Genomic DNA, 69,816 nt, shown 5'->3' with positions numbered 1-69,816 from the left:
TTTTATCCTTTATGTGATGTTGATTGCTGATGTGGGGAGGAGGGCTTCGTTTTCTCTTTCATCTTTTTTGTTTTTGTCTTCGGATTACTGCCGATTTCAGAGCGCACATTGGCGTCCTCGATGATGCGTGCATGAATGTTTTTTTTTCTTTTTTTTTCCATTGTCTTCAGTCATCCGTCATCCTCTCTCCTCCTCTCCCTCATCTACTCACTACATCATTCGTCTCATCCGTCGTCATTCTCACCGTCTTCGGTCTGCATTTTTTGTTGTTGTTGTTGGTTTCGTGTTTTTACAGTTTTTGATATTTCCATCCTCCCCCCCCCCACATCCCGCCCCGCCCCCTACACATCCCATTCGCGACACCACCGGCCCCTATGCCTACTCCAGAAACAAAAAAAACACACACGCATACACACACAAAACAATCACATATTTATATTTATATTTAGTTATAGTTTTCTCCCTCAAACATCTGATGGCTTTCATCAACGTGTGGGGGTATATCGGACATACATGCGCTTTTCGTTCTCTGTTTTCTGCGTTTTCATTTATCATTATGATTTTGTATTTATTTTTTTAGCTTGTGTCTGTGTGTGTGTTATCTGTCTGTGTGTGTGTGTCTGTGTATGTGTTATCTGTCTGTGTGTGTGTGTGTGGACTTTTCTTAGCAAAACACAAAGAGAGGGCGAGGGTGAACATCTACGCAATTTATAAACGAGATCTACACACACACACACACACACCGCTATATAGCGCTAAACATTTGCAGAAGTCTTTGGAAGATTGCCGAGGTGACACAAAGCGTAACCTGATCCTCATCTGAGGTGTGGGCAATACCTTCTCCTCCTCTTCCATCCCACGCCCCCCCCCCCCACCTCCCTCCCCTACCCCACCCCGAAGTATTCCCTGTTCATTTTACATTGTTTCTCCATGTTTTCTCCACTAGTTTTTTTTTTATATTCCGGTAATCCCACATCCCATCTGCACTGAGAGGATTCATGGGTGGAAAGGGATACGGTCCCCCCCGCTCCGCCACCCTCCCACCCCACCCGAATCCCCCGCGTGCCCTTACCTCTGTTCTGTCTTGGGTCACCCTCATGATGATGAACTAGGGTACCTCGTCTCCCTTGGGTTTTACATGTCGTTTTTTTTTCTTTTTTCCACCACTCGTTGTGGCTTCTTGACTCCACTATTTATTTTTTGTTTTCCATGTGAAGAACAACTTATAAATTTGAGTGTGCGCGATTGCAAGGGGTGCGTGTGGGTGTGTCTGGGTTACCCTTTGTTGGGGAGAGGATGCACCCCCTTCCCCTCCTCCCAACCCCGCCGCTTCGGGATAGCTCATTATCTCTCCTTTTCCACTTCTCATGTTCGTTCTTCCCTTTCCCGCCCGTGGTTTACCTGCGCATACGGATGTGTTCATGTGTCTACATGTCCGCCAGAGGTGTATGGACACACCCCGCATCGAACTCTCCTATGCACGGCAATACCCGTGTGAACACAGCGCCGCCAAAAAACCGCTCATGTTCTCTTTTGTTATGTTGACACTCGGACCACAAATAACAGCAAACGGGATTGACTTTGCTAACACGTAGAAAAACACGGTGTATCCATGTGCCTTGAATCGCAACAGAAAAAAAGCCCTGCGCCTTCAGAGAATTAGTTGACAAAGGCAGTTCATTCGAGCTGTGCGTTTCACGGTTCTCTGTCCCTGCTCTCCTAGCTGTGTTCCTTCTGTTGCTGTAGCTGGGCACACACACACATGGTGCAATGTGCCCTGGACCCACACAGATGTACTGCATATCTCAATCCACGCGAACCCAATGCGAAACTTCTCAAGAGCGATGGCGGTGACGGGTGGTTCACTGCAAAAGGCGCATACCCTCTGGAAAATGTTGAAAAACACACATTTTTCTTCCAAATCTCTTTTTCATCTCGATGGCGCTGATTTCTGCTGCGTCGTGAACCCCCCCCCCCACCTCTACCCATCCCTCTACATCGCTTTCCACACACACGCACAGACACACTTCAGTTTGTCTTTCAAGTGCAGAAAAAAATATTTTTTCACACTCATCGGCCCAAGAGAAGTTGCGTTGGTCTTTCCAATCCTCCGTTTTTCTTTTTTTTGTTCTTTATTGCCACTTATAACACACACCCCTTTTTGTTTTTACCCCCTATTCCAGGGAGGGGGGGGCGGTTGTGTCGCGGAGAACGGCGCACACACACACACACACACACAGGCAGTCCACGACAAAACCCATCTTCTTCTTCTCCCTCCTCCCCTCCTCATCCGCACACACACATGCAAATCTATACATATATATTCGCAGCGCTTAGCCTATTTTGTATGTACGTGAAGCAATTTACTATAATGGCACTCACCACCTGTGCCCCCCCCTCCCTTCTCTCCTCGTCTCTCTTTTTTTTTTTAAACCCCCATCAACAATTTGATTTCACTTCGAACGTGAAAAAAGCCCCGAATACTGTCGTGTGATACTTCACTGCCCCTCATTTTTTCTTGAGTTTTATTGTACACTGAAGGCGGTGGTCGTTCCCCTCCATCTTCCCCCCTCAGCGCCGATCCTCAGTGATCTTCCAGTAACCGGAGATGACCACAAATGCGGGATGCGAGAGCGTCTACTCGTTTGCAGAGGTGAACCGGCGTCTGTGGCGACTGCCCACTACAACACCGCCAGCCGGTCGTCGTGATGAGCCGGACTGGTCTGCGGCGCTCCAGTCTGTGGAAAAGGCGCCTGAAGAACAAACTGGCGTTGTGGCGCGGTGTTTTCTAAAATGGCTGAACCCGTACATCACATTGGCGTCGCGGGAGCGACTCGAAGAAATATACATGCCGCCGCCGCAGCGCGCACACCACGCCGTGTACTGTGGCGCGCAGCTGAGCCGTGCGTTTCGTGAAGAGGAGGTACGCACTGGCCGCGACGCGTGGCGGGCGCGCGTGGAGCCGGTGTGGCCCGCACGCAATGGTGACGGAAACGGTGCCACCCCTGTAAGCTGCAATGGCGGTGGCGACCACGGCTGCCACCGTGAAGGTGTTCGCGTGGCTCTCGCAAACGAGCTCGCACGCGTGGGGTTCTGCGGCGAGGGCGGTGTGCGTGGTCGGCTGCGGTGGGTGGGGTACGTGCGGTCGAGTGACACACCCCACGAGCTTCTTGGCGGCGTGGAGTGGGACAGCGACAGTACACTCCCCAGCTATCGAGAACGGCTGGCTGGCGATGCAGCCGGTGGTGCGGTGCATGACGGGTGCGTGCACGGCGAGCGCCTCTTCTACCAAGCACAGCCTGGACCAGCGCGCTGCACGTGTGAGTACGTGCGAGATTTGGTCCCCCTTTTGGCAAGCGGTACTGAGTATTCCGTTCGTCCCCGCATGCCGCGCGCCCCGTCTCTTTTGTGGACACTGCTTCGCACATTCCGCGCCGATTTGATAGCGGTGCTCCCGCCTTCGATTGTGAGCATGATCTGCGAATTATCAACGCCGCTGCTATTGCAGCAGTTTGTGATATTTTTGAAATCGGACCGAGAGCGGGAGGGGGTGGGCAAAGGGCTTTTCTTCTTCTCCCTCTTTGTGATATTCCAGCTGGCTCTGCCCGCGGTTGTGAATGAAGAGATGCAGCGCACCCGCCGTTTGGCGAGTTTGTTCCGCACCTCCACACTTGCAGTGGTGTTTGAGAAGTGCCTGACCGTGTCACACGATGCGCTGTCGCGACCAGACATGAGCGCTGGACGTGTGCTGGCGATGGCCAGCTCTGATTTGGAAAACATTACTGAGTTTTGCCTTCAGTTCAAGTTCCTCTGGATGGCGCCGATAATGCTGGCAGTGAACGTTTTTTACTTGTTTGTTCTCGTAGGGTCGAGTGCTCTGGCTGCTGTTGTCGTGTTTTTGGCTGCACTGCCCATGCAGGGTGGACTAACGAACACCATGAGCGGTATACAAGCCCATTTGACGAGTTTTACGGATATTCGGCTGCGTCGCACAAACGAGCTGCTCTCCGGCATTCGTGTCGTGAAGACGATGGGATGGGAGTCTAAACTGGTCTCGGGGATCGAGTACGATGCGCGAAGCAAGGAGTTGGGATTCCGGCGAAGGCGGCAATTATGCCAGGTTGGGCTGTGGGCCTGCGTGTTTTCGACCCCGACGCTCATGATCGCCGCTGTGCTCAGCACCTACACCCTCAGAGGCCACGAGCTTGACGCATCGGTGGTGCTTCCTCTAATCGCGATTATTAGCAATGTAACGTATCCAATCATGATGCTTCCCGAGGCGTTCACGTCAATAGCGAAGTTTATTGTGTCAACGGGTCGCATTACCAAGTTCCTTGAATGTGACGACTCGCACGTCATGGTGGAACACGCTGAGCGTGTCTTCAAGGACAGCGTGCGTGGCACCGCTGCATCCAAAGACGCAGAGCTCCCGAGTGCCGCCTCGGTCGTTGCCGAGAGGGTTCTGGTGTCGGTCCCTGCTCCACTGCCGCTCTATGAGCCGCGTCACGCTGGCCTGCGGGGCATCGGGGAGCGATTTCTCGGGGCGGTATTGCGCCGGCGAACGCCAGTGGAACTTCAGTGGCGGAGGGTCGCTGTCTCCGCTGTTAAAGATGAAGGTAGTGGCGAGCGCTTGGCTCCGGTTGTGGATAACGGCTGTGCTGGCGCGGCGATGGCAACGAGCAGAGATGACGACGTCAGTGATACTGCTGGTGCGCTGTACGCGATGGTGGACAAGACGCTGCTGTGTGACGTACGTGTGCTGATTCCGCCCGGACAGCTGACGGTGGTGGTTGGCGCGACGGGTAGCGGGAAGTCAAGTCTGCTCGCCGTGCTGCTCGGTACGTTGCGATTCGATGGACACGCGGTCGTCACGCGGCCGGTGGCGTACGTGCCGCAGCAGCCGTGGATCATGCAAGACACGGTGGAGGCGAACATCACTTTTTTCGAGGGTGACAGACGCAGGGCTGCTGGCGGCGCCCAAGACGGCGGGGGTCACAGAAAAAGTGTGCCCCACTATGGTGCTACACAGGTATGTTCGCCTCTGCGGTGTACACCGCATGCAACTGCTCTGTCATTATCCGGCTGCGGCCGTAGCGGAGTGAGAGAGCGGGTTGCACGCGCGGTGAGATGCTGCCAGATGGATGCAGACATTGCACTCATGCCGCGCGGTCTGTGGACAGAGATAGGCGAGCGCGGCGTCAATCTAAGTGGGGGGCAAAAAGCGCGTCTGAGCCTTGCGCGCGCGGTGTACGCAGACTGCGAGCTGTACTTACTGGATGATCCTCTATCAGCTCTGGATGCTCACGTTGGGCGGCTTGTGATGAACGAGGTTGTGCTAAGAGCACTGGCAGGCAAGACTCGTCTCCTAGTGACACACCAACTACAGGTGCTGCCCTATGCGGACCAGGTGGTGGTGATGCAGGCTGGCCGTATTGTGTTCGCCGACAGCTATGCGTCTTACATCACCTCCGAGTGGAAGGCATACATGGAAAATGAGGAGGCCGCTGCGGCGGTGGCGGCCGCAAGCAAAAAGAGTTCACGCAGTACTGGCGGTTCAGCTGAGGGGGATAATCGTGGTGCAGAAGCCCAGTGCAATGCGCCTAGTTCTGTGGGCTCGTCTGAAGTAAACGGGCGGTCTTCGAGGGCCCCATGGTCAGAGCGCGCCCCCGTTGTGTGCGGTGATTGTGAGGCCAGCGGCAGCGAGACGAAAAGTGAAGGGGGGAGAACAGATGACGAGCCATCAGCGAAACCACACTGGCACACCCCATGGAGCCCTGAAGACTCCAAAGGCGAGCGCGGCACTCGAAACGTTTCACGAGAGACCTACGCTAGTAACCCTGTGCGTGGGCCTGCCGCCGAACAGTACTCAAGGGGGGGCTCGTTCGGGATAGCAGACGATGCAGTAAACGTCGACGGCCTGATGACAAGGGAGGAAAAGGAGACAGGGCATATACCGTGGAGCGTCTACCGCACCTATTTCGAATCGGGGGGAGGTGTGTCCGTGGCAGTGCAGTTAACTCTGCGGTACCTACTCGCCGAGATCATCTCAAAAGGCTCCAACGTCTGGGTGACGCTGTGGTCTGTGAACTACTTTAGCTCCTTTCTCTCCACTAGGGAACAGCTCGGCGTATACCTTGGGCTTGTCTTTGTGGTCACTGTCATTCTGCCCTTGAACGATGCGCTCACGTTTCAGTTTGCACGCCGCGCCTCCCGCCGCCTTCACGCCACACTTTTGTACTCGGTCACCTCAGCCAACTTGATGTTTTTTGATCGCACGCCGTTAGGCCGCATCGTCAACCGCTTCAGCAAAGACATCTACGTGATTGACGACGAGCTCCCAGCCAATCTCATTCCTTTCTTGGGCATCAGTGGGTACGCCCTCACGTCGTTGGCGGTGACAGTGTGCACGTCTCCTTTGAGTGTTTTTGCCGTGGTGTTAGCGGCCTACGCTTTCGCACGTCTACTAAAGTTTTATACGACGGTGGTGCGTGAGGTGCGGCGGCGTGGCAGTGTGGTGCAATCACCGCTCTTTTCGCTTCTGGAGGAGGTGCTCCACGGCCGTGCGACGATCGCGGCGTACGGGAAGTCACACGTGCTATTCGCAGAGGCGCTGCAACGGCTGGACCTCGTGTACAGCTGCTCCTACGTTGAGAAGTTGGCGACACTGTGGCTTGCTCTACGAATTGAGTACGTGGCCGCACTGGTTTCTATCACGGTGGGGGTGATCGGTGTTGCGGAGAAGCTGCTGGGCTCGTCGCCTGTGATGCCGGAGGCGCGTGTGGGCCTGGTGTCACTGAGTCTCACCATGTGTTTGGATCTCAGCTGGTGTCTATCCGCCATCCTGGAACTTGCTGCTTCTGTCGAGGCAAGCATGAATAGTGTCCAGCGCGTTGGCAACTACATTGACTGTGTGCCGCGGGAGGCGCTACTCCTCGAGCCGAGGGACGCCTACGTAGCGCGAGCCATGGCGCCGCATGGCGGCAGACACTTTGGGAGCAGCTTCAGTCCCAGCAATGCAAGCGACATTGCCGTGATTAGCGGAGAGGAGGAGGAGAGTGACACTTGGCGACAGACGGGTGCTGGGAGGAGCATAGCCCAAAGTGAGTTCGGCGCGCTGAGGCTCGAACATGTGGATATGCGGTACCGGCCAGGGCTACCGCTGGTGCTTCGTGATGTGAGCTTTTCGATTGCCCCTGGACAAAAGATTGGCGTTGTGGGGAGGACTGGAAGCGGGAAGTCGACTCTGCTGCTTGCACTACTGCGGCTTGTGGAGACATGTGGTGGACGGATCCTTGTCTGCGGGCGCGACGTGCGGACGTACACCCTCCCGGCTCTACGGCGGCTCTTCTCAATGATCCCACAGGACCCCGTTCTTTTTGACGGAACGATCCGCAGCAACCTAGACCCGTTCGGCGCTTCGTCAGACGAGGAGTTACGAGCAGCGCTAGAGTCGGTGGGACTCGTAGGGGTGACTGGCGGCGGCGCACGTACCTTTTCAAGCGCTGCCGAATCAGCGGCTGGTGCAGTGGGGGGCAACCTTACGCTGGACACTATCGTGCAAGAGGGTGGGCTCAACTTCAGTGTTGGCCAGCGGCAGCTGCTGTGCCTAGCTCGCGCGCTACTGAAGAAAGGGAGCGCATTCATTTTGATGGATGAGGCAACGGCGAACGTCGATGCACGACTGTGCCAGACAGTGCAACGCGTTGTCGCGGAGCAGTTCGCTACCCACACCATATTAACAATTGCTCATCGCTTGCATACCGTGGTGACGTACGACGTCGTTCTTGTGATGTCACACGGTCGTGTAGTAGAGATGGGTTCGCCGCGAGAACTTTTGACGCAGCAAAAGTCCGTTTTCTATGGTATGGTTGCGCAGAGCGCTGCCGCTGGTGCTTCCAATGATGAAGTGTCGCGCGAGAATGCTGAGGCGGTAAGCAGCACACCGCATGGGCGTGGTGACGGCGGAGGAGGCCCTGAAATCAGGGAAGCGGAGTGCAAGAGCCACCTCGACGCTGTGTTTGACTCACTCCTGCGTCAGTGCAAGTGAATCCCCTTCCCCACCCACACCCTTTCTGGGTCTTCACGCCATGAAGGCGGCCTACCCTGTTTGTAGTACAACCATCCCCCCTGTCTCTCTTTCTCCTCGTGCGTGGCGTCATGCGGTATATATATATATATATATATGTATATTTATTCCACCGCTGTCTGTGTGCGTGTGTGTGTTGGGGAGGGGAGGGACGAATTTTTCTCTCCTGATCACGCGGCTCATCTAGAGTGTCTTTTCTTGGGGTCAAGAGGTGAATTTGGATTTTGGACTTTGTCGGCTTCACCCATGATGCGCGGCAGATACGCCCTTCACAATCCCGGCGACTTCCTGCTCACGCTCAGGGGCAGCAGCACGTACGGAAACAAAAAAAACTCTGTAGAGAAGTGTCTGTTTTCAGAAGGTCATTTTGTGAGGTGTCACATTGCCCACACGTTTTCGCTGTGCGTTTTTTTTTTTTGGCCCCTTCACCCAACTCGAGCTCTCCATTTGGATGGTTTGTGAGCTACACCACCAGACTCAGTTGTCATCTCCCTCATATTTCACACTCCCCTCCCCTCTCCTTCCCCTCCCGCCTCTCCATCACCCACTCGTCGGCACAACAACATATTTTTCACATCTCCACCACAAAGCGCTGCGGCGGCGTAGGTGTATCGATTTTATTTTTTCTTCACTTCATCGCTCTCTTTTCATTCTAACCGAGTGCGTGCTCACTGCGCTGACCGTGTCTACACACTCAACTCTCCTTCCCCCTATCCCTAAAAATCCTCCCCCCCCCCTCAAAGATCAGAAGAAAGACACAAACTCACGCACCATTTGTTGTCTATCCTGCTGTGTTGTATGCCGAAAAGCGCTCCTCCCTCCCTCCCTCCATCACCCCTTCCACACACACACACACACACACCTCTTTCACTACTCCAGTTCACCGTGATTACTCGCGGACGGAAGTGAATCTGCGTCTTCACTCCACCATTTGTATATATATGTATGTATATATATAAGCACTCGTACAGGATTACCTTCTCCGTTTTTTTTTTGGGAGTTTCTGGTTTTCTTTTTTGTTTGTTTGTTTGATTCCCTTCACATCTTTTACATCGCCCCCCTTAACTCATTGTAAGAGGCGCTGAACTGTAACCCGAAGAAGAGATCGCTGGGGGGAGTGGTGGTGGGGTGGGGCCAAGCGCTGGCAGCGAGGATCAGAGGAGTGAGCCCACGCACACAGATATATATCGAAGAAATAACCTAAAAGGTCACGAGGAGTACATCACACATTGTCGTGCAGGGAAGGAAGGGAAAAACAAAAACGTAAAAGAAAGTCATCATCACGCTAATTCTGAGCTCCCTTTCTCTCTCTCTTGGCCTATTCTCTCCTCCTCTTCACACTACTCCCCCTTTCATTCTAGCTCTTCCGCTCTTCAGTTCCCATCTCTTGCGTGCTTTCTTTTTTCCCCCCCCCCCCTCCCCCCGGCTGGCCTCCTCGCTTCTTCTTTCTTCACCTCCCCCCTCCCCATCCCCTATTTCCACTCATCTTCCCCATCTATCCATCCATTCATTCTCATCTCATTTTAGTTCCCATTATTGTCGTTTTTTTGGAGGGGGAGCAAGGGGTCTGTGCGTCCTCGCAGGTCTCTCCGCCATACAAGTAAGATCGCCAGCGAGTGCTGTGGCGCGCTCCATCGTGTCGGCTTAGGGCAGTGTGTAACGCGGCTTTTTCTTATTTTTCTTATTGTCTTGTTTCAACGTCTGTCTTTTTGGTGGATTGCAGTGCTCCCAAATAAGAGAGGGGAGGAGAGGAAGAGGCGGGGAGGGGGGAGAGCGAATTCCGAAAAAGAACGTCCTGTGCTTCATTTTTTTTGTTGTTGCTGCTACTGTTTGTGACTGCGTGCGCGTCCTCTGCATTCGGCCTGTGCGCTTAAGACAGTGCGGATTTGCTGCTGAAGGTGTCAGTGATATCCCGCCTCTTTTTTTTTTTTGTTTGTTTTTGTTGGGGACAGTGGTGGTAGCAGCAGTGGAGGCGCACGTCGTCTATATTCTGCGGTGTTTCATTTGCTATATACTTTTTTGCTGTTGTTTGTCTTCCTTTTTATTTGTAATCCGTTTTATTCTCCACTGGGAGGAGTGGGAGGGCCAGAGAAGTGTTGGAGTATCTTCACTTTTGTGTGTGTGTGTGTGTGGAAACAAATATACATATATATATATATATATGCATACAGACATACATACACACAGATATTTTACATTCAGATATTTTAAAATTAGTACAGTCGTTGCTTTATATATTCTTTGTTGACGTTATTCCTTCCGCCGTCCTGCCCTCTTCTCAGTAGACACCGACTCTAGATCTCATTCGTGTCGCGTGGATTCGTGAATTGGATACACACACACACACATACGCACACCGTCTCTCCCCCGCGTGTGCGCACTTTTGCGTCTCCGCTCCCGCTGAGGCTCGTAGACAGACCGAAACCTCACTGAGACATCTTTCACACGGACCTGTCTCTAGCTGCAAGCATGGGTCTTGTGCCCTCGCGGGAGTCTCTCTACGGGAATCCGGCACCCGCCTCACAACCGCACATACTCCCGTTTATCAGCCGGGCCGCAGAAAGCTACACGTACAAGACGAATCGTACCGAACGCGTATTTGGCACTGGCGTGGCTTCGTCGTGGATCGGAGGTCTACCAGCACCGGTGGCCCTGCGGAATGGCCTTCCAACCGCGGAGCTGGCGCACAAAATCGTGGAGGCCGACCAAAATGCTGTGTTCATTGAGGACCCCGCCGAAGCGACCGCAGCGGTGGCCGCGAGTCGTGGAGGCCGTAAAAGTCCTGTCAAAAAAATCGACGTTGACTGCCGAGGTCGCGGGAGTGCCACCGCAGCCCTTGAGACCGCTGCAGCAGAAGCCCTCAGACAGGGGAAGATACCGTATGTTTACTACTACGAGCATCGAGTGCTCCCTCTCACCACAGAGTTCTTTCCCTCCCCCGATTGTGTGCTCTTCCGCCAGCTGTGGCATGCCCGACAACAACAGAACCCTCGTTACCACTTCCAGCTGAGTCACACGTGGTCGCCTGGAGCCCTGACAGACCCGACGGCTGCGTATGAGTCTTTAGCGCAGCTGGCGAAGAGCAACATGCGGGACATTCAAGCGGCCTGCTTAGCAACAGGGCAACCGATTCCGAGAGAAGACATTGCACAAGCGCAGGCGCAACTGCAAGCGGCCGTAGCTGCCTTGGAGGGCGGTGGCATCAGCGCCGTGCGCGACGACGCCACACCTGCGACGTCTCAGTCTTCTGGCGTGCCATTTGCCACACGGGAGGAGTTTTACAACCTCGTCATCCGCACCACACAAGAATCCAGGGTATACCACACGAATCGGGAGCTGCGGGACATCATCTGTGGGGCTGCGAAAACTGAAGATGACTTCCATAGGCATACACCTACTGGGGCAACAGACTTTGCAGCCGCGGCGTCTCGCAGGACGAGCGAAGATTTTCACCGCCTGCGACCGGTGCCGTGCGCCATCGTTTTGGTGCGGCGCTGCATGCCTGCACACGAGTACCGGTACACATACTTTGTCTCCAACAATGAGCGCCATCACAAGACAGGCGCCGGTGCTGCAGGAGGGGCTAGTCGCCGTCGTGGCCCAACCAACGGGGGTGGTTCAGGAGACACGCATCAGCAACAGCAACAAAGATCCTTGCACTCAACGTGCGTGTGTACTGAGGATGTGCGCACGGCTGTGAGGGAGTCCCATGCAGTCGAGCGAGTCCGTCGGAGTGAGATCGACGAGGAAGAGTTGACAGTGCCATGGGTGCAGGTCAGCCTACCGCAAGCCCCACTCGGCCTTTGCGAATTGCGAGTGGTGGGCATGTACGGCTGCTGGACCGTCGAGGAAGTTCTTCGGCACACCCTTTTCACGCCGACGGTGCACGCCTCTGCCAACTGTGATGATGCGGCAGCCGCCATGGAAACACGCGATTCACGGCCGCAAGAAACACCGATGGGGAAGGTGCTGCGTCGCGCCGCACCACATGGTGTTCCTTCCACAACGCTTTTGAACACCATATTCTTCGAGAAGCAGGTGGGGGACAAGGAGCAGTGCCACACGTACTTTGCACTGTGCCGACTCTTTGCCCACGGGATGCGACAGTGCATACTGAGCGATACATCCGACATGACAGACGTAAAGAGCGCAGAAGGCCCCTCCTCGACCCCCAAACGGATCCCACCAGCTGAAGAACGAAAGAGCGGGAAGTCACCGGGAGAAGACGACGCGACAAGGGAGCATGCGCGCACGGGTGCTGCTTGGCAAGCCTTTCTGCACCTCCTCTCCGGGGATGCATCAGCGCCATCCCTTCTCGGTGACCTCGCCAATTGTTTTCTAATTCGCTTCTCGAACATCCCGCAGTTGCAGCTGTGCCGACAGATTCGCCGCATGTTGACTGAGCTTCAGAACATCTTCCCGGACCCCCCAACCCTCGAAGGCTTCCAGGCAGCGCAGCGCCAGCGGAACATGGCGGCCATGTCAAAGAAAACAGAGGCTTCCAACAAGGAAGCGGACATCGGAGATGCAGCAGCAGTGGATCGATGTACTTCTGCGGGCTCTCCGGTGAACGACTGTGGCAAATGTGAGGGAGTTACTGCTCCGCCGAGCCCCCAGGGGGCAAGCAGGTCCTTAATAGTTGGAAGCGAGGGTGTGCTGACGTCTTCTGCCAGGGAGGCGGCTGGCGATGATCCCCCAGAGTCTACCGCGGACGGCAAAAGGTCTCGCAAGGCTTCAGGCCTGCCGCGCTCGCTTGACCCTGAAGCAATCGCTGAGCGCCCGCCGCAGTTGTGTGAAAGGGAACGACTGGAGACGCAGGGCTTCTGCTGCTATGTGTCACACGGCCTAGTCGTGTTCCGGATCAGTCGTGTTGCGGTCGCCAACGCGCTGAACCAGCTGAGCTTTTCTCCGCTGCAAGACTCCATCGAAGCGCTCTGTGTTACCTTGACCGCTGCTGCACCGCCTCCGCTGACATACCGTGGCGAGCTGCGGCCACCAGTGAGGCTGCGAACGCACACAAAGCCACCGGTATCAGTGGAGGAATGTAACTCAGCCGAGGAGGTAGAGGACGATGAGCAGTTGGTGCTTGACAGGGACGAGGAGGGGAGTGGCAGTGTTGCGGCGAGTGCTGCGACGCCCTCCCAAGACGCTCTGGAGAATATGTACAACAGCGCCGTAAGGTATTCTTCTTCCTGTTCGACTGGCTTCTCGATGATGCCGCTTTGGCCGGTAGAGCCGGACAGCGCCTCGTGGGCGGGACACGCGATGGCACTCGAGGTCACACCAGATGAGCTAATTGGTGTCCTTCCGCGTAACTCGATTGAACAGCGTCGTGGTCGTTTCCTTCCGCTCCGTGGTGTGCTGATGTCGGAGGAAGTACCTTCACCGTTGAACGGTGGTCGTAACCGAGGAGCCTTGTATCGACGCTGCAATCCCGACCCATATTCACCACCATCGCCACAGCAACAACATCATCACTCCTCTGCACCGTGTCCGACGCATGCGTCTGACCTTTTCCAGATGGATGTGTACACGGTTTCTGCAGAGCTGGATGGTCGGCACTTCCGAGAGTTAGTGGAGTTAGTGCAGCAGCAGCAGCAGCAGCAGCAGCAACGCTGTCCGTCCACAACAGACGGTTCCCCACTCGATAACAGATCGTACGTAATGATCGAGTCGGTAGACGCGTACGGCAACATTGAGCCGGACAGCGTGTTAAACTGGAGCCCAATGGCAACACTGGGTTCACTGCGGTGGAAGCGAGCGTTGGCAGCGGCGGGGTGCGGAAACGCCGAAGCCCGAGGCCAAGGCAGCGGTGGAGATGCCGCGTTGGTCTCCATGGAGATGGCGACAAAGCCATCGCCAACCGCGACGGGATCTCAGAGAGTCGTCTCTGTTTTTTTACATGAGCCGGAGCGCATCTTGCGCACTGGGGACAGGATTCGCTTCTCATCATACCGGGATGACCCTTCCAACTCGGAAGAGCAGCAGCCTCTAAAGACTGCTCCAGGCAGTGGGACACCACACAGCCGGTCACGCCGCGGAAGCAACGCCGCCGCGGGGGACCTACGATATGGCTACTGGTACGTCGACGACAACCTGACAACGGAAGATATGATCTTGTCGTGGATGCGTCGCGTCGGCGGTCGCGCTCGCGAGACGCGTGGAACGGACACCAAGTGGGTGCGATACCCTGAGCCTGTGTTGCAGGTCTTGCTGCGCTTCGCGCACACGTGTCGCCACCAACCTGGCGGGGGCTGGCTGGCAACCGGACAGTCGCTTCTTCCCCTGCACCCATCCGATGAAGAATTGGTCGAGCCGGACCTTTTGCAGAATTATCCCGACATTTTGCGTACGCGTCGCTTTCGGCAGTGGCGCTTTTCACACGACGGGTACGTCTACTTCCACGGCGTCACGGTCCGCATTCCCGGCACCGCACCGCCATCACAGTCGCACCCGCCACCTGCCGCCGTAACGGCTGCCTCGGCATACCATGCACCGGCCCACACCTGCTGCGAAGCAACGCTGTGCATGGTGGACCGGCGCACTTCTGGCGCAGCGGTCGGGTCAAACGCACTCAATAATGTCGACTCGTCGCAGCAGCAGCAGCAGCAGCAGCGGGCTGCTCAGCAGTACGGAGATGGGCTTCATCCCTCGACGACACTGCCACAGAATAGCAGGAGCGCGAACGGTGGCGCTCAGTACGGTGCCAGCACGCTCACCGGGAGACCTGTGTCTTATACCACCCAAGCGATGGCCACCACAATCGATGGCAACGGTGGCGGGGACGGCACCGCACCGAAGACGCATTACGACCCCTCGATAGTACGTCGGCCGACGCCCTCGTATTTGTCAGTGGCCTCTTTTCAGCAGCCGCAGCCGCAGCTCGCTCACCAGCCGACTGAGCCGTATACACCGCAGCACACGATGCACAAACGTCAGTACGTCAACGTGGCTCCTCTTCACCACCCGATCCAGGTGCAGCGGGCTGTGCAGGAGTCACCTGAACAACATCACAGGGGAGGGGGATACGGCCACGCCAGCCCCCACGACAGCGGCTTTGGACCTCACCCACAGTACGCACCGACTAGCCGCGCTTGTGGGGAAGGGGCGAGTGATGCAGATGCAATGACATGCTGCGACTACGGTACTGCTCTGGCAAGCACAGGGGAAGTTGTAAGCGGAGTGGAGCGCATTACCCCGAATACAGTAGGTGGGCGTTACTGCAGCGACGCTGATTATTTGCAGAGCAACGTCACTGCCACCGTTGCCGGCAGCGGCATAGAGCAGGCGGCACCCCACCGCAGAAGCCACCACCACCATCACATGGAGGTGGGAGGGTCGACCGAAGGAACACCGTGCTCTGGAGAAGGGCCTTTTGATTGTACCGACGCTGCGTCCTTGCAGCCCAGGGAAAGAGCGCCCTCTGCACCGACAATGATGGGACCATCACGTGCGGCGAATAACTTCTACAGGGATATGCACCACCGCTCTGAGCAGCTGCACCTTCATCCACACCAGCAACAGCGGTATCCCTGTGAGACCCTTCCACAGTCCCATTCTGGCGAGCCGTGCAATGGTCACGGAGTTGCCCCGTGGGGGGTCGATAATACGCATATGCCCTACAGATCAGCGCCCAACGCATCTGATGCCGTCTTTCATGGACAAGAACCACAGAGTCCATCGATGGCATTTACTGGGGGTGGACAGAGCCACGAAGACGCCATGCGGTCGACCTCGCCATCCTCTACGTTGCGTGGGGTTAGTGAACATCAACATTCCCTGTATTATCCTCAGCAACGGCCCCCCACCTCGGTACTCCTGCCAACGTCTGCGCCTGCCCTTCCACCTGCGCCACCCCAGCCGATGAACCCCTACCTTTATGGGGAGGGCGATCGGGTGAGCTACACGCAGGAGAGACGAGCGTCACAGCACTACCCACGTCGATGTAGCCCCTCGACCATCCTGGGACCGACAACGCCGTCGGCGCCAGTGACGAACCCAACGCCGCAGCAGTTGAGCAGCTACGCGCTACGTGCGGCGCACACAACTGGAAATCATCGCCATCTGCCTCCAGCGCCGCTCTCACCCGACGTTGCGGATTCCTCGCCCCTCAGCCCTGACAGCGGCGACATACGACGCTCCATGACGTTCACAGACCGCACCCCAGAAGATGTCGACCACAGCTCCAGAAGAGGGATCATCCGAAGCATTCCCAGTGAGCTGACGTTCTCGGGTGCGTTCCCTGTTCAACAACTGGATACTTCCCCCAACTCACCACAGATGTGTCAGGGAACATTACAAATTCACCGACAGCCGCCGCCGCCGCCGCCGCCGTCGCAGCAGCAGCAGCAGCAGTCCCAACAAAGACAGGCACCCCTTCTCCGCTCACCTCAGATAGTACACAGCCCTGGATCGTTCCGAGACATCATCACCGCGGACGTCATCGAGGCAAACAGCATCACTGTGCGTGTCATGCAGCGCAAGCCGTCGACAGCCCGTCAGTCGTCATACAACGTGACTACTGGCTGGACCTCTGTAGCCGGTTACAGGGCTGGGAGCGGCGTTGCGGGGCACTCCAGCACCGTGGCCGTTGGTGACAGTGGCATCCCAAACGCGGGTTCGCCATCACAGATGAGCTACGGTGCCATGGGTGTGTCACCTTCTGGGGGTGTTGAAGGCGTGCGAGACGACGTCAACCTCATCCACCACAAAACCGCTGGTGGCGCTCTCTCCTACGACGCTCGGAGTAGACCGGGGCACCAGCCCTATGAAACGCCCCAAGGGCGGACCTCAGCCATGGGGCAGCGAGTGGTCCCTATGCAGAGCACAGCTTCCACCTACTCTGCTCCCCAGTCCCAGCATCCGACGAGCACGGTAGGGTCCTCCATATCTGTGCAGCGGCCCGGCCAGCGCGTCTCACACAATCCGTACACAAAGGCCTGTTCCCCCTCCTCCACACCTCAGACCGCTGCGGCGGCTGCGGCGGCTGTGGTGTCCTCCGTCTACTCGCAGGGTGGTGCTGGTGGCGGTATGGTGGACAGCAGTGGCGCGAATGACTTCTTCTCGGATGCGCTCGATAACCGATACGGTGGCACGAGCGACTTCAACGCCAGCGCCTCGCCTGCTCCAGCCGGTTTCGTGCGGAATGGCAGTAGCATCACACACGATACATTTTATTCCCCCGGGGCAGGTGGCACAGGGGGGCAAAGGAGTACCCCAACGAGGTCTCAGCGACCCAGTGGATACCTATCGCAGCGTGCCGCGGGTGATGCTAGCGACTTCTCCCGCATCGATCAACTACACGAAGGGCGACGTGGATCATACATGTCTTTCTACGACGGTGGCCAGGATGTGCAGGTGTCGACGAACTTCCCCGACTACTACGACAACGCCGTGTCGGACGGCACGGCACAGGGCTTCTTCTTCTCGATGGGCGATTGCGAAGACTCTGGCAACACAGAGCGGGGACTGTATGGCGCTAGTCCAAACTACAACTATCAGGTCGCTCAGGGTCATGTGATGGAACATGCAGTGCATCCGGATCACGCGGGCGGGCGGACATGCAGTCTCCACGTAAGTGTCCCGGCGTCAACTTGCAACATGGACCACGAGAAACGTCAGCCGCGTAACGAGATTGGCGGTGGTATCGATGATGTTTTTGTATATGGGGGCGGTACACCAATGAGCGTGTCCCCATACTCCCAAGAGCAGCGGCAGCACACATCACACAACGCCGCACCGGGGGCTCCTCATGAATATCCAATACAGAGGTGAGGTGTCTGTACGTGTGCGTGTGTCGTACCCCGTATTAACCGAATTTATCGCCCTATCCTTCATGAGTGATGTTGGACAACTGCCAAAAGGTGTATGCCCCCCACTCCCCCGGATTGTCTGGAGAGAGACAGAGGAGGAAGAGGAAGAGCAGGGCAGCGCTTCCAGAATGTTTCTGTGCTGATGTCTATGTTTTGGTTTGCTCTCACCTCGATTAGGAGCCATTCCGCGTATGTGCATCGCCTTCCTCCCCTCCATATCGTCAAAGTTGTTTCATGTGTTCAAATATGTTTTGTTGGTGATACGGCTTCCCGCTTCGGAAAAAAAAAAGAAAACGCAATTCTGTGCACAGACGTACACACACACACACATGTATATATGTATGTGCTTACCTAAATTAGTATATATCTGGGTGTAGACGCGCACTCCAAGTCCCCAATTTATTTCCCCCTTTTTTCTTTTTATGGGCGTTCATTGTTACCTCCCCCCCCTCCCCGTGGATTTGCCGTGTCAGAATGAAGAAGAAAAGTTGTCCAATCTAATCGGTTTTTTTTTGTGCCCCGTGCGCGATGTAGTGAAGTGCTGCGAAGACATCGTGTTGTTGTTGTTTTTGATTCGGGGCTGTTTAATTTTTGTTCTCCTCACTCACTTTTACGGGTAGACACCCTGAACCGCCTTTATGTGTTTTGCCTCTCAGATTGATTTTTCTCACCCCCCCCTCCCACCCCACCCCACACACACACACACATGGGATTGTTTTCTGGTCATTCTCATCTGAGGCCTTCCTCCCTCCCATGACTGCACTGGCCTTTGCTAACGTGTTTGAGAAAATGCCTCTTCTCTCTGTGTGTATGTGTGTTTTAGGAGGGGGAGAAAGGGGGGGAGGAGGAGGAAGGGCTCAGCTAACTGTCGTTATATTCTGTGCATGAGCAGCACTGCACCACTATCTCGACTCACTTCATCCCCGTTTGCAACAACATTTGTGCCAATGCGCTCGTGTACCCAAACTCGCGCGAGATATGTTCATGTGTATGTATATATGTATATATATTCCTTGTAGCGTTTCAATTACAAAGACCCGAAATGGGAACGGGACTGTGACGGTGTTGTGTTGCATGAATTCTACTTGCTGCCTTGCATATTTTTGTTTTACTCCTGCTCCCACCTCTCCCTTCCCTTGTGGTTGTCACATTTGTATACACATGGACGTTTGCTTTCTACACTTTCCGCGCGCGCTCTCTCTGTGTTGTGTCGCCCCACCTACGGGGCGTGAGGGCCTCCTATCAACCCTCTTGTATATCACCCGTTGAAGTGGTGCAAGTTTGTTTCATTAATTTTTTTCCTCTTTCTCTGTAGAGCGGGGAGGGAGGGAGGGAGGACGGGGGAGCGGAGAGAGAGGGTATGATCGTGCTTGTCGATGTGTGCGACTCTGTCTTGATTGAGCGTGTGGTGCGCTTCTTTGTTCTCCGCGCCTCCTCACGCTAGTACGCTTCCCCCCCCCCACACACACACACACGTATATTTCATTGACATCTTTTATTTGTTTTTCTCGCCGTGATGTGCGTATAGTCCCGGGTATTTTTAGTTGAGGCAGCGTCGTACACACACACATATATATATTCACATCTCTATGTATATACACACTATACATATATTGCCGCCTTATCATCGTTCTTTTTCTTAACATGCAACTCTTACCCCCCTCCTCATCCCTTCTTCCACACCCCTCCCCAACAACAACAACAACAGTTACGGTATCCTTCCATTCAGCCCGAGGTTTTTTTTTCTCTTACATAATTTTCAATCTGTCATTGTCTCATTTAGTTTGTGTTGTCTTTTTTTTCTTTCCTCTTTGCAGTGAGGGAGAGGGGGGGAGGAGGAGGAGGAGAAGAGCTCTTATGTGTACAAGCCTTCTGTTCTGCCCATCTCCTCCATTTTTTATATTTTTTCGCTTTAGGGGAACTCCATATATATCCATAACTAAACCTCTTTTGTGTTCTCGAAGTTAATCTCGTATTTTCTCTGGGGCACCTCGGGAGTGTGCTGTTCTGTGGTGGACTGCCTCATGCGTGTGGCAAGCCGCCGCCGCCCCCCTCTCTCTTTGGATATATTCATTGGTGTCTCCTTTGAGTAGAAGTACATACGTGTGGCATTGAATTTCGTGTGTGTGTAGATTGTGTGTGTGTGTGCGTGTGCGCTTGATTTAAAATGTTTTGAAACTAGTATGTGCGAAAACAGCTCCTCTGATGTTGCTGGAGAAGAAAGACGCCGGCACCTCCTTCCCCTCCAGGAAAGGGGGGGGGGGCGGCGGGGGAAGGGGCTTACTCTTCACAATTTGAATACAATTTTGTATACTGTGTCTACTCCGGCGTGATGTGTATTTATATGTGTGTCAGGGCACGTGCGCGCTCTCGCAGACCGACATGGCGACTCCCTTCCGACACATAACGATTCTCGTCACTCTTGAATCGGAGTGCTGGCACTGTACGATTGCATGGTGCGAGTTGCTACCACCACCACCCTCCCCTTCTCGTCGTGTGCGTGCCTCAGCATCAGGCCGGCTTATAATTTATTGTATGTCTGGACAGACTAGAAGAAATACAAAAGGGGCACCGGAATCAAATCGAAGCCAGAAAGACAACTTTTAGCCTTCAAAAAGTTTGCCTCCCTCAACCCCAACCCCAACCCCATCCCCCCCCCCCACACACACACACACGCACACATCCACACCGTTTCCTTAGAGCCGGTGCGCGCTTTCCTCCCACTTCATATCTGACAAAAAAAAGAAAAAAAATAGACTCAACAGAAAACACGTACATACACATAAATGCAAGTGTGTCTCGAGCACTTCGTGTGAGCATATATGTGTGTGTGTATGTGTGTGCTTTCTCTCCGACTCCACCCCACTATGGGCGCTGAGCGGATGCAACATGGCATGTGGTGTTGTCCATTGTGCACTCTCGGTGGGGGCACCACTGTGGTTTATTCACCTCTTTGACTGAAATTTCCCTCATAATCCCCCTTCCCCTCCCCCCGACTCCCCTACCCACTCCCCTCCCACCCCACCCCACTGCACACGGGATTCATTCGTGTGGCATTCGTTGACACGTTACGCGACAAACACCACTGCATTGTGTGTGTTGACACCCTTTAACACACACCCACACCCACACACACGCCCAATTTTTTTGTCAAAAAAAAACTCGTCTGCATTTCCCAAGCAGTGAAGCAAACTTTTATTTTTGAACGATTGAATTTATTTTTATTTTCTGAATTTCCACTCTTTTTTCTTTTCTGTCTTTCCTCGCTAACTTCTCAGTTTTTTTTCTCCACCTGTTCCCTTTTTCCGACATCGTTGCCCCATCTCCCCTCAGGATACGGACTTCCCGTGGCACCTACTTCTTCTCTCTCACACACACACATACCATACATACATACATCACAGTTATTTTGTGCTGTTCTCCTCACCTCTCTTGGGCTCATCTCTACGGTTTTTTTTATACCTCCTCTCTCGTCTTCTTTTTTTTATTTCGAAAAAAAAAAGAAGAGCTAATAAAAAAAAAGAGAACGCGCTCTGCGCATCTCTCCTCTCCCTCCAGTTGCAAGATAAGAGAAAAAAAAAGAGGAAGTAGAAAACACGTGGCAGCTATACGCGCCAAGCGCATATTTCAAACATCCCCGGTACCCTGACAGACGCGAAAAAGTAGTACGACCACCGTAGGGAGTGATTAAACGGGGGAAGGGCAGAAGGGGGGGAAGCAGTTTGACGAGCATTTCACTTCTCGCCACTAGAGCCAGTCCAGCCCCCCCCCCCCGCGAGGTCGGCGTGACTGGTCTCGTGGCTCTCCCCCTGGGGTGTATACTGCCCGCTTTTTTTAAATCCTTATACGCTTCTCGCGCCTCTTTTCTTCGTGATAGCGCGTGTGGTGTAGCGGACACTGAGGTAAGCGGAAGAAAGGGCGCCGTTTTTTTTTTTTTTGGTGTTTTCTTTCCCCTGTTGTGGTGTCACGCTTACATGGGCAATTCCGCTTGCCCTCCTCATCCAAACCCTGGGATATATCCTTTCTCTTGCTGCTTTCCAGTGTTTTCATCAATACGTCACACCGAAAGCAACAGAGAGAGCGCCACCGCACGTTTAACAGCAGGACAGAGCAGCCGTAACTGCGACTCGACGCAGCGTCTCTCTAGCCACTGAATCTCCTACGCGCGGCCTTCAATATCTCTTTTTAAAAATCGTATCTTACGTGAACAAGCGCACTAGCACAACAAAGGAGGAGGCCGAGGCCCAGACAGGCGTCGCGGCGGAGGCTTGCTCCACCTTGTTTTTGTGGGACACCGTTTTTCAAAACGCGCGCACAAGAGGCATCTCTATCTGTTGTTGCCTGCCTGCCCTGGCGACACGGACTTTTCTCTCTGTTGTTTTCTTTTTTTTTACTCCGTTGTGATCCATCACCTGTGCTTTTTGTTTTTATATTTTCCTTTTTTTTTGGGCGGGGGGAAGGTAGTTCACACACGGTGGTTGACTTTTTACATCTTCTCTCTGTTGTGTTTTTATTCCTCCCTGAACCTGTACTGCCGTTTTCAGCAAAAAGCGACCAAACAAAAAAACAAATTAAAAAAAAAGAAGACCACCCTACGTCTTCTTGTTTTTCCTCCCATCTTGTTTTTTTTTTCAAGCCTTTTCCTGTTGACATTTCTCGGCTCCTTTTTCTCTCTCTCTCCCCCCCCCCTCAACATCCGCACAGCATCTCGTCGTAGCTCTTCTCGCTGATTTCCTCTCTACAACTCTGTCACACACACACACACACGTGAGGAACAAGCGAAGGAATCCAACACGTCTTACTTTTCGAAGCGTGTGGGTTTCCTCAGCTCCCTAAGCGTGAACATCTGTATATATAACATTTTGTCTTGAGATTTTATTATATATCTAAAGTGCGATTTGCAGACTGGGGATGGGTGGGTGGGTGAGTGGTTATGGGTAAATCAGCTCTGCGCAGCACACACTCGAGAATATCATTGTGACGTTTTTTTTTTTTGAGCGGAAACCCCTTCATCTCGCACAGCGACGTTTCAACTTTTGAAGAAAAATTTTCGTGACATTCTCATCCCACTAAAGTGTTTTAAAAAAAGAGCGCCTTCTGCCCCGCCCTCCCCCGCCCCACCCATCCCGAAGAAAACAGTGAGAGGGAAGGGGGGAGTACAAAAAAAAAAGGAATCCATCCGAAGTGAATTATTCCGTTGACGTCTTCTTACCTTTCTTATTTTATTTTTCCCCCTCTTTTCTTTTTTTTTACTTTTTGGTTTTTGTGTGGCGTTATAAAGCAGCCCCTCTTTGTTTTGTTTTCTGTTCCCCCCCCCTCCCCCCTCCCCCAATTTCTGTTGTTTTTCTACGATTGTCCCCATAGTTTATAAATCCCTTTTCTCCCCCCCCTCTCCTCCCTCCCCATTTCATTTTTGTTTCACCTTTGGTGCTACTTGAACATTTTTTGGTTTTGTTTTTCGCGTGTGTGTGTGTGTGTGTGCGTGTGCGTGTGTGTGGTTTGAGAGTCTTGCTACGAATTGTGGCCCGGTAGTTTTTTGACATTGGGGAAAAAAAATCCCGTTCCTTTTTTTTTTAATATTGATTTTTCCCTCGTTTTTTTTTCTCTTTTAATGTTTTGATTTTCAATCCGGCTAGCCTTTCATTTTGTGGTTGACGCTCCTGTCATCTTGCTCGATTGCGAATTTTATTTGTTTTTTTTTCCTTTCCGGGAAGGTGTTTAGGCAGTTTTTTTTTATTTGTGTGTGTCTGTTTTATATACGGGACGGGGGTTTTGTGTGAGGGTGTAGAGACCAACGGATCGCTCACTCACTCTCTCTCTTCCATCCTTCTTTGTTCACTTTGTGTACGCGAGTAGGAAAACAAAAAAAAGAAAAGAAGAATCCGAATAAAAACACAGTGATACTGGGGTGTCTGCCTTTCTGAACTGCTCTTCATCACACACACACACAGTTCTCTGATTTTTCCCGCGTTTTTTGTCGTGCTGAGCTGTATTTTTCCGGGAGCTTCTTCTACTGTGTGTGTGGTGCAGAGTGAAGCGTGCTGTAATCATCACATTTTCTACACTCTCCTCTGTCGCGTTTCTATTCGAGACTTCGTGCGTCATATCACTGCACATCCCAAAGAGGGGGTGTAAGAGAGCACGGTTCTCCAGTAAGCAAGCGTTGAGGGTCTATTGACATAAAGCCACACGGGCACACAAACTGTGTATAAGATTATATACAGAGCGAGACGTGTGTACGTAGGAACAAGATCTAGAGATCTTCTGTGAATCAAATCTTTTGTTTCTCTTCAAGCGCTGCAAAACACGAGCCCACACGCCTTTCCTTGCGCCATTCACGAGGCGACGGAGCAAGTCAAGACTTGAAGAGAATTAAAAGGGAAGATACTGAAACATTTGAAACCTCCTCACAGGGAAACACACATCTCAACAGGGGTGGGGTGTGGCCAAACAAAACAAAAACACACAAAAAAGGCGACTTCCTCATTATTTTACTTTCTTTGCCCTTCTCCATCTTTTCTAAATTTCACTCTCGTTCAGTTTCTTGTGATCAGCTGTATACGTATTTGCCCGTTCGTACCGTTTTTTTTTGCGTGTGTGTGTGTGTGTGTGTGTGCTTTCTCCGCCTCAAATTGCTTACACGTCTACCTCATAAGCGAACCAAACACCCCCCCAAAAGAGGGGAGGGGCATTGGTGACAGTGACTCTTTTTTTTTTCTGTGTTGATTACGATTTCTCCTGAAATACTCTGTGCCTCTCTCTCCGTGTAAAGTGCATTCGGTTACGCTAAGTATCAGGTCGATTTTTTTCCCTCCTCCCCAGGGCCCCCCCCTTCTATCACCACCACTCGTATTGCGTCACTGCAAAGCGCTTCTCTGTGAGGTGCGTGTGGGTGTATCTGCTCTGTTTCGCTTTTTTCCCTATTGTTGTTTTTTTTTCTGTTGACCCACACCTCTCTCTCTCTCTTTTGCTTTACCCCCAACTCGCACCATCCCAGCACGCGTGCCAACCACCAAGCAGGCGGTGGCACACTTGGCAAATCAGTTAAGAAAGAACTACGAGCCCGCTCCCATTTTTTTTTTTGCTCGGGTGTGTATAGTGACCTCCCTCCCTCCCTCCCCCCAGACACACACAAACACACAAATACACATAAATATACAAATTAAGGGAGCGTAAAGGAAAGGGGGGGGGGGGGGAGAAACACAGCACGAGGAAAAGGATAAAATTGTGGATATTTATATATATTTATATATGAGAAAGTAACCTCATTAAGTGCTCTTGTGCTTCCTCCTTCTCCACCACCACCACCCTTCCCTCCCGTCACTTTCTCTCCTCTTGACTCAACCCCCTGGGCGCATAATCGAGGGACATCTCATCGCCCAACGGCACACCCGCCACCACTCAGGTTTACGTTTCAGAAATTTCTAGCTGTTTCGCTTTTTTTACCTTTTTTTTGGGGGGGGCTCTTGCTTATATACCCAGCTCCAAGGGCCTCACTGTGTCACTCTTGGCCTCGAAAATTGTCGTGCCACGTGCGTCTCTGTGTCCCTGCTTCTGGTGTGTGTGTGTGTATCTGTCTCGTCGCACACAGCACCTTCGCCTCACTTTTACTCCTCTTTGTTTGTTTGGTCTTCCCCACCCCCCCCCTCTTCATTCTTGGGAGGGTTTTGTTCGGTTTTGTTTCTGATTTTTATCGCTGGTGGTGGTGGTGGTGGTCTCGTCTGTTTTTTTCTTCTTTTTTGTTGCCTTTTTTTTCGACTTTGCCGCACCTTTAAAGAAGCGCCAGCGAGATTACGGTACACATCTCCGCAGAATCCCATCCTTCAAGCAAAGGGCTCCCCCTTCTCCTCCCCCGCGATTATTCTCCGGCTGGCCCAACTTGACCACTCAACAATGGGGGCTCTTCCGAGTCACGAGACGCACGAGCGTGGGCTTTACAGCCACCGGCACGGACGCAACCGCCGCAACGAAATAATTCTCATCCCTTTGACCACCGCGTTTTTCGAGAGTCCCGACTGCCCGCTTTTTCGGCATTTGTACAACTCGCGGTACCGCCGTACTGCCAAGTACTACTTTCGTGCTTTGCGCAGTGCCCAGACTCCCCGCGACAGCGACTACTTCTGCACGACGACGGCCATTAATGAGGAGGCAGAGTTCGAAAAATTCTATCAGGACTACCTGGAGAAGCGCGAGCTTCGCGGTGATATGATGAACGTGACGCAGTCGACAGCGACGACGGGTCTCTCCACAGCCTCCTCTCCTCTCTTGCCTGGCGGCTCCTCTGCCTGCGTCAGCGCTGCCGACACGGGTACTGCGATGGGGCCAGCACACGCAGCCCCCTGCACCACGCCTCAGCAGGACTGTTTAAACCCGCAGGGTCTTCCCTCCAAAGTGGATCCGATGGACTTCCGCAGCTACTCTGACACACGCGAAGGATTGTACCAAATTCTTATTCGCGATAACGCGCCAGGCGTCTTCACAACAGACGAGGAATTGAGGCAGGCCTACTGGAGGCAGCTGCAAGAGCAACAGACGGAACGTCAACGCGCGTGTCAGCACCAGCGAGAAAAGCGCACCGCTGAGCAGGCGGCAGGATGCCACGCAGGTGCCGGCGGTTGTACGCCCCACGCAAGGCCAAACGAAGCCGGCTCACCCCCGACAGTGAGTGCCACCACGCTATCACCGGAGGATTTGGCGTTTGACGATTTCGTGTCGGGGTACGTGGCATCGAAGCGCTACATGAAGGGTAAGGCTCTGCACACGCGCTATAGTACCACAGTAGCCGCCAACGCCAACGGAGACCCAATCTCGCAGACGACGGACGTGTCCGGCAAAACAAAGGCGTTGAATGAGTACTCGGCGCGACACTACAAACATGTGACGTCACCCGTTGCATATGACATTCGCCCTCTTCCGTGTGTGATCGCTTCCCGCTACGACCCTGGAAAGCCGCAGCCAGTGGACGACCCGCTTTACGTTCCGTTCGGTCAGTCGTACGTGAGAATCATGGGCATGTTCGGATTCCTGCCGTCTACTCTCGGAATGCGTCGGACAGCCGGCTTCCGTGGCACCGAAAACAGCACCGAGGCCGCCAATTCGCAGCGCGGCTTCCCACGAAAGGAGGGCAACTGCAACGGTGATGACGATATCGACGAGGAGTTTGAGGTGGAACAGCACCTTCTGAAGGGAACGATGTTTGTCGACAAGGATGTCGGTGACCAAATTCTGGGCAATATGGTGATGCTCGCCACATACATGTACGCTCGCCAGTGCATAGAGGCCCGCATTAACCCCCAGGCGATCCCGATGCTTCCGGTGTTCCTACGCTTCCCCCTCTCGAATATCCCCATGCTGCAGTTTGTGCGCGAGTTCCGTGTCCGTCTACGTAGTCTGCTGGAAGCAGGAACGGCGAAGGCTGGCCAGAAACCGGTGCACACCGGCATGAGCGGCTTTAACCCTGAGGATCTTGCGGAGCCCCATGACCCGCAACTGCAGCGCCTCGAGGAGGAAGGCTACCTCTTCGAGCCTGACATACCGTCTGCGGCAACACCGGAGAAGTTGTTCATGTCCGCCGGGCAGGCGAGCAGCGCCAATGCACCGCTGCGACGCCACGCCGGAATGAACACGCTCAGCTGTGGCAAGTATCCGATTATAATGATGTCCGGTTTCAACGTGCAGTCAACACCACTGCGGCACCCGACCTTAAACATGACGGGATACTTGCCCGCCATGGCTGCAGAAGCGCGCCGCCGTTTCAGCTTCTCGAGTCCTCAGTCTGGCTCCGTATCAGTGTCTCCACACAACCCGAACGGCGCAGTCGGCGGCGTGGGCTGCGCCTCTACCTTCCCCTCTATGACGCTGCCGCCACCCCCGCCTGCACAGGCCGGGGCTGCATCAGCGTCGAATAGCGTCGCACTGTCGGCCCCTGCACCACCACCACCTTCTGGTGTGCCATTTGCCGCATTCACGACTGCGGCACCCGGCGAAGAGGCGCGCAAGATTTCGCTGCTGCGCCGACGCAAGCAGCGCTTCCGTATTTGGGTCGAGGATGGCCATATCTGCATCTGGTCCAGCGCGGCCTACGCCCGCCGCGCGGCTCTGATCATGGCGCAGCAACTCAACACTACAGTGGACAGCAACTCGGTGCCGGAGCAGCGATCTTGGAACTATCGCGGCCTCTTGCATGCCAACACGACCGTTCCCCCGCCGCGGCACCTGAACGACGTGATCATCGTGGCCGAGGATATCCCTAGCATGGAGTTGTGGCAGGGCGATGTGTTGCGGTGCTGCACACGGGCCGAACTGCAGGCGATGATCGCGTCAAAGGGGACCGCACCGCTACCGTTGCCGTGCACTGCGGATGAAACCGCAAACGTTGGTGCTACCGCCGCGGGCACAACGGAGCACGTCGCAACCCCTGTAACTGACACCGCAGGGGCTGCGGCGAATCGTGCCGCAGGGATTTCAACGGGCAGTGTTGATACACCAGCCATGAGCTTGAGCACAGTGGACGGCACCGCCGCTACCCTTGGCGTCAGCGGCCACATTCACTTCACTAGCGACCACGTGAGCAACCCTCTCCTGCAGGAGAAGGAGCAGGCTCCACCGGAGGCGTTCTGGGTGCGTGGCGCCGGTGGCCTAGACGACTCCTTCACAAACATTACAGAGACGAATGTGCCGCCCCACCCCAAAGCAGAAAAGCAACTTCTTCAGGCTGTGATGCAGCGAGCAAAAAAGGCTGCCGCCGCCGCTACAGTACAGAATAGCAGCAGAAAGAGGCGCAGCACCATCACCGCCGAGGCCGCCACGACCGCTGCGGCGCAGCTGTTCATGGACATCGACCGCCGCGAGGGAACGCTGAATATCGAAGAAGTGGTGCTGGCCTGGATAAAGGTGGTCGCTATTCTCACCCGAGACTCGACCGAGGAGGACCGAGCGTGGGTGCGTGACCCACAAGGAAACCCAGTGCGCATCGACCGCTATGTCATACGCCGCTACGAGCATGACGGCGTGCGTTTTTTTATCGGTGTAACTCCGCGCTTTGTGGGCCAGCAGCGCCGTATCGAAAGAGTACTGGGTGAGGTCTACGCCCTCGAAGAGCGCGAGAATCGTCACCGGCGCGAGAAAATGGAGGGTTTGGACAACGACGTGGACGACGAGGATCGTGAAGACAAACTGCATCCCAGCTGCGGGGAGACGAGCTTTACTGAGGAGGCCAAGAACTCCCTTCACTCGCCACTGGCGATCGGCTCCAGACACAGAGAAACTCTCTCCTACGATCTGGGCACCTCTGCTGCCCCGTCTTTCAAGGCGCCAGTCAACAAGTCTGGTGTCATGGGAAGCGCATTCGATGATGTCTGGGGGCCGCCAGTGATGCCAATGACCCACTTGCCAACGCCAAACGCCTCTTGCACGCCAGCTGTACCCCGAACCGTTGCACCAAAGGGACATGTGACGGAGATGGTGTTGAGTGCGGCTCATCCACGTAATGATTCGAGAGAATCTGTCGAGCAGAGCTCCCGCCTCGCCTTTGCGGCGGTTTTCGGCAATGCCGCCACCACCACCACCACCACCACCACCGCAGCAGCAGCAGCTAGTCAGTCGCCAGCGACGGCGTCAGTGAGGCCCACGGAACAGGAGTTGACAGGTCCTAATTTCGATGTGGATGATTTGCTGAAGCAGTTCACCTCGAACTCCCTCTTCTTTGGCGACGTCGACGACGATTGATTCCCTCGTGTGAGGCGGGTGGGGAGTGGGGGGCCTATGGGAGCTGAGGGGGCGGGTGCAGGCGAAGCCGTTTTTTTTCTTGATATTGCGATCATCGCCGTGCTGGTGTAGGTGTCATTATGGGCACACTCTTTGGCGGACGTGCGCGTCTGTTCTCTCTCTCATCTATTTCTGGTAGATGTAGAAAGCCCCGCAGCTTTCCTTTGCTCATCGCACAACAGCCGTGTGAATAAGTGTAGATGTGTGTGTGTGTGTGTGTGTGTGTGTTGAGAAAAATAATCTGCAGTGGTGTGACCAAATCCTGGAGCAGCTGAGCGGCGCTGTTTGAGTGATTTCTTCACCCCCCCCCCTTGTGCAACTTTTGGATCATTACGGCGACAGTGATTACCAATGACAGCAGGGGCTCTTTGTTTTTGTTGGTTTGTTTTTCGCGCCATCTTCCCCTCCTCTTCGTTGGGTGACTGTAGTGCGGCATCGAAAATTCACGTGGTTAGCCCCCCCCCCTCCCTCTTTTATTTTTATTTGTATATATAGTAGTATACTATAGTTTTATATTATAAATATTCCCCTCCTTCCACATGAGACTTTACTTCTTCGATCATGTAGAAGTGCGGGTTGTGCGTTTTATTTTTACTGCTCATTGTTTGTTTTCTTTTTCGAGGCGACCTCGCGGAGGGTGAGAGTAAAAGGACAGCTTTAACAGGGGCGAAGGGGGGGAGGGAGGGGAGGGGAGGAGAGGGGTAACACGGTTCGGCATCCACCCTTCCATCGCAAGTCAAGAAACTCCCATACGCCTGCCGCCGCTCAACCCTCTTCAGTGATGATTATATATGTTCTAGAAACTCACGACGCAGGAAATTCGGGTCGTATGAATCATCACTGCTGTACACCGGGCAGGTCCTAGACACCTTTGTGTTGCAATAACCAGCGACAGTCAACAAGTGTTTTTCTCACTAATAGAGGATGCGCCAATTGCCTCCACGGAGGCCTGGATGTGTCTTGATGACTCCCGACTGCTCACTCATAGGAGAGCCTGAGTCACCTTGGACGATGTATAACGTGAGGATTGATATGGTGGGAACTTCGATGAAGCGAAGCACCGTGCGGAGGCGGGTAGAGCCCGACACCGATGTGGTCGCCAATATGACAAAAGGGGGCATCACTATGACACATCGACACCCACGCTTGTGGGGTGGGGGGGGGGCCAAGTGATGAGTTCTGTGGAAGAGGGAGTTGAATGTGCAGCCTATTCCTCCCCCTCCCTCAGAGCTCATGTTGGATGAGATCCTTTCACACGTCCGCTCAGAAACTTCTTTTGGTGACAGGGGGAATGGGCTTCGCTACTAGACGTCTCCAGCAGCGCAGCACACGTCCCCGCGTGCGCTGGCCCGTTCGCCGAGAACGCCGGCATGAATCATGTTTATCCATTTATGTGAGCAAAAAGGGGGGCCTCGAGGAGCGTGAAATGATAGGTCGCTCCCTGTGCTCCATAGTATCTCTGCGCACCCAGCCCCCCCTTTTAGGGTGTTGTACTTTTCTGTGTCTCTTCAAAGCGAAGAGAGGAGGGAGGAGGGGATGGGATGGGATGGGACACACCACCCTCCCCTCTCTCTAGCACGCGCACTCGCTCCATCAACGATTCAACTCGAGCGAAAAAATGTGTGGAACCTCACAGGCGCCGCCCCCTTTTTTCTTTCTTGATTCTGACGCCAACTCACGAATGAAACACGGCAGCGTTGTCTTGCACGGTTATCACCGCTCTCTGTGCTCCGTGATGTGGAGGCTAGTGGTGTTATCTATCAACACCACTGTTTGCTCATCAACGCAGCCGCGACCCGGTGCCTTCTCACGGGCAACGAGGAAACTCGCCGCGTGATGATGGTCGTCATCTTCTGCTTTTCTGTTTTAGCGGGGACTGGAGTCCATCCAGCACACAGGGGATGGTGGTGGTGGTGGTGGTTATGACATTGAACACTGTTTGGTTTTTTTAGTTTCGAATGTACAAATCAAATTCACTTCTCCTCCGTCTGCCCTGGTCGTTGATTGTGCGTGTCTCGTGTGTGTATGTGTGTGTGTGTGCGTCTTCACAACATGGTGGATGCAATCACGTTTCCTACCATCATACATTTTGTTTCTCCTCATTTTTTGTTTCGGTGCCTCACATGATACAACGCCACATGTGCTCAAGAGAGTCGTGCACGCCACAATTCTTTTTTTTTCGCCTGCGCCTGTCTTGGTGTTTGACGTATTGTTCTAATTGCACTGCGTCTGTGTTTTTCAGATTCTCTCGAATCTCACTCGACCCACCGCCTAATTGCATTGGTCTACACAAGTGAAGTACATATTTGAAAAAAAAAATAGCAAAACCGCTTTATACATTGCGCGTTTGTTTGTTTGTTTCCCTCCAAGAAGCAGAATCCGGTCGACGGCTGGAAATATAGAAGGCTTTGACACGCGAGAGGGGAGAGGGGAAGGGGTGAAGGAGAAGGGGCGTCTTCGTCGTCGTGTTCAACAGCTCCTCGTTATTCTCAACACCGTCGCGCAACCATGCCCCACTCTCCTCAGTCAACGGGGCAGATCACCTGCCAGCAGTGCCATGTGACTCTCGCCTACCCTATTGGAGCCCCTTCGGTGCGGTGCCCAATGTGCTCGGGTGTAACACCAGTTCAGCAGTTCAGTGTGACGTGCGTGTGCTGCCGCTGCATCCTTATCTTGCCCCAAAACACCAGCCTAGCTATGTGCCCACGATGCCGTACTGTGATGTCCATCCCGGCTAGCATTCGAGAAGGTCACAGCGGACCGCAGGCACCTCCGAAACAGTGTGTATACATTGACCGCCCATCCACAGTGGACTCGTCGGGCGCCAAGGTCACCCACCTGGCGGTGGGCACGAAACTTGACGACGACAAGCAACCGGAAAAGCGGTAGACAAATCACCCTAGAAGAGCCACCACACACACGCGCACGAAACTGCGTTGCTTCGAAGAACAATGTGAATTTTTAGATTTGCGCTTGAGCACCTCGTCTGTGTAGGCTCTCCGGTTATTGTCCTATCCTCGGAAACACTTTTTTGTGGCAGTATTGTTCGGTCTTTTAGCAGGTGCCTGGACTCCGCTGCTGCTGCCCTTCCTCGCGCGTGTTTGCGTTTTTTTTTTTTTTTTTTTTTTACCCTGCTTGTCATCGATGGAATGAAGAGGTGAAGGGGATGAGGATGTGGGGTAATCGAGACGAGCAGTTTTAACGGCGGCTTCGTCTCACACAACTCCGTTCGTTGCATTCTCTTTTTTTGTGATTTTCTTTTCTTTTTTGACTTTTGTTCTTCTTGTTGCTGTTTTTGCTCATTTTGTGTTTCTCTTTCTTCCCTGTACTTCTTCAAGTTGAACTACAGTCCTTCGGCTTCACCCCCAATGTAAGTGCGTTGTTACTCATATCACACACACAGACACACTCTTGTGGTGATGATAATGATTGGGGAAGCGGTGTGTGTGTGTGTGTGTGTGTGTGTTGGTTTGTGTATGGGGCGGGGGGGGGGGGGGTGCACCTTCCGCTCTCCTACCCCCCTCCCCCCACCCCGCTTCCCCAATGTACGAACGCGGCTTTGGGTGTCAATCTACAGTGGATGGGGAGGTGGCGCAGCGCCGGAGAACTCTGTGGTCATTGTGGTGCTGGAACCGGCCCACTGCAGATTGCACTGTCGAGGTTTGGCCTCTTCATGCGCAGGCGCATATTTATATACGGAGCGCCACTGCTCGGCACATCGACACTCTTGTGAAGCACTTGACGGATCACGAGATGGTGGCATGCCCATGCTTTCACGAGACTGATCGAAGCGCCAAGCCACGGAGCGACCTGCGAATTCGTCCCCAAAAGAGTCCTCAATAACCCTGCAGTGAAAGCGCTGCGTACACGCGCTGTACACCATGGCTGGCATCTTATATGCCATGCAGGAAAACTATTCAGGCATCACTGGGGAGCGGGTACCAGATGAGCAAGGCAAGGAGGTGAAGGGGCGTCCACACCAATCGATCGTCCAGTGTACCCTGTATGCGGAACGCCTCGCATTTTTGCGCGTGATGACGGTTCCAGGTGATGAGAATGAGATGACGAGAGCACGCCGGAGTACATATTTGTGGGATCCAGGCGTCCAATGCGTCGCAGTCGCGTGGTGTACAGGATTCGAGAAGACTCTGTCCTCAGACGAACCACCGTTCCGCCTGACCTCCTCAAAGATGCAACCAGAGCCTGACGGCCTTCGAGAAAGACACTCGATTTGGACGGTGTGGATTTTTCGGTGCGTTGTCCACCCCCCCCCCCCCCCCAAAAAAAAAAAAAAAAAAAAACAACACGTCCGCTTCTGTTTGTGCGGTTCATTTCAAAAGAAGAAGAAAAGAGCGCGGCAGAGGGAGGGGGCACACTCACAAAAAAAAAAAAACGGTCAGCTGCACGACCTGCTTTAAGGACTGACCGCATCGTCTTTGTCGACCCAGATGTATCCGCCGTCCAACAGAGGATTGTTGCACCATGTCTGCACGTGTGTATGCATTTGTGGACTTGGTTTGCAGACGAGGACACACCCAAAAAAAAAGAGAGGAAAGGGGTCACCTGGATATTTGTGTCGAGATGTCTGGACCTGCGGTATGTCATTCCGCTGTATTTGTGTGTGTGTGTGTGTGTGTGTGTGTGTGGTGTGTATATATTCATATCTTGATATATAATCTTTTTGCTACAGGATTGGTGACGCTTCGATTGACCTGCGCTGAAGATAGCTCCCCCCTTTTACCCCCCCCCCTCCATCGCCTCCCGTCCGCCAACCCGCCGACCCTCCTGAGCAGTGAAGCCTTCAAGCCCGCCTTTTTTCCACTGCAGGCCAACAATCAGTGGCTTGATGGAAAAGTACGACTTACACTGAGCCTCTGGAATCTTTCAGATTGTTTCACGGGTAGTGCTTTGAACCAATACATGCGGTGCGCTACGTCTCATGTCTCTCCTGAGGCTCCTCTGCCCCAACCTCTTATTTTGACCTTCCCTCCCTCCTCCCCCCCCCCCCAAACACAAAGGGTCTTGGCATACGAAAAAGTATCAAGGCGCCACCTCGACACGCAAGTCACGGTTGTCGTCGTCGTTCTCTATTACCGATCCTTTCTAAGCCGAGCACATACATGCAAAAAAGGTAGGACGTGCTAACATGTCCAACATCAGCGCAGTGGGCCCTGCTCGTACTTCCTCGAATGACGCTCCAAAGTAGCAGTTCAATCCAGCGGATGACCAGTAAAACGACCCTTGTTTTTTAGCCTTTGTGGGGCGGGGGGCAGGGAGGGAGGGGGGGAGTGAGAAAGCCCGTGGCCTCACCGCACACATACGCACAGTCCCAAATCAACTTTTTTTTTCCTGGCCATAAGTCTCGAGGAGTCTGGCGAGGACAGATGTTCCTCCAAAAGAGCGCTCTATCATCGGCCGTGCACACCTCCCTCCCCCCCTCCCCCCCCCCTAGTGTAGTAGAAGGCATCCGATTTCAAGTCCATTGTCTCTGACAAAGACGACGGCGGCGACTTCGAAGGGGAGGTAGGTAAGGCGAGGGGCGAATGCGGCCACCGCTTTTTCTGCACTAACTCGAGGGAGGGAGCACGCAACTCCGACTCAGTCGTATCGAGTTTAGTGTCACCCTCTACCCATCCCCTCTTTCCCCCCTTGGCGCACCCTCCCGACCCAGGTTGGAGGACACTCTCTACTACCTGCGCTACCCTCTGCAGCATCACGTAGCTATCACTGACGACAGCTACCCCCTGCTCCCGACTACGAGAAGGTTTGTCACCGGTGCACTACCCGGTGCAGTAAAAAAAAAACACACACAGCGTCTCTGTGCTTCCCTTATGGCCTCGGGACACCCATAAATAGTTTTTGCAGATGATTCCTGTATCGCACAGAGATTTATTGGTGTAACAACACGGTTTTATCAACTATCGCTGTATACTGTGGTGTTGCTCTGGATAAAGACATATACGGACGGATATGTGTGCCTACTCTTTTTTTTTGCTGCTACCTCCGTCTCGAAACGACCTATGGAAAAAGTAAAATACAAAATACTTTTCACAGTAACACAACATGTTCAGCTCCGTGACTGGTATAGCCCCCCCCCCCTCCAAAAAAAAAAGCTCGAACCTCATTCAGCTCTCGATTTGCAAAACTTTTGAACTGTTGGTTGCAAGGTTGGTCATATGTGTATGCACCTCTGCCCAACACAGAAGTCCCCTACCCTCCCTCTCTTTCCGCCACCGCCCTGGGTAGCACATGATGGCCATGCAGTCTTTGCTACTCCGCATCTTGCCACCCACCCCCCTCCATCCGTGGTCGTCTCGAATCTCCCCTCTTTCGTTTGCTGTTGCTCATGAAGAGTCCACCCTCCCTCCCTCCTTTCCCTCCCCCCCAGTGTGTGTGTGTGTGTGTGTGTACGTTTATTTCTTCTTCTCTTCCTCCGTATTGTCTCACAATACGACAAGCCGCAGGGCTAAAGTCAAATCCCACCAATTTGTTTGGGGGGGTCCATACAAACACCCCTTCCCCATTTCACTCCTCCTCCTTCTCCTCCGCCCCCTTCCCCAACTGCGCCACGGTGGACGCCATTTGTATCGAAAAGTACTCAGGGAGTTGAGAGAAAATAAAAAGGCGGGGCTCCTTCAATCACCACCTAAAAAAAAACGGACAGTCATAGAGAGAGGAGTGTGTGGGTGCAGCTCGGAGTAGTACCCCTCCCCCAAGTTTTTGATTTGCGAGTGTGTCGTCTCGAGCGATCCTCTTCTTTGCTGCTGTTTTCTTCTTCTTGTCGCTATTCTTTCGACGCTCGCTCGTTCGTGTTTTAGAGAGTGGGGGGAAAGCAGGAGGTAGTAGAGAGTAGACGAGGCCACAGAGGAGGGGGCGGACTCCTTTCCCCTCCCCCGCCCCCCTCAATCACACACACATACGGCCTTCAGCATCCGTGTATCAAACTCTATTTATCACTGGCGGTCCCACTCCCCCTCCCTCCCCCTCCCGCACCCCTGCCCCTACCCCAATTGCACTCAAGTATTTTAGGGGGGATTGGACACAAGCGCTCTGCAATGCAGAACGACTGGGGCTGGTGCACTGAGAGTGCAGAAAAGGAGACCTCTCTCCACCGCGACGGCACAGAACCTATCACAGACCACAGCGAAGAGACGCAGAGCCAGTGCCGCAACGACGGAGGACTGCTCTGGGATCCGCATGGCAATGTATCTCCATACAGAAAATGCGATTTAGGGGGGGAAACATGCAACGACTCCAGTCCACTGCCTCGGCTTCCTCCAGATTTTGCCTCAGGTGTTGGTGCTGGGTCGGGGTGCGACAACCCTGCACTCGTTTACGAAGAGAGCGACGAAAATCCGAGCGATAACGGCTCGTGGGAAAGCTGTAAAAATGAGAAGGTCTATGACAAAGAGTACGAAGATGAGGAAGACGGTCACGACGATGGCGAGGAGAGGGAAGACAGTTTGGCCGGGAACGGCACGACTGCATCCTGGGCGTCCCCCCAGGAGACTCGTGCGCTGTGCTTTGACGTGGAGAAGGAAAACGACTCGTCCACTGTTGGCGCGCAAGGCGCCAGTGGATGTTTTTTTGGGAGTGGGCAACAGAAGCCCCACGGTATGTTTGGGCATGGGCATATTGGTGTCTGGCCACCTTCCGCCACTACGGGTGCATCTCACCCCCAGGCTACACCAGAAATCGAAAGTAGGTTCCGACGTGCGACACCGGTGGCGCGCTCCGCGTACAGTATCGGGTACGACTTCGCGGGTGGGGAATCGTCAGAGGACCCGCCAAAAACGTCGAAGCCGCGCGATGTGGACGCCCCTGCTGGAGCACTCAGTTCATATCAGCGACCATCGGCCAACACCCTCCAAGCAGATGATCCAAGAACCACAAGCCAGGGCGGCGATGGAACGACCCCGGTGTCACGACCGTCTGCCCTCCGAACAGGCTGCGCGACACCGGTACCCTCATACGTAGCTCACCACCATCCAACAGAATCCGTCACAGCCTCGGCAGTTGGCAATAATGCGACCACACCTCGAAACGCCGGCAGCTATGCCGTCTTTGCATCGGTGGCATGCGCCCCTGAGTCGCTCCAGGCACATGAAAGAGCATCGAATAGTGTGAGACTGTCAACCCATAGCGCTTATCACCACCACCAAAACACGTCAACAAGGTCGTCGCCGCTCTCTCCACAACGCCCTACGTTGGAGGCAAGAGGGTGCGTGAACGCCCACAGCTGTAGTGACGCCGATTCATCAAGAGACTTCATGAATACGGCGATGTCTCCGGTGTTGGAGCTGCCCGAAGGCCATGAGATGCGGAGCTGCGATGTCGCAGAGGACTCACTACGACCCGCACCGACCACGCCGGAAAAAACTCCTGTGAATACTTTTGTTACACAATCGACGCCAGTACACCACGAACCTCTCAGGTCAGGAAAGCCCAATCTGCTGTCGGCTTCTGGTCACAGTCGCTCCGTGGAGAACTTGCTGACCGTGTGGGAAACTTCTACGCCGGCGGCTGATATCGCAAAGTCAGCGTGTGAACGGGAGGGTCACGTACGGTCGGCCTCGAATATGGCAGCATCACCGGTGTCCGAGACGTCACTACCAGCGGAGACTTCTTTTTCAGCGAGGCGAGGTCTCTCAGACGTGTCCTGTAGCCGAAAAGAGCTGACCGTCACTAAAGTCGCTAGCGACTTGCGTTTCACACAACACAGCGCTCGACAAAAGACACCTGTGAGATCTGCCACGCCCCGACTGCATACACCGACAGTAGCCGTGAACGTCTGCATTACGAATCTGTTCAGCTACTCAGAGACGGAAAGGAACTGGCTTTTGTGTGACCAAGCGAGTATGCACCCAACACGTGCGGCGCAGAGTGTGAAATCTGTGTCTGGCCGGAAAACACCACTCACGGCTCCGCGGGCATTGAAGGAAGCGCTCGCCCCTGCGTCTATTTGTCCCGTAAAAGTGTCCCTCTACTGCCGTCCGTTGCTGGTTCACCTGCCAAAGCCCTCGCTCCACACAGCCATTCTGTGTGCCGCCGGTGACAGTGCTGTGGTGAAAAAGACAATCGCCTTGCTCTACTATGTGCCCTGTGTCCTGGTGCCACAAATGTTTTGGTCACTTGTACACGTTGCCATGGTACTATTCGTGATGACAGCAGGACTGGCCGCAATAGACACCGCATGGGGACGGTGGCCAATCCTCTCGGTGTACACAGCCGAGCTCCATGAAGATGCTACGGAGCTGCTTCTTGCCACTCGCGAATTTTTTTTCTCCCTGGGTGCTGTCAGGGAATGAGAGGTATCCTGTCGGTGTGCATGGCTGGCTCGCGGCCCTGGCGCCCCCTGGCCGGGAGCCTTCAGCGTCTGAGCCAATTGCGAAACGTACCGGAAAAACAAGAAACCCCAGGTGACTGTAAGGGATCCTCCCACCGGCTATATACCTCTCAGCTCATGTCAGATTATGTATGTTTTGTTGTTGTTGTTGTTTTTATGCTTTGTGCTGTACCTTTTGCATCCGTAAGCCCCATGCCAATTAGTCTTCCCTTCAACCGTCATCTCGACCGTTTCCGCCCCCCCCCCTTCTAAAAAAAAAAAGAAAACATCTCACATCTGTGGTTTGACTGTGTGCAGGTGTGCGCTCCTTTCCTCTTTTTCCCGTTTCGTCTCTAGTCGTCATCTTAGATTCCAGTCTTGTGTCTACAACTGTGTCATTGAGCTGGGCGCTGCCGCCTTTCAAACCTTTTTTCTCTCTCTCTGCCCCTCCACGCTCCCCAGTCGCTATCCCGTCGACCTTTTCCACACAGGAGAGCCGAACTCGAACAAAAGGACTGAGAGTCTGCGCATCCATGGGCCTTGGAGATCTACCCTACCCTACCCAACCCCCTCCCTATCCCTCTGCATGGATTTCTCCCTGATGTAGGCATTGCTGGCGCGCGCACCCTGCAGTATATTTTACTGCTGCCTGTTTCATTGCTCTTATCGGATCTCCTCCCCTCCTTTCCTCTTGTGTTTCTCAAAGGATACATGGGATAGTACTGCATTCGAGAGGCGCCGATTCCCAGAAACCGCCAGATGATAGCATAGAGCTCGTTCGCTCTTTTTTTATTTTGAAAGTACATCTGCTCTTCTTTTCTCCCCTTGATTTCATCTGCCGGTCCCTCACCCGCTTTTTTTTTTCACGGGCGTGTTACTTCTGAGTGGAACGGGTTTACCTCTTCCTGGGCTGCTTTTTTTTTCTCTGTATGTGTGTGACCTCCTACTCTTGACCGCATTAACCTACACACATTTAGAATAGATATACATATATATGTTCACACACACATACACACACATACACGCAGGCGTATGCTTGTCTCTGTGCCACGTCTCGACTCACAAGCGGTTTTCGATCTCTAAACTCCCCTCTTTTTTTTCTTTTTTCTTATTTGTATGAGCGATCAAAATCGCCTTTGCGAATCTCTATTTTATTTTGCTGTTGTTGTTGTTCCTGTACCAACAAACACAGTTACCTCTCCGTGAATACAGAACAACCGACACTTGCAATTTTCGATGGGAGAGAGGGAGGGGGAGCTTCCTATGTCGAACCAGTTAGCTGACGTGGTGCACCATGACGCTCCCGGCCATGCATCTAGTGGGAACCGAAGTCCGAAACATCTACGCTCCCCATCGACAGGGCACTCAAAAACCCCGTCTGTGCGCGGGCGGGCCGCGCGAGAGGCAGACCCCTCTCTCGGCAGTCCATCAGACCAGTTACTGGTAGTGGACCCACCGTCTTCTGCAACGGCGGCCTCCACGAGTAGTTCAAACTTGCTCCAGACCCAGTATGACACAAAAGGAAGGGAAAGGCGATCTCGAATGAAGCAAGACGTCTCAGCACCGTCAGAGGTGCAACCCGCGTCCTCAGTCGAGGAAAGCTCATTCCGTTCAAATTTCTCTGAGAATGTACCGGCCTCACAGACGGAGCAGCCCATACGGGATCATGATGCCACCGAGGAACAGCGCGTGGACCACTCCAAGTCAGTGGATGGAGATTTTTCGGTGAGGTGGTCGTCCCCCACTCCGCCAGAAGCTGTGAGCTCTAGGCGAGGCGAGGTAAACGCAGACAGCCCCCTTCGTGACGACAATGAGACTTCTGTGATCAATGATTCTGCAGATGTCAGCGGAGCGGCTGTGGCAATCGCCAATGCAGTGCCGCAAATCGCCCAAGAGCAGAACTCCACCACGGAAGCACGTGCGAACCGCTGGATCCACGAACTGCAAAAGAGCACTGCGACCGAAGACGAGCTGCGTCAGCTCTACCAGCAGCTGGAAAGGGAGCTGATGACCGTGCGGCGCGCCGCGACCACGGCGGAGGCGACCCACAAACGCGAAAAAGACTTCCTGACGCGACAGCTGGAGCAGGAAAAGGTGGAACGGCTGAAAGCGGAGAAAGACCGCGAGGAGCTTCTTGCGCAAGCCTTGACTCCCTCACACACACCCCGCCGCACCGGCGGTATCTCACCCAGCTCTGTAGAGGGCGAACCGGCCAAAGAAAACAAAGCACACTGTGTCCTCGCCACAAACGCGTACGGCAGTGACGTTTTCTATGACAAGCTCAAGGAGCGAGAGGAACGGGCTCGTGCACGGGTGCGCAAGGAGTTTGTCCGTCAGGCGCAAGAGAACCTGTACGCTGAGCAGCGAAAGAGTGCCGAGGCCGAGAAGGCAGCCGAGGTGGCGCTAAAGCGCCTGGGTAAGGCGGAGGAGGAGGTCCGGAAACTGCAAGACGCGCTGCAGGAGGCGTCGAGTGTCTTGGAGGCAAAGGATGTGCAGCTTCATGAACGCGCCATTCATGTCCAAGAACTGGAGACGCAACTTCGACTCCTTGAACAGCAGCTCGACAATGCCGAGAAAATGGGGCAGGTATCCAACAGACGCGCTGCTAAGGACCTTGAAGAGGCGAAGATGCTGGCGGAGCGGCGTCAGGCAGAGCTGGAGGCGCAACGAACGTTTGTGTATCAGCTACAGGAAAAGATTGGCATCACTACGCGTGATTTGTACGATCGCGAAAACGATCAGGAGAGCGTTTTGCGCACTGTGCAAGAGCTGCAGACGCGCTGCCGCCGACTTGAAGAAGAGTTCGATATCGAGGTGCACGAAGCGACGGCGCTCTTGGAGCAGCGACGGCAGCGTGCCGAGGACGAGGTAAAGCTTTTGCAAGGGCGCAATGAGGAGCTCAGGCAACGCTGTGCGACGATGGGGGCGGAACTAGAAGAATTGAGAGCGTTGCGAGATCACGTCGGCAATGACGCGGCGCAGCTTCGAGCCCGATACGAAAAAGACCTCGGTGAGTGCCACGTTGAAATACGAAGCCTTCAACTACAACTGGAGCGTGTGGGGGAGGTGGCGCAGAGGCGCTCATCGGAGTGCCACGCTCTGAAAGAGATCGGGAAGCAGGAACACGAAGCTCTTGTCCGTCAGTACGCTGCCGAGGCCAGGGCTGCGCAGGAGGAGCTCAGCCGCGTCAAGGCGCAGCGCGACCGCGAAAGTGAGAAACACTTGAGTATTGTGCTGGAGCTGTCACACCAAATCACCACACTAAAGCAAGAAAACACCCAGCTGGAGCACGCTGTCAACGTCCATGAGCACGAGAGCGCAGACGCGACGCGTCTTTTAGATCGCACACGCCAGGAACTGAGTCAACTTCAAGAAATGCGTCGCCGTCGCAGTGCCGAGTTTGAAACGGTGCAGCAGGCCGCTGCTTTGCTCAAGAACAGCTGCACCCCCGCCGGCTATCGCTACAACCCTCACCGGTCACAGTCCTCCTCTTCTATTCAGCCGGGAGATTCCCTGGCAGCAGGGGACGATCAAATAATCAGCGCACCGCTTCAATCAATGGATCTCGCCCTTACGTCGGGTTCTGGTCCACATAGAGGTGCTGGATATTCTTTGTTGGATCTCCTAGAGTGTACTGTGCAGCAGTTGCAATCCCTTCTCCACGACACTCATCAGCACGGAGACCTCTCTATTCAACAAAGGGCCCCCACCGACTCACGGACCGTGCAGGAGCGTCAGCTGCGACCATTCATAGATCGGGAGGAGCGGGAGGCCCTCAAACGTGTATTGGAGAGTTGTATGGCAGCCCTGGAATGCTGCCACCTCCATCACACCTCCTCTTCATTTCACCCCGGCTTTGCTCATGGGGCACAGCGGGGCGCCACCCATGAAGAAACACGAGCCCCGGATCCGGAAAGGGGTCAGGCACTGGGCCGCGATGCGTCGCCCTCCTGTGAGAGCACGTCTCGTGCTGGTGGTGGTGGTGAGGAGGAGGAGGAGATGGGGAACTCACGGTCGCCGTCATGGGCCCAACCACGGCGGCAGAGAGTGTATGACAATCGTGCTGTGGCGCAGCACATGATACGGCCAGATCTGTGTCCAGTCCAAGCCCCTCAAGTACCTCTGGAGAGGCCACGGCGGAGCCCCCAGTGTGAGTCATCTTCGTGTGTGAGCAATAACAAATCTGCCGTGTGTGACAGCTAGACGCCTGGGGTCACCCCATGTTCACCCCCACAAGGAAGTGGAACGCGGATTCGCTGCGGCGACTGAATCAAAACTATGGGAGGCAGTTGTCAAATACCGCACAAAATCGGTCCGCGGACGACTCCCCTGCACCTCATCACATGCAGCCACGCACTACAGCACATGTCACTGCGACGAAGCGGAATGAACTCCACCCCGATCACTAGTGAGGGGAGAGGAGGGGGGGGGAGGGGAGGGGCGGGGAGGGCGGGGGGAGGCGGAGGAGGGGGTAAATTGCACCCCAGACACCAACGGGGCCTGTTTAGCCCCCCCCCCCTCTCCACGATCGTGAAGTGCGTCCCGCCTGTTCTGCCAAAGCATGCGCTGGCAACTGTTATTCCTCCGAGTATATCATTGCTGGTGCAACGCGCCGCGAGCTTTGTCAAAGACAGCAGCACAAAAACTTCTACTCGAGCCTCGTTGCTGGTGCTGTGTCGATAGAGGATTTTTTTTTAACGGATGGGGAATGGGTGGGGGATGGGGGGGGTCTATGAATCTAAAATGAAGGGCAAAACATTAACGATCGTACATCTATAGCTGTGGCACTTTCGATTCCCCACCCAACTCATCGTTAAAACGCATCGGTGGTGCGTTTATGCAGCTCTGCTTCGCGGCCGCGCTTCGTTTGACACTTTTTTTTTGAAACGTCTTTTTATGTTCATCGTTGCTTGCGTCTCTTTTTTTTTCATTTTTTTTTCTGAAACCATAATCAGATTTGAACGTTGAGGCCCCTGTGGATCGTGTCGGTCTTTTCTTTACACACACACACAAACACCATGACCACCACCGCCAAAGTAGGTGAGTGAGGCTTAATGACTACGGCGTGAGGATACTAGGGCGTTCCCCCTTTTTTTATCCCTCTGTCTGAGCTAAACGATTTACAGTCGCCTCATGGTCTCAGTACCCTGTAGAGGAGGAGGTGAGACCGATACATCACTACGAGTGTCAAAAGTCAGGGGATGACTGCCCTAGTGTAGGAGGTGCCTGCGGCGATGATCACGTACTCAGCTCCCCGATGAAAGGAGGATTGCTTACCTGACTCGAGCATAATCCCCTTTCCCCTCGCTGCCCACTGTTGGGGGGGGGGGGGAAGGGAGGTCTGAACGACGCGAAGGGCTCCGTAGAATGTGGTGCAGTGGATGAGCACAGATAGTCAAGTCGCTTGTTGTGTAATCAGTGTGTCCCCCAGCGGAGCACCACGCGATGGGGAGGTCTGTGGTGAATCAGGGGATAAACAGTGGAGACAAAGTCACGCTCACAGGAAGAAAACCTGCAACAACATTCACCCAAGCAAATATATATACATATACATATATATACATATATCATATATATGACCACTGCGGTTATGTTATTTGTATTCTCCTGCACAGTCGGAGAGCACCAGCTCCGTCCAGTGTCTAATAACCTCGATCTCGCATTCTTTTGTCGACCCCGCCCACATCCCGTGTACTGCTTCTCTGTAGATGTTTCTCCTTTATACTTTTTCTCTCTCCCTTTTCGCTGTGTGTTTGCTCCTCCCCCTCCCCCCCCGCGTTGTCAGGACACAGACACTTGGAAAAAAAGACAGGGGGCTCCATAGCACTCTCCCATACACTGGTGCAGCGGAGGCCTCTCTCTCTTTCTCTACCCCCTGCTATAGAATAAGATAAAGGCCGCAGAACGGATATACGGCGCAGGTTACCCCATACACATACAAACATTCGCTTGTGTGGTGTTCTTTCCCTCAAACGCATAAAATATATATAAAAAAGAAAAAAAACAGCCGGAATCGTATCTCGTATTTTCTTTTTTTCTCTACACTCGTTGTGTGTGTGTGTGTTTTCCCATCAAAGTTTTCGTCGCGGTTTTACTGGCATAGTTTGACGCAGGCACACACTCGCATATTTTTTTCTCGTGCTCAACTTTTAGACGACGCCGTGGTGTCGGTAACCCCGCCTACTGGAGCACACCCTCCCTCCGCCATACGGTAATATCTGCAGTGACGCGACTGTCTCATCCCGGTGGTTCAATGGATTTGAGGCAGGAAGTGCCAGCACCAGCCAGGCTTGGTGCGGTGCCACTCTCTGCCAATGACACGAACGTGGCCCCCAGCAGTGCGGCATCGAAAACAGCGGACAGGACCGCCCTTCCACCTCTGCCGAGGCGATGGGAAGAAGAGAATTCGCCTCAGCAGCGACCGGAGCTGAGCGTGGAGACACGGCAGCGCGTGTGCTCCTCCTCCTCCTCCTCCACTTCTGCTCCTGCTACCGCTACGGTGAAGGAAGTGCCACAAGCCAAGATCTCCTCTACTCCTACTACTCCAAGGATACCGAAGGATAAGTTGGATGAGACGCGCGTGCGGGGAGCGTCAGTGGTGTCGCCCCAGCGACACGTCAATGGAGCTGGCGCCGCGTCTTCTGGAATCAAGAATGGCAACGAGAGCGGCACTAGCATGTCAACCTCCTCATTTGCACACAAGATAAATGAAAAGGCTTCGGAATCTGCACCAGCAAAGCCGAACTCTAGAGAATCGGTTCTCCCCATGAATGGCGACAAGCCCGCCTACGCCACAGATAAGCCCCCCACAAACCCAAACGTGACGCCTCGTATGCATCTCTCTGACGGGGACGATGCTGCTCTCAGCCCTCGACAACGCCACACTGCCCCGCCGCCTTCAACGCCTGAGTCGCCGCTCGCGCTTGGGTCGACTTGCGCCCCCAGCATCAATGATGGTGAGATGACGAACGCAGGCCCCTCCACAGAAAAGCAAGGCAGCGCTTACAGAACCGCACAACCGCGCAAGAACGAGGAAGAAACCTCTCGCACCCCGCAAACGGCGACTGCGTCTTTTGGCACCAACCCTGGGACGCCATCTCACCCAGCGGCTGCTAGTCAAGCCCGTCTTGGAGTTGCCTCGTGCCCCTCAACCCCACGCTCCTTGGCACATAGCGCCGCTTTCTTTGCCTCGAATGAAGGGCCTGCTGTTTCCAAGTCGACGGAAGCCACCCTTGCAGCGGAGGTGAGGGAGCTGGGGCGGGCACTCAAGGAAAAGGAGCGAGAGATCGCGCGACTCACACGCAGCGTTGACAAGGCGAACGAATCCTCAGCGAAGGCACAAGAGAAAGCCGGGGAGCTCCAAGGCAAACTGAACAGCGAGAAGTCACTTTTTTCGGCGCACAAGAAAAGCGCACTCGCTGAGAAGCAGGAGTTGCAGAAGGAGCTGCGGCAGGCCCAATCAGCGTTGCGCTCAGCAGAACAGGCACAAGATAAGTTACAGCGGGAGCTGGACAAGCAGAGGGAGAAGCTGGCCGCCGCATCATCTCGTTCGTCGAGTACAACCACCGCCCCCTACTTGACTTCGGTATCTGCAGGGACCTCTTCGGTCTTGGCCGAGGCTAAGCTGCAAGCCAAAGTCTTGAGCCTGGAGAATGAGACAAAGTCTATGAGAAATACGATTCAGCAGTTGGAGGAACAACTCGCTGCAGCCACTCCGATTGCGGGTCCTGCGCAGTCGGCCGAGGACCGCCAAGACACGGCAGCCGCTAGAGGATCAGCAGAAACAATCGAGACACTAAGGAATGAAGTAGTCAGCCTTCGCCGGCTGCTTTCCTCACACGACGCAACGTGTCGTGGCTATCAAGAGAAGATCGACAATCTTGTGAAAGAGAATGAGGCACTCAAGGCACGCGGGAATGCTTGGAGAAATCCCGCGCGCGACGATGGCACCTCTTCTACCCCGAGATCGACCTCAGCATCAGGCGTGGCGGAGAGCGAGGGGCGCTCGCCGTCAACGCGATCGCTGTGTCAGGCAGGAACGGCGGAAGTCCCTGTAAAAAGGGATACCGCACACGAGCGGGAAGAAATGAGAGTGATACAGGCTCAGCTAGGATCGTACAGGCGTATGAACGCGCGCGCCGAGCGCTCTATCAAGCAGCTTGAGGAAGAGCTGACCGCTTGCCGGCACCGCGCGGAGGTTGCAGAGGAGCAGGCAGCGAAAATGACGTCTTGCTCAGCAGATTCCTCGGCCTCCGTTGCCGTGGCCACCAACGCTCTCCGGGATGTCATAGATTCTTTGAAACTCCAGCTATCGGCTGTCACGGGCGAGTGCGATGATCTCCGGCAGTGCCTCCAGGAGCGAAGCGAGGAGGCGACCACCTTGCACTTGGCACTGCAAGAGGCCGAAGAAGAGCGAGATGCACTGATGCAGCAGACTCTCGATCTCCAGTCTCGCGTTGCCGAAGCGGAGAAAAACGCGGTGACTGCACTGGCCGTCTCGAAGGCTGAGTTCGGCGCTGCACTGGAGAAGTCCCACGCAGATCTGCTGGCAGTGAAATCGGAGCTGCAGGCCGCTGCAGATGCCGCTCAAAGGCACCAAGACGCAGCCGATTCTCTTGGCAGTGAACTTGTTGAAGAACAAGAGCGTTCTGCTCGCTTGGAAGAAGAACGTCAGGCTGCGCAGGCGGAGGCAGCAGGGCAAATGGCCGCTGCCGAAGAATCGAAGCGCCAGGTGGACCGCCTCAAGGTGCAATGCAGGGGCCTCCGACTGAAACTGGCCGACGCCACAGCGGAGCTCGCTGTGCTGCAACAAAAGTGTGCGCACATCTCCCAGGAGTGTGATGGGGCGCTGTCCCAATCGAGCACAAAGAGAAACACAACCGCTGAATCAGACAAGAAGATGTTTCCTCACCAACCCACGTCGGCGGGGCGGCACACCACAACAGAGGACAACAACAGAGTGAACCACCCTGTGTTTTCCTCTGAAGCGAAGCAGGGGGATGGCGTGTCCCGCAACCTTTCTGATGCTCTCCTCTCCGCGAACAGACGGACCCCTGCAAAAGGAACGAATTCCACGCCACCGCCGACTGTCGAGCAGAAACACGAGCCGCAAGCTGGCGACCGGCACAAGTTGGACGCGCTTTCCCGATATTCAGAAGTGCCCGCCATTATTGACCCCTTTCTTAGAGATTCTCAGCAGCGATTACAACTGCCACTGGAATTGCTGGGGCGTTTCGGTGATTCCTGTTCGCCAGGACGAGGGCGCTCGCCGGGGCGTGCACGCTCGCCGGGTGCCGCACACGTCCTGAATAATCGTTACTTTGACCCCACAATGTTCAGCGGCCGCGAGGGTCAACCGTGCTCTGTCGGGGATGACCCAATCTGCATCAGCGCACATATCCCAAGTCCTTCATCTCACCATGTGGACACGCAGAAGCAAGGTGATGCACAATCGCCTTCCAGGGCGGTCTGTCCTCGGTCGACGGCACTGTCGACATCTGCCATGGAGCTTCAGACCCTCTGCAGCGGCAGTGCTGCCAGCCTTGCATCGATGTTTTCTGATATTCCGCAAGCCTCACTTTTTTATTCAAGTTGTGATACCGTGAGTCTCGACAAAGGAGCCGGTCAACGCACCGCCGTGGAACTGCAGTTCAGCAATACAGCAGGACGGCTTTTGCTGAGCAAACGTAGGCAGCGCGTGCAGCGGCCCGTGTTTCCTGCCGTGACGCGTGGGGCAGATTTTGTGGATGTTTGCTGTGCTGCTCTTGGCTCCATCAGCCATCGAATCCACTTCTCTATGATGTCTAATGCGGGAAGGCATCATCTCAAGAACTCCTTCCGCTTTACTATCCGCGTCCTTTCCGATTGTGGAAACGGTGACGGCGACATCCTTGTCGGGTTTGCAGACCGCTACGTTCCGATGGAGAGCTTCGGCGACAAACAAAATGCACTGCACTACAATGGTTGCTACTATCTCAGCCTACGAGAGGGTCGCATCTTCTGCCCTGCTCAAAATATTCGCGGTGCAGCTTATGCGGGATGGAGTGCCGCAGCCGCAGAAGCGGTGGAACGACGCCGCAGCAGCGGTGCAGGGCCGGGGAGCGTCGACGGCGCCTTGGTTACTTGGGCACAAGACGGGGAAACGTCTTTTACAGAGGTAAGGGGAGCCTCCTCACCCATGGCCACGCATGTTCCGTCGAGGCCACCGGAGTACGTCGTGCGCGCCGGGGACGAAATCGCCTGCACCCTCTACGCAGACGGCAGACGCTCCATCCACTACTCGTGGAACGGCGTCGAGTGCGGTGTCGCCTTCACGGGTGTGACTTTATCGCCCTCTCTCTACCCGTGCATTGAAGTCAACGCGCCGGGTGGCACCGTGGAGCTTCTCTGAGACGTTTGCCCTGATTTATCGACGGTTCTGAGCTTGGATGTCTGCAGTGTTGTTCTCTAGATGAGGGGTACGCGTGGTTTGTACGCCCCCCCCCCCCCCTCCACCTCTCGCTTCATTACGGCGTAGGTGAGAAGGGCCACATTCCCACACCTCTCTCCCCCTGTTTTCAGTTTATTTTTGGTTTTTCAAGAACAACAACAAAAAACATGTTCTGTTTTTATTGACATCTCTTTATTATTGTTGCTGTTCGCTTTTCTTGTTCGTTTTTTTTTGTCCTCCATACAGTGTGACCCCCCTCCCCCTCCCCCCCCCACCATATAGATAGAGGGCGGTGTGTGGGCGGAGGATGGAAGCACCTTTCCCTCCCTCACACGTCCCCTGATGGCCTCCACGCAAAGAGGGGGAGGGGGGGGGCGGGCATATCTTTTTTTTGTCTCGCCTCTACGAAGCATGTCCTCCTCCACCCATGTCTCGTGCGATGTTTTCCTTTTAATCTGTAGCTGTATATGTTGTGGTGCGCATTGTAATTTCTTTTTTTTTTTTGAGGGGGGAGAGGTGCCGCCAAGAGTCACGAAGGTGATAATACTCAAGCGTTGGTGCTCGACATACAGGGAGCGGACCAACAAGCTTCGGGCGCTTGGGGACTGGTGTACATATGTGCACGGACGCCTGACAGATCACATGGGCAGATACGCGTGCGGTGTGGGCCCACGCCGTTCCTCTTCCCCCGCAGCCTTCTTTCCCTTTGACACCACATAGTTGGCTGTACGACGCCTATGGTGGTGTGAGACGACTGCGAGATGGGATTCTCTCTCGCCTTTGCGGGGCACTTGACCCAAGGCAACACCATTCCCGTGTATCCACGCCTCGTCTGAGATATGGTGCACATGGGGCGGTTGGATGTCGTTCCTCTACACTGTCCCACCAACATCCCCCTCCGTACCTCTCTCCCCACAGGCTCGCTTAGATGCCCTATACACACCCTTGCGGAATCAGAGCCCTTTTCAATCTCTACTGGATCGGATCGGGTCTCGTCCCGCTTCGGCTCTCCACGCAGGGCCTCTTTCCCCTCCCCTCCACCAGCGCCGCCACCTTCCCCCCCCCCCCCCCGCACCCTACTGCCCACCCCCCACAATCATACCACCCGTGCTCAAGCACTGCGTGGTTACGACCTCACAGACTCTTTCAGTGTGGTGCTATCCTAACTCCGGCACGTGGCCCAGGATGCTCAGTCATTTGGACGCTTCTACCGGAGATGCTCTGCGGAGTTTTCAGGACGCACTAAATCAAGCCCAGCAGTCACTCCAGCGGGATGAGAAGCGCCTCAGCGCAACAACTCAGTTGCTGAGCGATCTGACGATCGAGGTGGACGCCCTGAAAGCACACAACGCCCCCAACAGCGCCACACGCCAGCGACGGGAAGCGCTCCTCGCAGAAAAGATCAAAATGTCACATCAAACACGTCATCAACGCGAGGCCATTGCAGCAATGGCGGCTCATATTTCCCATCTGAAGAGCCCTGGTGCGAAGCTTACTGAGCAAGTGAGTGCTCTCAAAGGTGACGTTAGGGCACTTCGTCGCCAGTACGGGCAACGAGCTGCACAGGTGCACGCATACATCACATCATTTTTGCAACCTCACAACAGCCTAGAAAATCTTCGGTGCCAGATTTCCCTGCTGCAGCAAGAGCGTGTCTCACAAGCAGAAGCGCTGAGGACGGCTACTCAGCGTCTGGAAGAGCGAAAAGCAGATTTGGCGGCACTCGTAGCCTCTGTCAGGATGGATGCGACGTCTTGCCCGACCGTAAACTCAAGCGGTCCCCCCGAGCCCAGGCCATCACAAACCAATGCAAACCCTGATACTGCCGCCTTGTCGACACTGCACACCGATCCCCGCGGCGAACAACTGTATGCGGAGGAAGAAGTGTGCACTTTGATCATACCGACGGCCACTGAGGAGGATAGACTCGCTGAGGCGATGAGACAGCGGTCTGCGCAATTGGATGCACACAAATCTGTTGAGACACAACACGATGCCGAACGAACAACGCTCGAAGCCCTCCGCGTGGACCTCAAGCAGCAAGTTCTGCTGCTGTGCCAAGAAATCGAACAGGCAGACGCTGCGCAGCAGCGAGATCAAAAGGTCTACCTTGACACGCTGAATGACGCCGCTAGCGGATCTGTCAAGGGTGTGCCCCCACAGTGCCGGAGGTGCTCCCGCGATCTCTATCGAGGCTTCTCATGACAGAAAGGGGGAAGAAAAGAAGGGAGGGAGAAAAGAATTCAGAAGGACAAGAGAGCACAACAACAGCGATGTGTCCGCTTTTTTTTTCGAGTTAAATATATACATGTATATTGTTTTATACATATTCCCTCTCTGCTATCAAGTCGACGAACTCACGTACTCTTTTCAACGCCATACCCCTCCCCCGTCCCACCCCATCAAAGAAAAAAAGGGGGTGCGGTGGCGCTCATCTCCCTTCCCCCATTTTTTCCCATCGCGCGCTTTACTACATAAATCCTCACACCTGCATTATTCTGTTGTCCGTTTTTTTGTCTAGGGGAAACTGTGTGTGTGGCGGGGGGAGAGAGGAAGGGGGGGAGGGAAGATGAGGCATGCGCTGTTGCGCTTTAGCCTACCCCCCCCCTCGCGCCTGTCCTACTCGGGTTGTTGTATAACAGGCCTCGTCGCAGGATCTGCTCGGAACGGCTTACTCCAGAACACGCCGACTTTGGATGCTCGCGCCATCACTGCCGGACATGATGAAGGTTCCCTCGACTTCTTTTTCTACTTGGCTCTTCTTGATGGAATTCTTCGCTGCTTCTTCATTTCGTTGAGATGTTGCAACAGACATATGCGCACCCACGACTCCCTCTCCTCCTTCCCTTTCTTTTGTGTTCCTCCTCCATCACCCCCCCCCTCCTCAAAGGCCGCCACTACCCACCAAATAAAGACGATACAACCACCCGCCAGCCTGTCCGTCTGCATCGAGCTCTGTACGTTTGCAAAAGAACAAAGAAAACCAACAAAAAAAAGGTGCGAAGACAACAGAAGGAGAAAAAGTGGACAAAAGAAAACAGCATCGCCACAGACCACAAAAGCCCACGTACATTGCCACCGCTCCCTTCTCTCTCTCGTAAACACAGACAGGGGGGAAGGGGAGAACTCACCGACACAATTTGGGGGGCTGAAGGAATCTGCCTGTTCGACTGTTTTCTTGTTCTATTGTGTCGCTCTCTCGGTCTGTCTGCTCAACTTTTCTTTCTTTTGCTTCTTGCTGGTTCTTGGCTCTTCTGCTATTCGCTTCAGAAGTGGTTGGAGGACCTCGTAACCATCTCCCCCCCCCCTCCACTCTGGGCACCGCTCCAGAAAGCCTGTGAGAACCATCAGAGTAGAACAAAAGGGAAACAAAAGATCGGAACGCGCAGAGTAGCTGAGTTTCTCAAAAGCTCGAGACATAAAGACGGAGCGCTCATCACAGTGACTCTTCTTCGAAGTGTTTGCGTGCGTGTGTGCGTGCGTTTTCGTTTGTTGTTCTTGAAAGACACACACGAGCGGTTGTTCTGTCAATAAGCTGGAAAGGGTGGAACTAAAAAAAAAGATACACAGAAGAAAAAAATTGAGTTTGGCCCACTCACATCTGGTCTTCTGGTGAGCCACACCCGCCACACACACCAAAAAAGAAAAATTTTTCCCCATCTCAGATCTGTTATATATATATATATATATTCCCGTCTTCTTCCCCTCACCTTCGCCTCCCCCCCCCTGCCTCTCCTTCTTTCTAACCCGACGAGGGGTAAAACCTTCTTGGGAGAAACTATATATATGCACATTGAAGGAGAGTGCAGCTTAACTGCAACTCGGTGTCCGCGTTCCCGCATGCGTGAGTGTGCGCTTTTTTTTTCCTTTTGACTCTGCGCTCCTGTTCCATTGAGTGATTATTTGTGTGTGTGTGTCTGTGTTTTTCCAAGGAAAAAAACGTCGAAGAAAAAGAAGGCGTTCATCGAAAGCGAACGAAAAGTAGAATAAATTCGCGTTCTTTGGAGTCTTTTTTTGTAGACTCTTTTTTTTTCCTCTTCCCTTTCCTCCCCTTTCAACCCCCTTCTAGTTTTACACACGGGAGATTCTTCTCCGGTGCGTTTGCTAGCCCCCTTGTTCCCCTCTTTCCCCCCTTTCTCCCCCCCCCCCTACCCCGCCCCGTCCCGTAACTCCCCTCACTCCCTCTTCGTTCCCTACCCGTAAGAAATCCACATCATATATTTCTATACATACATATATATATATATAGGTGTTTCTCTCTTTGGCCATCTCCCCTCTTCCCTCCTACTTCTGGCTCCGCCTCGCTCTCTCGCTCTCTCGCTCTGTTTTAATTGTTTCGCGGGTTTTTTTTCTGCATCTCTTTTCAGGTGAAGAGAGAGAAAAAAGGCCCCTCGCCCTTTTTTCCCCCGGCGCCTGCTGCTAGACGTCCCTCGGCTTACCTTCCTCTGCATCACGGCGCTCACTACACAGGTGCTTGACTGGTCTCGTCTTTCCCCTCCACACCCCACCCCCCTCCTAGAGGCACACATTTCTGAGATACCTGATTATTATTATTATTAGTCGGGGATCTGTTGTGTTTGTTCTGTCCCAATCAGAGCCATCGTCCTCCTCCTCTGGTCCTCTCCCTTGTCCTGCAGTTTTGTGTGTGTGTGTGTGTATTTTCGTTTTTTTCCTTTCTGTTTTTTGGGGGGTGAGCTTCTTCTCACTTCACGGATACGTCCCCCTCCCCCTCCCTTGCCCTCTGACAGCCTTTCCTGTCTCTTACTGTCCTCTCAGTGCCTGTGGAATCTCCTGTCCAGTATCCCCCGCCCCCCCCGCACACACACACACAGACAGACAGAGACAGACGCAAGTATTTTCTTTTTTGGATTCTGTTTTTCGTTTCTCTGTCCTTCGCTAAGATCACCCCGTATCCCACCCTCAAAAAAAAAACCGTTGTTTCTTCTCTCCCCACTACTACCACCCACACCCCCTCGCTCCTTTTTTTAATTTGTATCTGTATCCCGTATTCCCCCCTCCTCCCCCCTTTCAAACCCTCATTTGCATGTGTTGTGTGTGTGGCGTAAGACTCTCACTGTATAAGACGAAGAAGCAAAAAAAAAGAACGGGATACACACTGGCAAGGTCCGTCCTGGCACACACACACACACACACACCTGCGCGCCCCCCTTTTTTTCGCCTCCCCATCTCCCCTCCCACCGGCATATACCCCGCCTGAAAAAAGAAAACCCCAAAACAACATTCTCTCATCTCTCTTTATCCGAGATTAGGGGCCACATAAAGAACGTGAAAGCACACGAGCAGCCCACGCTTCACACACACACACACACACACAGAATTTCAAAAAAAAAAAAGAAACTCGACTCTGCTCACTTTTTCTGTTGTTCTTTTAATCGTCGGTCAAGGATTCGGAGAGTTCCCTTCCTGTGCTGCCGTAGAGCTCGCTGTTCGTAACTCCTCCTGTCCGACTGTCCTTCCTACTTCATTGCTGTTTGCCTTGATCACAGCCGTTTTATTGTTAATATTTTGTGGTTCTTGAAGTGCTATACCCTCTTGTCTCACTCGTGCAGTGTTGTCTGCACCTGTATACATACACACTCACCGTTCAAGCCCAATAAATATCCGATTGGAGGCATACACACATATACACACATATATACACACAAAATCGTCTCTTTCTCGTGCGGACGCCCTTCACTATCTCCATAGCGCATTCTCTCCCCCCCCCCCTCGTGTTTCTCTTTCATTTTTGATACTGAATAGTGTAATCCTTTTCGAACCCCATTTTTGTGGTTGTCGTTCCCTTCACGATAGCAACCTTGTATTCGTGACGCGTAACTGCATACCCCCCCCCTCACCGTGTTTCACGTTTTCCCGTGTCTGTCTGTCGTGCTTCCCTCCCCCCCCCCTTTTTCCCCCTCAGTGCTTGCGCTTTTGTCGTCTCAACGTGAGCTTTACTTTTAAAAAAAATCTCTCTCTCTTGTGTTGTGTGTATCTGCTGTTATTTCGTGTGTGCTTGTGTTGTTTTTTTTCCTTCATCGCTCACGTGGTGGGAAGACTGTTTACCTAAGCGTTCCCACCCACCCACCCACACCGTTTGCACTGTGTGCACTGGAGAAACACCTTTTTTTGCACGCGTAACTTATTTATATATTTATATACATACACATACACACTCTCTGCAAAAAAAAAGAATTCGATAACTCAAGAAAAAGAGGGGAAAAGTTAGACGGAAGCGCATCTCAAGTGGTGGGGTAGAGGAGAGAAAGGGGGAAGCAACCTTTCCGCACACCCAATCAACCCTTTGGTATACTGTGGACGCTCTTCAGGCCAGGAAACACACACGAAAAAAAATCCTTAGTGTTCCGCTTTCTCATCTTGTAAGCATTTCACTCTTAATACTCGTTTGCTTTTTGTTTTTTTGTAGCAGTGTGGAGGTTTAGTGGTACTTGGAGCGTGGCTCTCTTTCTTTCCCTTCCCTCTCGTCACCCCTCCCTCCCTTGTGTTTCTCGTTTGCCGCGTTTTTTTTTTTCTGGGGTTTGTGTAAACCGATTTCTTGTTGTCGTCGGTGCGACCCTTTTCTCCTTCCTCTTTCCTCTCGCACACCTTTTCCCCTCTTCTTCCCTGCCTCTTCCTCCCTGCCTCTTCCCTACCCACTCCCCCACCACCATTCGTGGGTTCTCTACCTCTCGCTTCTACGGTTTTCCTTGACACACTCCTGCCGTTATACATAAGTTTATATATATATATATATACACCCGCCATTTTCCCCTGCACCATCTTTTTTTGTTCTTTTTGATACGTGTGATCCCTCGCTTCTCCTTTTTGAACTGTCAACCCACTTTTTCTTCAGATTTTGTTCTCATCCTTCCCCTCCCATCCTTCCCCTCCCATCCCCCCCCCTTTGCCTCGTCTCCCTCCTTTCACGCCTGCCTGATTCCTCTTTTTTGTACACCATCCGGGGGGGGGGTGTAGTTTAGTGACACTCCTTCCGTATTTTGGTTGTTGTTGTTGTTGTTTGCGTGTTGTGTTTCATCTTGATTTTTCACGCCTTCCAGATTCTTTTTTTCTTCCCCCTGATCTCTTGTGTTCACCTCTCTCCTCGTGTTCTCTCTCGTGTGTGGTGGTGAGTACATCTGTGCTGCGTTTTTTTTCCTCTATTTGGTTTTTTTGTTTGTATTGCCAGTGTGTAGTACATTTATATATTTATATATACACACACATTATTCCCCGCCTCTGTCTGTGTGTGTGTGTTCTCCCCCTTCACTCTTTTAAGGGTGTACTTGTTGCCTTTTTCCCCTTTTTTTGTGATTTGCTAGGAAACGCAAACAAATTCCCCCTTTCGCCTCCTCGACCTCGCCCCTCTCTTCCTCCGCGTACCCTTCTAGGCTCTGATTTATCTTCTGCAACAACATCCTCCCCTGATTGTCTTGGTGTATTCACGTGCCCTAACCCCCCCCTCGACACCCCATACACACCACTCCACCACCACGACACCCCCTTTTTTTTCGTGTTTGTTCTTGCTTGTCTGGTCTTCTTTTTTTCCCCCCTCACCCTCGTTTTATTCAACGTGTTCATTTCGCACCTTTGTTGCGTATCCCCCTTCCCTTCACCTCCCCCCCCCCCACCCCCCACCTTCCTCCTCCCCTCCTCAGGGGGACCACATCTCATAACCGCCCCTTGTGTTTCATCTACATTTGTTTCTCTCTTTTCTCTCCCCTTCCTCGCCACTTTTTCTTGCTTACAAATATATATATATAGATATATTTGTATCTTGAACAAATTTCTTTCCATCTTCTCATCCCCCTCCGCCTCCCCCCCCTCAAAAAAAATAGAGAGAGAGAGAGAGGGAACTATTTTTATTGGTGTATATCTATATATATTTATATACATCTATCGCGGTTTTTCACCCTTGTTTGTTTCTCTTGTCTTCCCCCCGTTTTTTTTTCTTGGGCACTGTTGTGGGGACACGCTTCAACGCGAACTCTCAATAATTTTTTTTTGCTCACTGCCTTCTCTTTGTTGAATACTGTTTAGGCTCTGTATTCGTAGTGCCTGTTGCAGTAACTTATTTTTGTTTTTATTTTTTTATTATTTTCTTTGGGGGAGTGGGGTGGCATTGCATAACATCCTCCACTCGTTTATTTTAGTTGTCGTCGCTCCTCTTCTCCCCTTTCCTCCCTCCCCCCTCCCCTATCCTCTCCACCGTGGCAAATGTACTGGATGCCTGTGATTTCTTCTGCCGCCTCGCAAGGCGCGCCGTCGACGGCCTCATCCCAGACTTCGGGTGTGACGACGAGCACGAAAAACTTGGTAGCACAGGCATCAACACCATCTAGTTCCTCTGGGGCTCCGATTGCCTGTGGTATGCCTGCAATGATGCAACTCTCCATGGCGGCATCGGGCTCACAGCCGTCTGACACACATACGCTTATCAGCTTTCCTTCTCAGCAGACTCCTGTTGCACACGCCGCTGAAGGAGCGGGCATGGCGGCCTCTTTCGTACCCGCCATGATAAATTCGAACCAGCAGCACTTTCTGAGTTTTCCCGATGCGGCAGCACCCTTCAACTCCATGACGCCGAGTTTTGCATTCGCGACCGGCAGCCCTGTAATGGCGGCTCCCGGGGCCCCAGTTACGCTCACTGCCTCTGGTGCACCCATCGGCAGCTACCCTTCTGCTATATACCCGAGCAGCACCGTCGGCGGCCTTGTGAATAATATGCCTGCAGCGTCCATCGCGGCATGTCAAGCTGGCAGCGTGTCAGGTACGCCGCAGCCTCCATCCTTGGCTAGTGTGTGTAACGACACACTTCGCTCATACACATCCTTCCCCCCCTCAGCACAGATTGTCCCGCAGCTCTATCCGGGAGCCGTGCCGTGTTATAGCGCCCCTGGCTGCGTAACACCGGCTGGAAGTTTTCTTTTCCAAGCTCCAGCCGTGACGTCAACAACGAACCTGCCTCCGCCTCCACAGTATAACAGCATTACGAACCCGCGTGCGAGCGGATCGCGCAGTTTTCTCTACGACTTCAGCGGCGCCAGTGTTGCATCGAAGCCTGCCGCTTGCTCCCAATCAGCACCTGTAGTGCGCAACGGCGATGCTGGCAAGGGCTACGAGGCCGGGGTCTACTACGAGGGACGAGTGAAGCGCTTCAATCCGATCCGCGGCTACGGGTTTGTCTCCGCCATGTACAAACTCATCCCACTTGAAAACCCCACCGTGACGAGGAGCACCGAGGAGGCGATGTCGCTGAGCACCAATGAGAGGCAGGTCAACACCCCCATCGAGAAGCCGCTGAACATCTCAGCGACCACCAACGCCGATGAGGAGGCTGAGAGCTCGTCTCGTATTTCTGCTTCCGATGAGCCCAGCGTGGGGGTAAAGGATTTGGAAGTGGTGTATATCAGGGGTGTTCCCCACACCCGCCACCCCGTCACAATGGGAGACATCTTTGTTCACTATCATTGCCTGCAGCGCACCTCGAATGAGGCCGACACAGCCACGAACGAGGGCTTGGTCAACCTACCAGTCGGATCCAGGGTGCAGTTCAAGGCAGAAGTCTTTGTTCCGGCGGAGTTGATGGAAAAGGCCACAGACAGCAAGGAGGCGGCAGAGATGCTCAATAAATTGGGCATACCCATCGAATATAATCCAAACCTTTTGAGTGGGGCCATCGCGGCAACAAAAGGCTGGGGCTATCAGGCCATCGACGTTCACCTGCTGCCACCACAGGGACCCCCGCCGATACTGCCCGGCGAAGCGGACCGGGCGGGTGCTGCCCAAAACGCATCTTCAGTGAATACCCCAAGCAAATTTCTCAAACCGTGTTTTCCCTCTGCGAACGAGACGTCCCTGCGTAACGGCGCCGATGATGGAAAAGAAATGAGCAGCGACAACAACAAAATATCGAACACCGCCTCCCGTGGTGTGTCGAGCGCGCATCTCCGGTCGCAGCGGCCCACGATTCACATACCAGTGGAGAAGGACGACGTGACACCACCGCCGTCGTTCGAGGCGGCCACGGCAGGTATGGGGTACGTCATGGCACCCCCCAACGCCACCATGTACATGACAAATTATGTCTTGGGCCATTACATTTAATCGAGTGCCATCATCGTAGCGACCCCTTTTTTGCGGTTTTCGACGAGAGCCTCATTAGGAAAGAACGAGTAGAGCAGGCAAAAAAAAAAGGGTGCCGCCAGACGCGACAGGGTGTAGAATGATCTGTAGAAACACACAGGGCACTGTCAAGCTCGACATGCGAACACCTTTGCGTACTTGAGTTTTTTTTCTCAATGTACTGACTCTATATGCCTTTCCTTATCTTCGTTTGTTTCTCCGACAGCGGTGGTGCTGGTGGTGAATGTGGCAGCGGCGGCGGCGGCGGTTACAGCAAAGTCGTCTGGAGAGTCTACACCGACTTCCACGTCGTGGCGAACTCGCATCCATCCACCGTATTAGTCGTTTTTTTTCCTCCCCCGTCTTTTCTCTCCCCCCCCCTTCCTCCCCTCCCCTCCCTCTTCGTCTCGGGTGAATGCTTGTCTGATGAGAGGCGCGGACATCTTTTTTTTTCTGTTCTCCTCCTCCTCCACCTCTCTCGCTCTTCTGTATCCCTTTGTTGACACAAGGAAAACCAAATGGGAGAACCCCCCAAAAAAAAAAGTAACGCATGTAATGACATGCGTCTCCTCCCCTCCCGGCCGCCCCCCCCCTTCCCCCTACATCACCCCGCCCTTTTCCTTTGGTTTTTTCTATTAGTATAAATGAAAAATCGGGTGTGTCTTCCCCCCTCTTCATCTTTTTTTTTCGTGTGTGTGTGCTGTTTGCATGCATGTGTTTTATTTGAAGTCATGGTGGGGGGAGGAGGGGGCGGGGCATTTGTATGGTTATGTACTTTTTTGGGGGGGTTACCGTTTTTCCCCTTCTGTACCTCCCCCCCCCTCCTCCCGTCTCTTTGGTATCCTGCAGTGTTTTTTTTTTCTTCTTCTTCCCCCTCAACAAGCCACCCCAGCCTTTCTTTCTAACCCTGCTCCTTCTTACTCCTTTTCATCTCCCTACTAATGTTGACAGTGACAATCGCAGTAAAGTAGACCGTCCAGGAGGTACCCTGACGACTGTGTGTTGGTTGGAACAGTACGGCAAAAAAAGAATTGAAGCGACGACCGCTTACACTTTGCTTGCTCGCTTCTCTCTCCTTGTCCCTCTTTTTTTCGCTACTTATGTAGCCTTTTTTTTGTTGTTGGTTGGTTTGTTTTTTGTCAATAGATGCATTTGTGTCACTTTTTTTTTTCTGATTTCTCGTGTTTTCTCGTGTTCTCTGTTGTTATTGATATGATAGTTGATTTATTTACGCGAGATGTTTGAAGAGGTACTCGTCATTTTTTTTTTTCGCTCACCATTTGTCTCCGTATTTATCCCCTTTTCTTTGGTTTCTATTGTTGTTTTATTATATTATGTTGACGTCACTTCTGCACCCTCTCCTACACACACACATCCGTTTTCTCAGCCGCTTCTCCACTGACTTTTTTTTCATTGTACAGGCATGCGCAGACAGAGAGAAAACACACCCACGTTTTTTTTTCTGTGTCTGTGTTCGAGAAAGGAGCGGAGGAGAGGGCCTTGCACAACTCTGTTTTTATTTGGTTATCCTTTTTTCCCCCAGCGGCCACCCTCTGTTTTTTTTTTGCTTGATGCTGTGCTGGTACCTCCACCTGTTTTGATTTTCTCGCCCCCCCCCGCCCGCCTCTTATTGATTGACCCTATTAAGCCTCTGGTGTTTCTCCCTATCCATTTACGTGTGGGGAGTGAGTGTTCACCGAGTCTTCTCTCTGTCTCTCTCTCGCTCGTGTGTGTGTGTGTGTGTGTATTGATGTAACTATTTTTTTTTAACCTCCCCTTTTCAAAAACAAAAATGGCGACTCTTGTGAAGGCTGCGTCTCCTTCCCCCTCTCTCTTCTTCCTCTTTCCCCCTTTCACTTTTTCGTTCTCTTTTCTTCGTTGTTGTTTCAACATCTTCTTAATGCGAAACATTTTTTCCCCTTCGGAGGGGTCGGTGTTTTGTGGAGGAGAACGGGCGTTCTGTAATACATATGTGCATGTAGGTATGTGTCTTGGGCTCCCTTCTTCAGGGGTTGCGCTCTTGGTCTCTGCCGGTCTACCCCCTCGTCCCCGTCAGCTCCCCGTCCATCCCCTGTTTTTTGATTTTATTTTGGTGTGTGTATGTGCGTGTGTGTGTGTTTTTCCATGCAAAGACGTCCCCCCCTCCTCCCCCCCCCCTCCGCTCTCCTTATGTTCGTACCTATCCGCGTCCTTTTCGTCTCCCTCCATACCCCCCCCTCTCCCTCTCTCTCCCTCTCTCTCTCGCTTTCTTCCCTGTTTTAGATATCTCGTCTTACTTGTCTTTGTCGTTGCTTTCTTCTACCCTTTGCAACACACTCCTGCACTCTTGGTGCTCACGCTTCTTTGCACCTCCCCCGACTGCTTACGGAGGAGGGGAGGGGGGATTTGCATGTGGGGCTGTGTGCGGTCTGACCGTGTTGCGCTATCGCTCATTGTCTTGAGCGCTACTTATATAAAATATGCATGCATATGCGCACCTCTCAACGTCGTGGGCTATTTTGTGAGAGGGTGGCTCGTAGACCGTCCACCACCCACCCTCCAACAGAAACCGTTGTGCTTTGCGTGTCGCTGCTTGAGAGTGTGCACGTGTGTTCCCCCTTATCTCTTTGATGGCTCCTTCTTTGTCTCTCTTACACACACCCTCTATCATTAACGCTGCTCGTTCCCCCTCCCGTCTCTCTTTAGTATTGTGTTTGGAGACCTCGATCGTAGATGCATGGGATATATGTATGTATGTAGATGTATAGACCCATCGCCCGTTTACGTCAGTGCGTGCGCATCTCTGCCTCTCCCTCTACTCGACATCTGCCCGATTTCCGCCGGCCAATGCCTTTTGCTTTCTATTCTCCCAGAACATCTGTATTCTGTGCTTTTTCCCCTCCCCCTCCCCCTTTCCCTTCTCCCACGATTTCCGCGTTTTGCTGTCGTGTTTTTTTTTTGTGGAGGGGGGGGGCTAATATTATCGTCGTGACTTGCGCTACTTCTTTTAAAGCTTCATTTTTTTTTTTTTCAAAGCTCTTCACGCTGTCTTGGTGGCATTTGTCGAGTGGGTCTCTTTCTTTTTTTTTTCCTTCGCAAGCGGAGAAATTAGAATGCACCCTCACATACCCCCGTCCGTGCGCGCAGCGTTTCTCCCCTCCCCTCCCCTCCCCCTCCCCCCCCGCCTCGACTCCTCCTCCTCCTCCTCCTCCCCTTTGAGAGTGATGCAAATCTCTTTTTTTTTTTTTACCTCCCCCCGGTAGGGTGACAGTTGTCGTTTTTTTCCCTCTATTTTTCATTTTCCCATCGTATTTGTGTGTGTGCGTGTGTGTGTGCGTGTGTGTATTATTTTATGTGTGGAGAATATAAACAGGTCGTTGAGACAGAAAGGAGTCATCACGCCCGACCCTCCCTACGGGGGGAGGGCGAAGGGGGGGGGGGCCTAACACGCGCCTCCTGGGCTCTGAAGATATTTTGTAGTTCTCTATGGTGTTGGGAAAGGAGTAATCAACAGTCTCCCAGCGCCCGTTGGCCCCACTCCACCCCCCACCACCACCACCACCACCCGTTTTTCCCCCCTTTTTGTTCACTTTTTTTTTCGCAATTCAAACGTTGTGACTTTGACCGTTTGAGTGTTTTCCTCTCTCTTTTGTGTGCACGCACCAAAGCTTTTACCCTCGTGTTTAATCGGTGACACCTTTCGCTCTGTTTGTGTGTTTTTATTTATTTTGTGGGAGGAGGGAGAGGTGCTTCGGTAGATATCCACTGCACGTGTAGTTACAGCCCCTTTCTCCCCCCCCCCCCCTTCCCCCCTTATAATGATTATTCGAACAAAAAAAATTTTAGACGGAAGCTGAGACGTTTTTATCTTTTGGTGTTCGTCTTGTCGACTGTTCGATCAAATTCTATATATACATATACATAATGTATAATGTATATATGTGTGTATGTGTAGGTGTGTGTATCTTTTTTCTCTATTCCCTCTCTCTCTCCTGTTTTTTTTATTATTATTCGTTCCAATGTTTTATTTCAAGGGAAAAAAGGAAAATACAAACTAAATACAAGCACACCGATAGGCATACACCGACAAACTTGCTGGATGATAGGGGAAGGGGGGGAGGGGGGGAGACGGGGGGGGGGCTACACCTGACTGTGGGTGATCAAAGGCCCGATGCCCACTTGACAGGGAGATCCGGGCTGTTGACCTCACTCTGACATTCCCCACCCCACCCCAACCCCCTTCCTCCCCCCCCCCCCTCTGCCCTGCCTGTAATGCAAAGGTGGGGTGAGGGTGGGTGTGGCGGTGCAATGAATGGCACTACATCAACACAAACAACAAATGCCAACACATTCAGTTCACTACCCGTATTCCAGGCACTGTCAATTTGTTTGACTCAACAGAGGCGTGGGGTACCTCATGTGCTTCCCCCCGCATCCCCCCACAGGGGAGGGAGGGGGGAGCGAAGTGCGTGAACCAAGCAGGAGGGATACTTCGCAGCTGGTCGCGCCTGCGAAGTGAGTTTGCTTAGAGTGTGTGAATGCAGAAGTTGCGCGTGAGGAACCCTCGGGTGAGCCTTACATTGACGCATGTGTACCGTAGCTGGGGACAAGGTGGCTGGAGCGCTCTCTTGACAGCCCAATGGCCGACGGTGAGAATTCAGACACGTTATACATCACAGAATCCGTAGGCCTTGGGGAAAGGGGAAGAATAATAAAAGACCCTCTTGTCGTCATTATTATTATTATTCAACCGCTTCGTCGTCGTCCCCCCCCCCTCCCTCCCACACACACACACACCTCCCCGCGTGCATATACTCTTGTTGTGTTCTCGACATTATCTACTCATCCATGTATCCATCCATCCTCTCATCCCCTCTCTCCCAAGTCATCTCGCTCCCTCCACCGGCCAACCTTTACGACATCCACCAAGGCAGACTTCTCCCTCTCTGTTACGCTTTCACACATTTGCATTGCACTTCAAGACTACTTCACCCACAGAATATATATATAAATATAGTTGCCATATTATTTTTTTCGGTAAGCTGCACCGTCTACTGCACGTCTCTATTGTCTACACACATTCTTCCATCCCCTTGTATCCGACACACCCAAAAGGCTCACGCCGAGAATGTATCAGTTTGTCTACAGCAGTCCAGGGGCCGGCATGCTCTCTCCGTACGCCACAGCCCCCTCCTCCCAGCCTCTATCGACACCACAATTTTACATCCCCGGCAACCAGGCGGTGCAAAGCTGCCCCGTGGCTTTAAGCGCTGGGCAAACGATGATGTACTGTGCACCGGCCACCAGTGAGGCAAACATGCAACAAATGGCTTTTCCCTCCATTTCTTCGTTTACGTGGTCGCCTATGCCTCCCGCGAACAGCAACGACTACGCCCCGGCCGCATGCAACTCCCTTCGACCCATTCCCGTTGGCACTTGTGCGAACACGCTCGCCAACGGGACCCCTGCGCTGCTTCAGCCTCACGCGAGCTCGCCAACGTTTTTAAGCGTTAACCCTCTCCCCACCACCACCACCACCACGACATCGTCGATGTTAACGGGAGGACTCTCTCACACTTCTGAAAAGAAGTCCACCTCTGACACTTCGATGACGAGCATGGCAAGCTCCAATGTCGCTAGTGGCGCTACGACGGGTACAACAAACACAGCGAACAGCTTCAAGACCGCTGAGGGCGTGTCAACTCCGTTACCAGCGTTCCCGGCGACATCGACGCTGCCGTCTGGAACAGTGGCCACGGTTGCAGTGCCCCCAAAGACGCACCAGCAGCCGAAGACGTGCATCTGGTTGAGCCATTCTCCGGGTTGCTCAACGTCTATTCGGGCAGAGGACATGACCGCTTTAAGTGATACGAATGGAGCACTAAGCTTCAATGCATACGCCATGGCCCCACACCCGGTACCACCGCAGATTACGCCCTTCGGCGTGCCCATGACGCAGGCCCTCTCCGCGCCGATACCCGGCACCGCCACGCTTCTCATGACCACCCTGCCACCACCACCACCACCACCGCCGCCGCCGCCGCCGAGGGAGTTGAACGGCCTGCAGTACCACCTTGGTGAGCTGTATGAGGGCAGTGTAAAGCGATACAACCCCAACCGCGGCTTTGGATTTCTGACCGCGAACACCCATATAACTGTGAATGGTGACCACTCGCACACGGAAACCTCGACTGGAGTTAGGGTTCAACTCGGTGACGTTTTTGTGCATCAGTCGTCCATGCGAATGGACGGATTTCGCACGCTTCCCGTGGGCGGGCGGGTGCGTTTTCGTATTGGCTACAAAGACGGCCAGCAAACATTCCAGGCGGTGGATGTTGAGCTTCTGCCGCAAGTGCTTCCGCCTAGCGTGGAGATGGCGTTATCGGCGGCGCTAACGCTGAAAAACACCACCACCACGTGCGATGGAAAGCCAGAGTACCCAGCTTCTGTGCCGCGGGACGCTCCGCCCAACGTGAGCGCAGGAGGCGGCTGGGTCCGCAAGCCACACTCAGAGAGCCGCACTATCAACTATACCACCACCTCTGAGGGTGTCGACTAGGCCAGTGAGGAGGACAAGCCGCTCATTGACTTGGAGTTGGATGCTTCTTCGGTTTTGAGTGGGGTGTGAATGATTTTTTTTCCCTTTCACATTGGCCCTCAAGTCTGATGAAGTCCGCTCAGAGAAGCACTCGTAATCCACCGGGCGAGCCCCCCTCCCCCCTCTCCCCTCTCCCACCGCCGCATCTCGATCTGTATTCCTCTCTGCAGCTTTTCTGGTGCTAAAATAAAATACACTCTCCTCCACACCCCCTCCCAACAAAAAAACAAAATAGAAAACATGCGCAAGAATCATTAAAGGGAAAAACCCCTGATCGTCTTATTTTTTTCCATCTTCCGAACGGAGACATCAAATAAGGGCGGATGCGGGGGCCTCGTTCGCCTCCCACGACCTCAGAGACCCTTTTTTTTATACTCATTCATTTTTGTGTGTCTTGCAGAAAACTCTCCCTACCCCTTGTTATCTCTTCTTGTCTACGGACCTCTCCCTTCCCCCCCCCCTTTCTTCTCTCCTTTTCTGGTCGTGCTGTTTTTTTTTTATTCCGTATGTGGGTGTGCCGAGTACCTTGTGCATTTTATTTTTCTTTCTTGGGCTCACCCGTCGATTTATTTTTCTTTTATGTTCATTTTCGCAAACTACTCTCTACCCCTGGGGCCCCCCTTCACCCCCAACACTCTGCCGTTCCCCTGCGAGTCTCGAAATGAAACAAAGAAATATGTTTATCAAATGTTTTGTTGTTGTTGTTGTTTTTGTGGCTCATATTTTGTGAAGGGAGGGCTCTGTTTTTTTATGACTTTCCTCTTTCCCCCTCTCCCTCTCCACTCCTCCCGCTCTTCTTCCCCTCCTCTCCTCCCCCCCCCCTCTCCGTTCTACTCTCTGTCACCTTCCCCCTTGCCAGTCCTCGGCACATATGCGCTCTTGAACTCCCCTCATATCTCACCACCCCTCTACTCTATCTGGTATCTCTGCGTTGAGTATGTTTTCTTGTTTTATCGTTCTCTCTTTGTCTTGCTGCCGTGGTGTCTTTTTGGGGGGAGGAGTGAGGGACACGCTGTTCCTCTTTTTTTTTCCAGTGCTCATCTGATTCTCTCGTACACATATCCTCACCCCACTTCACCCTCAAGGGGGGGGGCGGATGCTCACACACGTACAAAAAGAGAGCGAGAGAGCGAGGCGGCCAAACGTGTGCACCCCTCACCAGCTTTAACTCCTCACGCTGTTTCTGCAGCTCCTCTTGTTCCCATTTCAAGGTGCTGAGAGAGATAATTTTTTTCAAAAAAACGGCAACAAACAGAGATAGCCGAAGGGAAAAAAGTAGAATAATCAACGCACACCTGCACATTTCTGGGATGGAGGGAACACGTAGGGGGATGGTGGGAAGGGGTTAGGCTGGATTCGCTCAACACAACAAGGGGAGTAAATAAAGAACAAATGTCTGAACACCAATTAGCACATGCGCTTTTATTTGTCTAGCTGGGTATGTGTGTGTGGGGGGGAGAGAGGGGCGTGCGTGTTGTTTTTTTTGCGTGACGTGGTGAAGAGCGTGTTTGTTTTTTTTGCGTTCAGAGGAGCACACGAGATACTCCCTTAGAGAAAGAGCCACTGACATACAGTTAATCATCTTTAATCTATATACCTATATTGCACTCACATGGGACGTTGCAGGTATGAATAGAGATGGATCCCATCCCATTGGAGAACACTTTAGCCCTCCTACATCCGATCCCTTTCTCCAACACCTCCCCGCAGCTCCCTCCTCTTCTCCCGAACGTGGGGGGGGGGAGGAACACAATGGCTTACAAGCAAAAAGAAAATAATAATAGGAAAAGAACGTCTCAATATATATATATATGTATGTATATATAAATTCAACGTGAAACAAAAAAAACATTCTTACTGAACGTGTATGGTGAAATACGTGCATGTGTGTGTATATATATAAATATATATCGTGTTTAACTACGGCATTGTTTTTTCGCTTTCTCTCTCTCTGTGTGTTTTTTTTTCCTGTTTCCCCTCTCCTTTTTTTTTTCTCTCCCCATACCGTGACTTTCATACCGAAGAGCGTCCAGGTACGACTCCACAAAAAAAAAAACGATTATCCAGTAAACGCCCCTTCCCCACCCACCGCCAAACTCCTCTGTCTTCCTGGTCTTTTTTTTTAATCTCTTTCACTCATCGCCACGCCGTACACACACATACACACACACACACACACACGCGGTAAACGGTATTTTTTTTCTGTTCAATCCGTTTTCGCATCTTCGATTAAATTTGAAAAGTTTTCATGTAGAGGAAGGCGTGAAAAAGTACCGATTTTTTTTCGATCGCGTGCATCTCAAATTTTTTTGTGGTATTTTTTTTTGTATGCCTGCACTTCTTTTGACTTGTAACTCTTTGATTTCCCACCGTTCCCTCGATTCATGTCGTTGTGTACGTTTGCGCGATGCGCTTCTGATTTTATTCCCTTCGTTTGGGCTCAAAACTCAACCTACCCCGGAGGAACAACAACAAAAAAAAAACAAAAAATAACAGAAACCGTACGCACCTCTTCACTCACCACCTTCATGCCCACAAAAATCAAAACGAATACGATAAATGGACAGGGATACGTTTTTTTTTCTTCCTGTATTGCTCTTTTTTTTTTTTCCCTCCTCCTCTTTCGTCATTCTTTTTTTCCCCCTCACCCCTGGCAGCAGTATTTTTTTAACCCAAACTCCTCTCTTTTGTGTGTGTGTGTGTATATGTATATATTTTGTTGCTGTGTATTTCTCTCCCTCCCCCCCCCACCTTACTTGAGAGCGTCTCATCTTCGCTCAGGGGTATGCGATATGTATACATGCGTGCGTGTATTTTTTTTTCACCTTCATTCATCCGCTCCCCGACACAACAACCGTTTCTCTGCATACTTGCTCGAGAACAACCGGATGGTGTTCTATTATTGTTCGCTTGCTTGTTTTCTTTTGTATAGGCCCTCCTGTCCATTTTTTTCTGCTTCCATTTGTACAAGGCTCCCTCCCGTTGTTTCACACTATTAATTTTTTTGTCTTGTGCTTGCGCCCTACTCCCCATCTTCTCCACTCTTCATTTTCTCTGTCCCTCTTCTTCTTCCCTCTCCGCCTTTTTTGTAGTACTCTGAGTTCTCGTCACTGGGGTTCTCCAGTGCAAGATTTTGAAAAAACAATGTATGAACAAAAAAAGATTGCGTCTATTTTTGTTTTCTGGTGAGAAACATCCTTCTGCATAGACCATAACGTGTGTCCGCATCCCCTGTGACTGCCTGGCGCACACACACACACACACACACACTCAGACCCTTTTTTTCCCAGTAATCGAGCTGCACGAATTCACCCTGTGCGCTTTTTATGTTCCGTGGGTGCGCGCCTCTCCCTCGATGTGTGCTTGTGTATGCGTGTGGTGTTTGTGGGCTGAGGTCTCTCATCTCTGTTCTCAACATTTGGAGTATTTTTTGTTTTGCAGGCCGTTCATCAAACAAACGTCATAATCCTCTATTTTGTTTTTATTTTGTCCATCGGTTTATTTCGTGAGAAGGTGACATACATATGTATATATATATATATATGTGTGTGTGCTTTTTTTCTGTCTGTGTGTGTGTGTGTGTATCGTGTGCAGCTGTCGTTTTTTCAATCTCTTCCTCCCTCTGTATTTTTTTGTTCATTTTTCCCCCTTAACTGCATCCTTTCTGCGCACCCTCTTGCATCAAAGGTGGCGTGGTAC

The 69,816-nt window shown here is 53.1% G+C and overlaps 10 protein-coding genes across 10 annotated transcripts; all 10 read left to right on the top strand.

Annotated features, from left to right (window-relative positions):
- Positions 1–2,608: 2,608 nt before the first annotated feature.
- Positions 2,609–8,047, top strand: JKF63_03870 (uncharacterized protein; the record flags this gene model as incomplete). The annotated part of the gene is made up of 1 exon (XM_067899867.1): positions 2,609–8,047. One exon carries the CDS (start codon positions 2,609–2,611, stop codon positions 8,045–8,047), a length of 5,439 nt encoding a protein of 1,812 aa, XP_067755073.1.
- Positions 8,048–10,555: 2,508 nt separating this feature from the next.
- On the top strand, positions 10,556–17,860 carry JKF63_03869 (uncharacterized protein; the record flags this gene model as incomplete). The annotated part of the gene is made up of 1 exon (XM_067899866.1): positions 10,556–17,860. The coding sequence occupies one exon, from the start codon at positions 10,556–10,558 to the stop codon at positions 17,858–17,860; it is 7,305 nt and encodes a 2,434-aa protein (XP_067755072.1).
- A 7,931-nt stretch (positions 17,861–25,791) lies between these two features.
- On the top strand, positions 25,792–29,625 carry JKF63_03868 (uncharacterized protein; the record flags this gene model as incomplete). Its single annotated transcript, XM_067899865.1, has 1 exon — positions 25,792–29,625. One exon carries the CDS (start codon positions 25,792–25,794, stop codon positions 29,623–29,625), a length of 3,834 nt encoding a protein of 1,277 aa, XP_067755071.1.
- Positions 29,626–32,172: 2,547 nt separating this feature from the next.
- Positions 32,173–32,553, top strand: JKF63_03867 (uncharacterized protein; the record flags this gene model as incomplete). Its single annotated transcript, XM_067899864.1, has 1 exon — positions 32,173–32,553. The coding sequence occupies one exon, from the start codon at positions 32,173–32,175 to the stop codon at positions 32,551–32,553; it is 381 nt and encodes a 126-aa protein (XP_067755070.1).
- Positions 32,554–37,280: 4,727 nt separating this feature from the next.
- On the top strand, positions 37,281–38,972 carry JKF63_03866 (uncharacterized protein; the record flags this gene model as incomplete). The annotated part of the gene is made up of 1 exon (XM_067899863.1): positions 37,281–38,972. The coding sequence occupies one exon, from the start codon at positions 37,281–37,283 to the stop codon at positions 38,970–38,972; it is 1,692 nt and encodes a 563-aa protein (XP_067755069.1).
- Positions 38,973–40,252: 1,280 nt separating this feature from the next.
- Positions 40,253–43,192, top strand: JKF63_03865 (uncharacterized protein; the record flags this gene model as incomplete). The annotated part of the gene is made up of 1 exon (XM_067899862.1): positions 40,253–43,192. One exon carries the CDS (start codon positions 40,253–40,255, stop codon positions 43,190–43,192), a length of 2,940 nt encoding a protein of 979 aa, XP_067755068.1.
- A 2,050-nt stretch (positions 43,193–45,242) lies between these two features.
- JKF63_03864 (uncharacterized protein) lies at positions 45,243–49,379 on the top strand (the record flags this gene model as incomplete). Its single annotated transcript, XM_067899861.1, has 1 exon — positions 45,243–49,379. One exon carries the CDS (start codon positions 45,243–45,245, stop codon positions 49,377–49,379), a length of 4,137 nt encoding a protein of 1,378 aa, XP_067755067.1.
- Positions 49,380–50,603: 1,224 nt separating this feature from the next.
- Positions 50,604–51,623, top strand: JKF63_03863 (uncharacterized protein; the record flags this gene model as incomplete). The annotated part of the gene is made up of 1 exon (XM_067899860.1): positions 50,604–51,623. One exon carries the CDS (start codon positions 50,604–50,606, stop codon positions 51,621–51,623), a length of 1,020 nt encoding a protein of 339 aa, XP_067755066.1.
- Positions 51,624–57,632: 6,009 nt separating this feature from the next.
- JKF63_03862 (uncharacterized protein) lies at positions 57,633–59,522 on the top strand (the record flags this gene model as incomplete). The annotated part of the gene is made up of 1 exon (XM_067899859.1): positions 57,633–59,522. One exon carries the CDS (start codon positions 57,633–57,635, stop codon positions 59,520–59,522), a length of 1,890 nt encoding a protein of 629 aa, XP_067755065.1.
- A 5,605-nt stretch (positions 59,523–65,127) lies between these two features.
- On the top strand, positions 65,128–66,078 carry JKF63_03861 (uncharacterized protein; the record flags this gene model as incomplete). Its single annotated transcript, XM_067899858.1, has 1 exon — positions 65,128–66,078. The coding sequence occupies one exon, from the start codon at positions 65,128–65,130 to the stop codon at positions 66,076–66,078; it is 951 nt and encodes a 316-aa protein (XP_067755064.1).
- Between the last annotated feature and the right edge of the window lie 3,738 nt (positions 66,079–69,816).

Source organism: Porcisia hertigi, chromosome 31 (genome assembly GCF_017918235.1).
Source record: "Porcisia hertigi strain C119 chromosome 31, whole genome shotgun sequence".
Lineage (NCBI taxonomy): Eukaryota > Euglenozoa > Kinetoplastea > Trypanosomatida > Trypanosomatidae > Porcisia > Porcisia hertigi.
The sequence above is the reverse complement of the archived record's forward strand: the minus strand, read 5'-3'. Positions and strand labels throughout refer to the sequence as shown.